Genomic DNA, 72,089 nt, shown 5'->3' with positions numbered 1-72,089 from the left:
GGAAGGAGAATTGTGACCCTTTGTGGAAAGAGATAGAATTATTGAAGAGATGTTGACCTGGTTTGAACCTGGGAACCCTAAATCAGAACAGCTGCAGTGACTTATTTCATAAAAGATCTAGAAATAGGACTTATGAGTCTCCTGTCTTCCAGACTTCAAAAATGCTGCCACTATCCAGAAATCCTTGAAACCCTAGACTGGGGTCTGGCTCCCCACTGGACTTTACTAGGGCCTTCTCTCTCTGGTTAACAAACAAAACAAAACAACAACCAGATTTTTCTTCCATTATTACATCACTACTTTGTAAACATTTCCAGGTTGAATTCATGGAGCCTGATTCTTAGAAAAAGGAAACTGTACCACCCACTAGAACTGGATTAATAAATTGTATCTATATCTTGATGTTACTTATACAATCACTCATTTCTGAACCTTGTGGGAAGTAATAATACCTTACATTTATGTAGCACTATTGGTTGGTTATAATATATTTGATCTTTACAACAACCTCATAAAGTTGGTAAGCAAAATAGGTATTATTATCCATGCTTTATATAAGGAAACTGAGACCCAAAGTTTAGTGACTTTCCTCAGGTCACACAGCTAAGAAACAGGATTTAAACCTAGGTCTTTTGATCCCAAGTGAAGACTAGTCACCTCAAGAGCCAAAATTTCACATAAGTTCATGGTCTGGGCAAGGGCAACGATGCTCCTCTCTTCCATTGTCCAGGAAGGACCACTCATTTGGATTTCTCTTTGACACTCAGGAGAAGTCACAGCCAAGGAAACAGACATTATATCAAGGATGAACTCTGGAAATTAAACAAGTCTACAAGTCTTAACCTCTGATGATGTGTTGCTTAAGGTCATACCTGTCTTCTGGTCAGCAAGGACTCCAAACCCTTAAAGGATCTACATAGCTCCCTACTGCTCCTGTTATCTAAACAACCATCACAACCAGGCCATTCTAGTCTCCATCTCTCACAAGTGGTTAACTCATTCCTGTTTCCCTTCTGTCTTTTAAAAAAACAATGTTAATTTTTAAATTATTCTGAACTTGACAAACAATGACAAATACAAACATTACCAAATAGAAAATGAGGGGTGGGGGAGGGGCACAGGGGGAAGATTGTGTATGAAACTATAAATAGTGTATTTGAAAGCTTGGTCTATGGGGTGGCTAGGTGGTGTAGTGGATAAAGCACCAGCCCTGGAGTCAGGAGTACCTGGGTTCAAATCTGGTCTCAGACACTTAATAATTACCTAGCTGTGTGGGCTTGGGCAAGCCACTTAACCCCATTTGCCTTGCAAAAATCTAAAAAAAAAGTTTGGTCTTTCTAAAGTATATAATATAATATAATTCAGCAAATTGTCCCACTTATCTATACTCTGAATTCCTTCTGTCCTATATACTTAAAAAAATCTTTTATTGATGCTTCTATTTCTTTTTTTCTGTCTCACTACCATTACTTGCCCACCTATTTCTCTGACCCTTAAAAAACTCACTTGTAATCAATAAGCATAGTCAAGCCAAAAAATTTAACACATTGTCCATGTCAACTAGAATGAAGTGAATTCTAATTCAACACTTCTCTCTGTCAAGAGGTCTGCCTCTGCATTGTTTTGAAGATTTCTCATCTTCTCCATCAAGTCATTTTTAAAGTGCTCATTTACCACTCACTCCTACTAGGAAGGCTTCATTTATCTGCTCCTCTTCATCTTTCCTGTCTTTCTTTATGCCCTAGCTAACATTAAGCCTTCTGCCTTCTGAATTTATGTTTGTGTGTAGATAGATAGATGATGGATGATAGTGAGAGAGAAAGATAGATGGATAGATAGATGGATGAATGGATAGATAGATAGACAGACAGACAGACAGATAGATAGACAGAACATAATTGTCTGCCTGTTGTCTCTCCCATTAGACTGTGAGATCCTTAAGATCAAGGATTATTTCTTGTCTTTCTTTATACTGCCATCATTTAGCAAAGTAATTCAAACATAAGTAGATGCTTAATAAATATTAGTCAATTTGATTTAACTTGTCATCTTTTCATTAACTTCAACGGGCAGAGACACAAAGAACCACAGAATGTCAGAGCTAGAAGAGACCATAAGAGGTCATCAAATGCGGGTCTCTGAAGTCAGGAGAAATATGTATTGTGTAGTGTTTTTAAAAGATATATTTTTTCCAATTACATGTACAAACAAATTTTAACATTTGTTTTTTGAGTTCCAAATTCTGTCCCTTCCTCCTTCCTTCTCTTCCTCCTCATTAAGAAGTCAAGTTATGGGGGTGGCTTGGTGGCACAGTGGATAGAGCACTGGCCCTGGAGTCAGGAGTACCTGAGTTCAAATCCAGACTCAGACACTTAATAATTACCTAGTTGTGTGGCCTTGGACAAGCCACTTAACCCCATTTGCCTTGCAAAAATCTAAAAAAATAAAAAAATAAGAAGGCAAGTTACATATTTACAGTCATGCAAAACATATTTCCATAATAGTCATGTTGTGAAAGAAAACACAGAAAATTTGTATTTTGTTAATTACTAACATCTATACAGGACTTACTATGTCATATGAAAAATTGTGATAAGACTTTACAATAATTATCTAATTTGATCTTCACAACAACCAATAGCTCTAGGTGCTATTATTTATCTCCATTTTTTAGACAGGGAAACTGCGACAAACAGGGTTAAGTGACTTGATGAGGATCACACAACTAGGAAGTTTCTGAGGTCACATTTGAACTCAGGTCTTCCTGAGTCTAGACTTGGTACACTATCCCCTAGGGCAGTCATCTAGCTACTCCAATTACCATAGAAGTCTCATTGTTTCATGTGTGCATGCTTTGCTTTATTTTCTTTTTGTTTTCTTTTCTTTTTTTTGGCAAGGCAATGGAATTAAGTGACTTGCCCAAGGTCACAGGGCTAGGTAAGTGTCTGAGGCCAAATCTGAACTCAGCTCCTCCTGACTCCAGGATGGGTGCTCTATCCACCGTGCCACCTAGCTGCCCTACATGCTTTGTTTTTTTAGTTAGAATGTAAACTCCAGGACGGCTAGGTGGCACGGTGAATAGAGCACTGGCCTTGGAGTCAGGAGTACCTGAGTTTAAATCTGACCTCAGATACTTAATTACCTAGCCATGTGGCCTTGGGCAAGCCACTTAACCCCATTGCCTTGAAAAAATAAAAAAAAAAAAAGAATGTCATCTCCATAGAGACTGAGACTATTTCCTTTCTCTCTTTTTTATTAGTGTATCCCATTATAGATACACATATATATGTAATACATAATGGTATTATTTCTTAATAACCTAGTAATCATATGGGGAGGGGAAATATATGCACACACATATGTAATATATTTAACATATATTTATTTTATAAATGTGTTTATCATCTAGATAGTGTAGTGAATAGAGTGTTGGGCCTGGAGTCAGAAAGACTCATCTTCCTGAGTTCAAATCTGGCCTCAGATGCTTACTGTGTGACCCTGGACAAATCACTTAACCCTGGATGCCTCAGTTCTTCATATCTCAAATGAGCTGGAGAGGGAAATGAGAAATAATTCCAGTATGTCTGCCAAGAAAACCCAAATGGGGTCATGAAGAGTCAGGCACACCTGAAAGAACAGAATAACAACAACATATAAATAAGTTATGATGTCTATACTTACATATATACATAGATATAAACACATCTCTTTCTCCCTCTCTCTTTTTATCTTCCTCTCTTTCCTACACTCTGAAAATGGATAATGAACTGGATCCAGAAGAGAATAGTCTAATGATAATCTCTCATATCTATGAGTAATGAATCTCTACAATAATCAGTGGATCAAAACTGCAGGGAACCCCATTGTTTAATAAACCCAAAGACATCAGTTTCTTGGATAAGAACTCACTATTTGACAAGAATTGTTGGAAAAACTAGAAAATTGTATGGAAAAACTAGGCATAGACCCACATCTCACATCCTAAACCAAAATAAGGACAAAATTAGTACAGGATTTAGACATAAAGAGCAACACCATAGATAAATTAATAGACCAAGAAATACTTTTTCTATCAGATCTATGGAAAGGGGATAAATTTATGACCAAACAAGAAATAGAGTATATTATAAACTGCAAAATGAATGATTTTGGCTATATTAAATTAAAAAACTTTTACATTAATAAAATCAATGCTTCCAAAATTAGAAGGAAAGCAGAAAGCTTGGAAACAATCTTCAGAACTTGGAGTTCTGATAAAGGTCTCATATCTAAAATATATATATAGAACTGCAGCAAATTTATAAGGTTACAAGTCATTTCCAAATTGATAAATGGTCAAAGGATATGAATAGACAGTTTTCAAATGAAGAAATTAAAGCTATATATAATCATATGAAAAAAATGATCCAAATCATTGTTGATTAGAGAAATCAAATTAAAACAATTCTGAGGTATCAGCTCACACCATCAGATTGGCCAAGATGAGAAAAAGGGGAAATGATCAATGTGGGAGAGGTTGTTGGAATATTGGGACATTGATGCATTGCTGATGGAGCTGTGAATGGATACAACCAACCTTTTGGGAGAGCAATATGGAACTATGCCCAAAGAGCAATAAAAATGTTCATTCCTTTTGACCCAGCAGTTCCAACTCTAGTTCTATATCTAGAAGAAATTGTAAAAATGGGAAAAGTCCTACATGTTCCAAAGTATTCATAGCAGCAACCCCTGTAGTGGCAAAGAATTGGAAATTGAGGGGATGTCCATCAAGTGGGGAATGGCTAGACAAGTTATGGTACATGAATACTTTGGAGTTCTATTGTTCTATAAGAACCCATAAATGATCAGACTCTAAAGAAGCATGGAATGACTTATAGGATCTGATGCTGAGCCAAGGGAGTAGAACCAAGAGATCATTGTACATATTAACAACAATGTGAGCTGATCAACCTTGATGGAAGCAGCTTCTCTCAGCAGTTCAGAGAGCTAGGACAACTGTATTAGACCAGCTATGGACAATGTTATCCCCCATCCAGAGGAAGAAAAACAAAACAAAATGAAAAATATTCCTTCAGAATCTGATGAACACTTTATAAAAATTTTCTCTTATGTATCTCTTTCCCTTAATCCTAATTCCTCATACTAAAAATGACTGATCTGTAAACATATTTATCAAAAATATGTATGTACAATGTTAACCTGACTGCCATGGTGGGAAAGGGAGTGGGAAGAAAATTTTGTAACTTAAAAATATACATATGCACATGGATGAAAAAATAAATAAATAAACTACAGGGAACCTGAAGGGCAATGGAGAGACAAGTGGTAAAATGTCTGGACAATTTATGGTAAAACATGAACAAAAGCTATAAGGGTTGAGGAGACGTGGAAAGGTTGAGTCAATCTGTACTGTTAGAGAAAATACTGGCTCTGATGTATCTACTACTGAGCTGTTGAAACACTGAGGAACACTACCTGTAGCAAGTCCTTGAACCCTGGGTGTGAAAGATCATTACTGAATCTTGTGATACAGTGGATAGAACACTGGCCCTGGAGTCAGTAGGATTGGCCTCAGACATTAACTAACTGTGTGACCCTGGGCAAGTCTCTTACCCCTGATTGCTTCAAAAAAAAAGATCATTTGATTATACAACAGTCTGAAGAAGAGTTGTTCCAGCCTCCCCAACTTTCTTTTTTGTTTCAAGTCCTAGAAGAGTTCCTTGCGCAATGAAGAACTGGAAAGTTTTTGAGGTGTCTTTAGTATAAGGGTTCTGAAGATTTAAAAATATTTTATATTGCTGTCTCTTAATATAATTGGTTTCCTTTGTAATTATATGTATTTTATGCATTATTTTATTTATTTTTTTGTTTTTAAGGATTTTGCAAGGCAAACAGGGTTAAGTGGCTTGCCCAAGGCCACACAGCTAGGCAATTATTAAGTGTATGAGACCGGATTTGAACGCAGGTACTCCTGACTCCAGGGCCGGTACTTTATCCACTACGCCACCTAGCTGCCCCCATTTTATGCATTTTTAATACGTTATTCTAAGAAGGACTAGGTCCATAGACTTCACTGGACTGTCAAAGGGATCTCAGACACAAAAGTGGTTTAGAACTAGAGGCAACAGGGATCCATTGGAACTTAAGTATAAAGTATTATTCTGAAGGGAGGAGAGAAGTCCATGATCTCTGTGGTGGCTCCAACATATTCTACATCATTAGTATAGTCAGCAGCAAGATTGGAGTTAAGGAAGGATTCAATTCTTCTGAGGAAGGAAAGGGAGAGATGGACTCTGATGATGGGAGAGAAAAACAAGCCTACCTACAGAAAGTCCCAGTCTGATGAGGGTGATATGAAATAGAACTACACACAGAGGAAAATTTTAAAATTCTTATTATTTATTTATAATGTTCTTTTTTTTTTTTGCAAGGCAAATGGGGTTAAGTGGCTTGCCCAAGGCCACACAGCTAGGTAATTATTAAGTGTCTGAGACTGGATTTGAACCCAGGTACTCCTGAGTCCAGGGACCGTGCTTTATCCACTATGCCACCTAGCCACCCCCTATTTTTTTTTAATTTAGAGTTCCAAATTCTCTTCCTCCAGTCTCTCTTCCACCTATTAAGAAGGCAGGCAATATGGTATCAATTATACCTTTAAAATAATTGCCTTGCCAAAAAAAAACCCTAAAAAATCATGCAAAACATATGGACAAAGAAAGGGAAAAAATTATACTTCAGTATACACTAGTCCATTGGTTCTCTCAGGACATGGATAGCATCTTTCACTATGAGGCCTTTCATATTATGTTGGATCATTCACACACGAAAACTTAAAGGATGAATTATTTATATGTTGTGACCTCCCAATAGAAGGCCAACTCCTTGACTACAAAGACTTTGTCAATATTTATCATTATATTGCCAGGGCTTAGTCTAGTTTCTTGAAGAACATTATTTTTTTTTACTATTTTTTTTGTTTTATTGATGCCTTTGATTCTTCACATCACATTCACCTCCTGATATAGCTCTGTCCCTTCCTTGTTATATAACAAAAAAAACCACTTAAGCAAAATAACCAAATACAGTGAACACTTCTGCCAAGCAGCATTTCATATCTGTATAATATTAGGTGAAACAATATTTCTTGAATTCACTTTATTGAATTGATGCTCAATTATTGGAAAGTGTTTCCTTTGAAGAAAAAACAGTCTAATGGGGTCGATAGACACCCACCCTTAAGGAACCCACACTCGGATGGGAGTAATATGATACATAAATGAATTTTTTAAAAAACATTAATTATGTATTTATTAAGAACTAGGCACTATACTAAGTGGTGGGGATACACACATATCAATCAAAATATCCCTTGTACTCAAGGAGCTTCCATTCTAATGGGGAAAGATGATACATGTGGAGGAACAAGAGGAGGAGGACACATGAGGATGAAGGTAGATAAATGGCAGTGTGGTTTAAAGATGACTGTATAGCAGGTTAGTAAGGGACTAGGCAAGCTTATCTTAAAGGTCACTACTAAGAATCCATGGTTCTAAGGGTGAGAATTCAAGGGCTGGTTGCAGGAGTAGAAAGCAGATTCCCATACACATTAAAATTTGCTTAGGAAACTATCAATTAAAGAAAATGACTGCAGCACAAACTAACTACTTGTGCATAGTAAGGTGCATTTTTTAATGCATATTGGGCAGCTAGGTGGCTCAATGGATAGAGCATCGGCCCTAGAGTCAGGAGGACCTGAATTCAAATCTGCCTCAAATACTTAATGATTACCTAGTTGTGTGCCTTGGACAAGTCGCTTAACCCCATTGCCTTGCAAAAACCAAGAAAAACAACCATATGTTGGTTCCAATTGGAATTATACAGAGCCAACTGTTGAATAGAATAGGATTAATGGGAGAATCTTTTAATTATAACGAAGCTTCTTTTTTAGTTCTTGAATTTCCTTCATCCCAGAGACTAGAATTCTGGATTCTCACATAACTACCAGATATCGTATAGCATACTAGAAATTACACATGGCTCAATAATTTACATTTTTAAAAAATACAATAAAAACTAAAAGAAAAGAGAATTATTTTTATTTCCATAACTGAAAAAAACCAAATGGAACACAATATGATAAACATATCTGATATAAATCTCATCCAGAATCTATAAGGAACTGGCATCATCTTTTAAAAAAAGGCCATTTCCAAAGGATAAGGAATAAATAAGGAAAAAATAGTTCTCACAGAAAGAAACAAAATTTGTTTGAGCTGTGCATGATCCAATTTGGATGGAACTGAGAACAATTTTGAACTATGCTAAAGGGCTATAAAACTGTGTTTACTCTTTGACTCAGCAATAACTGGTATCCCAAAGAAATAAAAGATAAAGGAAAAGGAAAAGGAAAAGGACAAAGACATAGTTACAGAGACTTTTTTTGTAGTGACAAAGAATTGAAAATTGAGAGGACACTCATCATCAGGGAATGGCTAAATAAGTTATGAAGAAAAAAAGAAATAATAAGTAGGATGGTTTAAAAAATAATATCTGGGAACACTTGTTGGAACTGATGCACAATGATGTGAGCAAAACCAGGAAACACTGGATATAGTATAAGTAAAATTGTATGGTAATCCCTTGTGGATGACTTATTTTGACAATTCAGAAGGACATGATGAAAAATGCTATCTAGAGAAAGAAATGATGGAATCTGAATGAAAAATTGAAATATAGTTTTTTCACCTTCTTTATTTTTCTTGCTTTTTAATTGCAATATGAAAATGTTTTACATGATTTCACATGTAGAACTGATATTATATTTCTTGCCTTCCCTACAGGTGGGGGAGATGTAGGAGGGAGGAAGAGAATTCAAAATTCAAAAAAAGTTTTAATTTGAAAAAATAACCAGCTATTCAAACTCTAATAATCAAATAAATGCAAACTAAAGTAACTCTGAAGAACCATCTAAAAACTACAAAATTGACAAAGATGGTTAAAAATCACTAAATCTAAAATTATTACAGCTTTGGGAAATCAAGTATACCATCACACTGCTGAAATGATCTTTTTGAAAAGTAATCTAGCACTATACAGTAAGAGTTACAAAACTGATTGTATCCTTTCACCCAACAAATTCACTATTAGGACTATATACCAGGATTAGGATTGCCTATACTTTTGCCAGGAGACCTGGATGTGCTTCAGTAACTAGCTAAGGACATTATTAACGAGAGAAGAAGGAAAGAGAAAATAACTCTACAAAAATATTCATTACTTTATAATAGCAAAAACCTGGATAAACTCATAGGATCTGATGTTCAAAGGAGCCTGAGAGAGCTAGTCTAAACCCTTCATTTTACAGGCAAGGAAATAGCCCCAGAGAGCTTAAGGAAATATCCAAGGTCACATAGAGAGTGAGTAAGAGTTAGAATTTGTACCTGTTTCCAACCATAAAGCTATTTCCCTTGTACCTGGATGACTCCTCTCTGTTGACTGGGGAAGAGATAAAATAATTTTTGTTATGTAAGTGTAACAGATCATCATTATGCTGGAATCATGAAGAAAATGAAGAAATATGGAAAGATTTACATGAAGAGATTCAGTAAGACAAGCAAGATTAGGATAGCAACAAAACATTGACTCATAAAAATGACATAAAAATGATATCTATCATTTTTTAAAAATTTAAATTTTTCATTTTAAAATGTTAATGAGATCTGATAATAATCACAGAAGAAAAAAAGGATTTACTAAAGGAAGCAAAGTAAAATGTAATGATTATTCTTTAACTGACATTTATCTTGGACAGCTGGTCAGGAGTCAGGAAGATGCATCTTCTTGAGTTCAAATATGGCCTTGGACTCCTTATAACTGTGTGACTATGGGCAAGTCCCAGAGTTAGAATGATCTGGATAAGGAAATGGCAAGTTACTCTAGTGTTGATGCCAAGAAGAAAAATGACTAAACAGCAACTATATAACAAAACACTGCTAGGTGGAACAATGGATAGAGCACTGGGTCTGAAGTCTGGAGACCTGGATTCAAATCAAGCCTCAGACACTTAATAGCTCTGTGATCCTAATAATTCACTATGTCTGCCTCCATTTTCTCAGCTGAAAACTGGGATCATAATTGTACCTATCTCTAAAAGCTGTGAGGTTCAGAGGGAATATTATTTGTAACACTCTTTAACACAGTACCTTGTTGTGCAGTCCCATCCAACTCTTCATGACCCCATTTGGAGTCCTTGGAAAAGACACTGAAGCATTTTGCCTTTTCCTTCTCCAACTCATTTTTTTAAATTCCAGGCCTCTTATCCCTTTTGTCATCTCAATGCCCCAGATCTGCCTTATATTAGATGTAATATTTGTCTATCCTCCCCCACTCCAATCTTTAGCAACAAATAACTAGCTTGCAGTATCTGGTATTATATATGATGCTGTTTGACTGTATGATTGAGTTGTATTGTTTTAGGTTTGGACTTGTGATTTCACAGGTGGAAATTCTCATAACTTCTTTTTTATTTTAATTTTTATTTATTTAAGGCAATGGGGTTAAGTGACTTGCCCAAGAACACATAGGTAATGATTAAGTGTCTGAGGTCAGATTTGAACTCAGGTCCTCCTGACTCCAGGGCCAGTGCTGTATCCACTGAGCCACCAAACTGCCTCATTCCCATAACTTCTAATCAAAGAGAAATGTTTGGAGCTCTGGGAAATTCAGTAGTCTGATGTGTCCACATAACTTAAATCCAGGTCTTCCTGACTCCAAGGGTCTCCCTTTTACCTTGATAGTTCTCAGGTGATGATAAATAAACCCAGAGACACTGATGAAATTCCTGAATGAAGCAGAATCTTTTCCTCCTTGCCCACTCCCCACAATGTTGAGGATCCTTTAAGGATTTCAAAGAAGGAAAGGTCACATAAGTGTTGAAATTATGTGACTAAAAACCCTGTTGGAGATCTAATGGAATGTGACTACTCCTAACCAAATTGAGAAGATCCTCCAATACCATTCCCATAGAGAGAAAAGAAGACAAGCACGTTTCTTTGCCAAAGAATCTTGATCCTTGACCCTCATCCCCTGCCATCTTCTCTAGCAGATCATCCCCTCATTCATTCCCTCTCTCTCTTTAATCTCCAATTTCTTCTTAAAACCTTTCCTTCATTACTGTTTTCAAATATACCTGTCTCTCCATCCTTAAAGAAAAATAAAATAAAATAAAAAACTTTTACTGAATCCTACATCCTCTCAAGCAATTGTTCTATATCTGTCCTTCCTTTTTCAACCAATCCCCTAGAAAAAAATTGCTAATGCTCTTTGCTTACTTGCCCTTCTGTCAGTTACTCTCCAAACTTTTGGGATCTGGTTTTCAACCTCATCCCTCAACTAAAACTGCTCTTCTCAAAGGTTCTAGTGATCTTCTTATTCCCTGGGTCTGATGGTCTTTTCTCAGTCCTAATCCTTCTTAACTTTTCTGCTTCATTTGACCCTTTTTCTTCTCTGGATCTTCATGACACTTCTCCCCCCCGGTTCTACTACTACTATTACTTTTTTGACTGCTCCTTCTCAGTCTCCTAGGCTGGATCACCAATATATCTTCTTACTTTCTTCACCCTCTCTCCAATTTCTCTTAGTAACCTCATCACCTCCCACAGGTTTAATTGTCCCCTTTAGACAGAAGACTCACAGGTCCATATATCTAGCCCTAACCTCTCTCCTGAGCTCCTTTCCAGCTGAAACTGGACATCCCTTTTTATGTCTCAGACTCAACACATTAAAAATGAACTCAATAACTTTTCTCTAAAATCTGCTTCTCTTCCAAACCACCCAATTTTTGTCATGGATACAAGTCTCCTCCCAGTCATCCAATCTCTCCACTCTGGTACTATCCTTGTCACCACTTTTACACTCACACATTATTTCCTTTCCCACACTCCAGGATCCTACTGTACAGGTCTTCTCTCTGTTTGCTCTCTGTCCCCCATCCCTAGTATGTATTCCTTTTTCATCTTCATCTCAGGGAAGTCCATTCTTCTTTCAAGAAACAGCCCAAACTTTTCTGAAAGTAAGCCTTTCCTGATTTCCCCCAATTGCTGGTTCTTTCTCTCTACAACCACCTTTTATCTATTTAACTTAATTTGTATTTATTCTATATATCTGTGTGTATATATATATATATATACTTGTATATATAAGTATATTAATACATATATATGCATATGTGCACTTGTAAATGTAAGCTTCTAAAGAACAGAAATTCCTTCATTCTTTGATTTTTTTTTTTATCCCTGAGCAGCTAGCAGAGACAGATTGCTGATCTCAGAGTCAAGAGAGATCTCAGTTCATATCCAGCCTCTGGCACTTACTATCTATGTGATCTTGAGGAGATCATTTAACTTCTGACTGCTTCAGTTTACTCAACTGTAAAATGTGGATAATCATAATTTTTTCTCCAGGGTTTTTGTGTGGATCATATGAGATAATAGTTGTAAAATGATTAGCAGAGTGCTTAGTATATAGTAGGCACTTAATAAATGCCTGCTGTTTGCCAAAAGGTAAATTCCAGAATGAAGACTTCATTATTTCATTTACTAGCCCTGATTGAATCTCTCTGGTCTTCAATTTTCTGATTTGTCAAATGAAGAGCATTTGCACTAGCCATCTCTGATGTCTGCCAGCCCTAAAGTGAAACCATGAGAAGTAATGTTGGCCCGTGTCCACTGGGTGGCAGCAGGAAACCTTTAGACAGCATTGGGATGACGTGCCAAGGCCTCGATGTTGAAATAATAAAAAGCACGATGTTCCTTTATGGGGTGTAAGTTGAAGTCTGCAGCAGGGCTAAGTAAAAAGGTCAGGTTGACCCTCTCTGCAGAAGACATCCTGTTTAACATACCAACTGTCTTGCCCATAAGCATACAGCCAAACCGGGGAGAGCATTGTAAGGACACATAATTTAAAACTCTTAATCAATGCAGTGATCAACCATAATTCCAAAGAATTCATAATGAAGCACACTATTCTCCTCCTAATAGAGAGGTAATGGAATCAGGGTGCAAAAAGTGATGTACATTTTTGAACATGGCCAACGTGGGAATCTGTTTTATTTGGTTGTGCTTACTTATAAGGATTTTGTTTTGTTTTGTTTTTTCAATAGGGTAATAGGGAGGTAGGAGGAAAGGGGGTCAGGTAGGGATAGAGTAGATTAAAAAGTAATAAAGAAAAGAGTGTCAATGGAGCAATGTTTTTTAAATGAACAGAAGTAATCACAATCAGAAAACTTTTGAAGTTCTATTTTATATATAACTAAATTTATTAAATACTTAAAAATAAGTCACATATAAGAAAGATTCAAAGTTTCATGTATAATCCTCTTTTTCTGTTCTCCTATGCATATGAAAATGAAATCTTTTACTTGGTGTTTAAGTTCAGAATAAAATAATCAAATTCAATAAACCACTTTTTAGTATGATAAAAACTGGTGTTTCCTATAACCCTTGCCAAGAGGCCTGAATGGTACCATCCTATCCAAAACCAGCTAAGGCAGGTTTCTCTCAGAATAGAGAAGAAGGTATGGGTGCTCTTTGGAACCTTAGAGCAATGAAATCAGAATAAGGAAATTTTGGGTTTGAGGTTTGGCTTGACTCTGGGTCTCAGTTTCCTCATATGTAAAATAAGAGAGCTAAATTAGATGAGCTCCAAGATCCTGTCCAAAACTAAATCAATGCTCTTATCATTGTTATTACTATTTTAACCTTAGGTTGGGTACTAGGGGGAAAAATGTTTGTCCTTCATTTTCATAGAAGACAACATCAGGGAGGTGATGCCATGACAAGCAATAAATTGATTTAAGTGAGGGAGTTGCTGTGCTAAGTCATTTCTCTCCAGAGCCATCTGGGTCCAGTGGGCAGATATGAATCAGGACATCTGGAGATGGACCTGGATAAGAAGCAAACAGGGTTAAGTGACTTGCCCAAGGTCACACAGCTAGTAAGCGTCAAGTATCCGAGGCTGGAATGGAACTCCAGTCCTCCTGACTCGAAGGCCAATGCTCTATCCACTACACTACTTGCTATTTTCTCTATAGAGGAACTGTACCTTGATGAAGTCACAGATTATTGCATAGTAATTATCAACATTATACCTACAAAACTTTTTTACCTTCAGAGGTTACCAAAAATCATTGAGGAATCAGATTTGAGGTAAATTTCCTCTTCCATCCCTTGGGATATAAGGGTTTTAGCAACTGAAGATGTTAAAGCACAGCACAGAGGAAAATTTCCCCAAATCACCCCTGGAACTGCTCACCAAACCTATGGGAGCACAATGGATAGAGATAGGAAGATTTATCTTAACTGACTTCAAATGTGACCTCAGACACTAACTATGTGACCCTGGGCAAGTCACTTAACCCATTTTGCCCCAGTTTCCTCATCCGTAAAAAGAGCAGGAGAAGATGGCAAACCACTCCATTATCTTTTCCAAGAAGAGTTGGATGGGGCGGCTAGGTGGCGTAGCGGATAAAGCCCCAGCCTCGGAGTCAGGAGTACCTGGATTCAAATCTGGTCTCAGACACTTAATAATTACCTAGCTGTGTGGCCTTGGGCAAGCCACTTAACCCCATTTGCCTTGCAAAAACCTAAAAAAAAAAAGAGTTGGACATGACTGAAAAATGACTATACAACAAGTGGCCATGATAGAGAGAAAATGGGTTTGGAAACCCAATGCAATGAACTCCCACCCTAAAAAAAAAAGAAAATGGTGCAAGGGAGCCAGATTAAAATAGTATCATAGCAGGGCGGAGCCAAGATGGCCACAAGAGTGGATCATGTCTTAGGCGCTGTCTCATAAATCTTCAAAACTAAGGACTTCAACTAAATTTTCAAGAGACAGAACCCACAGAGGTACCCAATGAGGCAGTTCTCCTACTCAAGGTAACCTGGAAAAGAGCAGAAAGGCTCTCGGAGGGGCGGCCCACCAGAGGGTTGGCCCGCCAGAGTGAAAGAACTTCAGTTTGCTGGAGGCATCCACAGGGCGCTGGGAGCCTCAGCTGACAGCAGTAGGGCAGTTTCCTGAGCTACACCCCAGGCACAAATTGGGGGAAGAGTGGGGAGACCTCTGCCCGCACAAACACGTGAAGCCCAGCCCTCAGGGCAAACAGAGAGCAGCACAGCCAAGGCAGCCCAGATCCAGGAAACAGAAGCAGGTGGAGCCAGTAAGCAGGAGCCCCCAGGGCATGAACCCATTGAACCTAGGGAGGGGAGTGGAGAGAGAGAGACTGCAGGGCTCTCTCCTCTGCCCCTGGAACAGGACTCTGGGGTTCTGACCACATTCAGATCCTGATCTCAGTCTAGGCCCCCCCCAGAACAGCAGGCCCCCCCCACCTCAGCCCCATGGCAGAGGGGGGAGCATATGGTCATTCACAGACCAGGAGGAAGGACAGAGCCTCACACTGAGATCCTTGTGGGAGTGTCCCAAAAGCTCAGGAAGCACCCCCAAAACAGGCTTAGGCTGAGAAAATGAGCAAGCAGAGGAACAAAAGGAACATCATTGAGAAATATTTTGCATATGAGCCCAAGAAGGATCAATATACTCAGTCTGAAGATGAGGAAGCACAAGCTCCTGCATCTAAAGACTCCAAGAAAATATAGAAATTGGGCTCAGGCTATGACAGAGCTCAAAAAAAGACTGAAAATCAGATGAGGGAGTTAGAAGAAAAACTGGGAAAAGCAATGAGAGAGATGTAGGAAAAACATAAAAATGAAGTCAGCAGCCTAGTCAAGGAAATCCAAAAAAATGCTGAAGAAAATAGAATGCTAAAAACCAGTTTAGGTCAAATAGATAAAACAGTTCAAAAAGTTATTGAGGAGAAGAATGCTTTAAAAAGCAAAACTGGCCAGATGGAAAAAGAGATAAGAAAACTCTGAGGAAAACAAATCCTTTAGACAAAGAATAGAACTCAGGGAGACTGATGAATCTATGAGAAATCAGGACTCACTACTTCAAAACCAAAGAAATGAAAAATAATTAGAAAATATGAAACATCTCAGTGAAAAAACAACTGATATGGAAAACAGATTTAGGAAAGATAATTTAAAAATTGTTGGAATACCTGAAAATCATGATCAGGAAAATTGCCTTGATATCCTAGAAGCAGAGGGCAAAATAGAAATGGAGAGAATGCACCAATCCCCCTGAGAAACAGATCCCAAAAAACCAACCCCTAGGAATATTATAGCCAATTTCCTGAACTCCCAAATCAAAGAGAAAATATTAACAAGCAGCCAGAAGGACACAATTCAAATATCATGGAGCTGCATTCAGGATCACACAGGACTCAGCAGCAACTACGTTAAAAGCTCCTAGGGCTTGGAATATCATATACTGGAAGGCAAAGAGGTTAGAATGCAACCGAGAATCAACTACCCAGCAAAAATGAATGTCCTCTTCCAGGGAAAAAGATGGACTTTCAGTGAACCAGTGGAATTTCAAATATTCCTGTTGGAATGGCCAGAGCTGAACAGAAGGTTTGATCTTCAAATACAGGACTCAGGTGAAGCACAGAGATTGGAGGAGAAGGGGAAAATATGAGGGACTTAATGATGATGAACTACATGTATTCCTATATAGAAAAATGACACTGATAATACTCATATGAACCTTCTCAGTTAATAGAGCAGGTAGAAGGAGCTTTTATAGTTGAAGCACAGGAGAAAGCTGAATTTGAAGATAAAATATGGTGTAAAAATGGAGTCAATAGAAAAAAAAGGAAATGTAAAGGGAGAAAGAAAAAGGAGAGGGGGAAAAGGCCAAGATATCTCATATAATAAGATTTTTCTTTATTACAATGAGTTATTACAATGATATGGAAGGGAGAAGGCAAGGGGGAATGAGGGAATCGTCGCTCTCATCAGAGGTGGCTAGGAGAGGAAACAGCATATATATTCAATGGGGTATAGACATCTGGAGTAAGAACAAAAGGGGGGGACAAGGGGAAGGGAGGGATGTGAGTGATGGAGGAGAGGATGGACCATGGGGGGAGATTGGTCAGATATAACACATTTTCTTTTTTACTTCTTGCAAGGGGCTGGGATTGGATGGCCTGTCTGAGACCATAGGGCTAGGTGGATGCTGGGCCTAAGGGGTGGTAGGGGGGCTTGGGGCCTCTTGGCCCCAGGACCAGGGATCTGTCTGCTGCGCTACTCAGATACCCTACAGCAGAGTCAGAGTGAAAGGAGAGAGAAAATATAGTACATGGTAGTGGAGAAATAGGAAAGGAGGGAGTTGTGATCAGCAATGGCAACAGTGGAAAAATATGGAAATAACTTTTGCCATGGACTTATCATAAAGAATGTGATCCACCCGTGACAGAGTTGTTGGTGTTGGAACAAAGACTGAAGCACATTTTTAATATTATTATTTGGGGCGGGGTGCAGGACAAATGGGGCTGGGTGGCCTGCCTGAGACTGCATAGCTGGATGATCATTGGGTGTCTGAGGCTGGATTTGGACCCAAGTGCTCCTGGCTCAAGGGCCAATGCTCTGTCCACCACCCAGCTGCCCCTACTATTATTACTATTTTATTTTATTTTGGGTCTTTTTTTTTCTTCTTTTTGGTTTTTGCAGGGCAGTGGGGTTGGGGTGGCTTGCATGTCACACGGCTGGGTGATTGTCGGGTGTATGGGGCCGGATATGGGCTTCAGTGCTCCTGGCTCCAGGACTGGTGCTCTGTCCATTGTGTCACCTGGCCATACCTACAATTATTACTATTATTTTCTTTAATTTTAATTTTTTTCTCTCCCCTTTATCACTCAAGCGAGTCTATATTTTTTGGGGGGGAGGGGGTATTCTGTTTACTCTTAAACAAGAATATTCTATTAATGTATAAAAACCCATTATTTGTACAAAATGAGAATAAATATTAAAAAATAAAAAAATAAGGAAGAAATATAAAGTATAAGAGATAACAAGATCAGACAATATCAGTTTTTTTCCCCCTAAATTGAAGGGAATAGCCCTTGAACATTGTTCAAACTACACGATTCTTTATCTGAATGCAGATGGCACTCTCCTTGGCAGACAGCCCAGGGTTGTTCCTGATTGTTGCACTGGTGGAATGAGCGAGTCCTTCATGGTTGATCATCACTCCCGTGTTGCTGTTAGTGTGTACAGTGTTTTTCTGGTTCTGCTCATCTCACTCAGCATCAGTTCGTGCAGATCCCTCCAGGCTTCCCTGAAGTCCCGTCCCTCCTGGTTTCTAATAGAACCGTGGTGTTCCATGACATGCATATACCCCAGTTTGCTGGGCCATTTCCCAATTGAAGGACATTTCATTTACTTGATTTCCAGTTCTTTGCCACCACAAACAGGGCTGCTATGAATATTTTTGTACAAGTGATGTTTTTACCCTTTTCCATCATCTCTTCAGGGTATAGACCCCGTGGTGGTATTGCTGGATCAAAGGGTATGCAAATTTTTGTTGCCCTTTGGGTGTAGTTCAAAATTTCTCTCCAGAGGGGTTGGATGGGTTCGCAGCTCCACCAACAGTGTAGTGGTGTCCAGGATTTCCCACAGCCCTTCCAACAATGATCATTATCCTAGAAAGGAGAATTCTTGAAGAGAGTAGTCAACAAAACTACTGGAAACAATTAGCAACTTTAGCAAAATTGCAGGATATAAAATAAACCCACATAAATCCTCAGAATTTCTATATATTACTAACAAGATACAGCAGCAAGAGATAGAAAGAGAAATCCCAATTAAAGTAATTTCAGACAATATAAAATACTTGGGAGTCTACTTGTCAAGGCAGACTCAGAAACTTTATGAAAACAACAATAAAATACTTTTCACACAAATAAAATAAGATCTAAAAAACTGGGCAAATATCAATTTCTCATGGTGGGGCCTGAGCTAATATAATAAAAATGATAATTCCACTTAAATTAAACTACTTATTTGGGGCCATACCAATCAAACTTCCAAAAAATTACTTTTGTGAGCTAGAAAAAATAATAATTAAATTCATATGGGAAAAATAGGTCGGGGTGGAGCCAAGATGGCGACAAGAAGGGATCGAGTCTTAGACGCTCTCTGATAAAACTTGAAACTAAGGATTCTAACTAAACTTTCGAGAGACAGAACCCACAAAGGGACCCAGTGAGGCAGTTCTCCTACTCAAGGTAACATGGAAAAGAGCAGAAAGGCTCTGCTCCCCGGGGTTGGAGGGGCAGCCTGCCAGAGGGGTGGCCCACCAGAGAGAAAGAACATCAGCCTCCTGGAGGCAGCCCCAGGGTGCTGGGAGCCACGGCTCACAGCAGCAGGGGAGTCTCCTGAGCTGCACCCTGGGGAGTACCAGGCACAAAGTGGGAGAACAGTGGGGTACCTCTGCCAGAGCAAGCACGTGGATCCCAGCCCTCAGGGCACACAGCAAGCAGCTTGGTTTTTCGGCAGCCCAGATCCAGGAACAGAAGCAGGCTGAGCTGGTAAACAGGAGCCTCCAGGGCATGAGCCCATTGAGCTGAGGGAGGGGAGTGAAGAGCTACTGCTGAGCTCTGTCCTCTGCCTCTGGAACAGGACTCTGGGGCTCTGACCACATTCAGATCCTGATCACAGTCTAGGCCCCCCCCATAAAACAGCAGCCCCCCCCACCTCAGCTCTGTGGCAGAGGGGGGGGCGCTTATGGTCATTCACAGACCAGGAGGGAGAACAAAGCCTCACACACTGAGACCCTTGTGGGAGTGTCCCAAAAGCTCAGTAAGCACCCCAAAACCAGGCCCAGGCTGGGAAAATGAGCAAGCAGAGAAACAAAAGGAAGACCATTGAGAAATATTTTGCATATGAGCCCAAGAAGGATCAAAATACTCAGTCTGAAGATGAGGAAGCACAAGCTCAGGCACCTAAAGACTCCAAGACAAACAGAAATTGGGCTCAGGCTATGACAGAGCTCAAAAAAGATTTTGAAAGTAATTCATAGCCATATGAAAAAATGTTCTAAATCATTAATTATTAGAGAAATGCAAATTAAAGCTTCTCTTAGGTACCACCTCACACCTCTCAGATTGGTCAGTATGACCAGGAAGAATAATGATCATTGTTGGAAGGGATGTGGGAAATCTGGGACACTATTACACTGTTGGTGGAGCTGTGAACTCATCCAATCCTTCTGGAGAGCTATTTGGAACTATGCCCAAAGGGCAACAAAAATGTGCATACCCTTTGACTCAGCAATACCACTATTGGATCTATACCCTGAAGAGATAAGGAAAAAGGGTAAAAACATTACTTGTACAAAAATATTTATAGCAGCCCTGTTTGTGGTGGCAAAGAATTGGAAATCAAGTAAATGTCCTTCAATTGGGGAATGGCTTAGCAAACTGTGGTATATGTATGTCATGGAAAACTATTAGAAACCAGGAGGGACAGGATTTCAGGGAAACCTGGAGGGATTTGCATGAACTGATGCTGAGTGAGATGAGCAGAACCAGAAAAACACTGTACACCCTAACAGCAACATAGGAGTGATGTTCAACTTTGAAGGACTTGCTCATTCCATCAGTGCAACAATCGGGAACAATTTCGGGCTGTCTGCAAAGGAGAGTACCATCTGTATCCAGATAAGGAGCTGTGGAGTTTGAACAAAGTGCAAGGACTATTCCCTTTAATTTAGAAAAAAACAGATAGCTTATTGTATGATCTTGTTACCTCTTAGACTTCTCTTTAAGGATATGATTTCTCTCTCATCACACCCAATTTGGAACAGGGTACAACATGGAAACAAAGTAAAGACTGACAGAGTGCTTTCTGTGGTGGGGAGGGAGGAGGGAAGCAAGATTGGGGGAAAAATGTAAAACTCAAATAATATCTTTAATAAAAATAAATTAACAAAAGACTTTGAAAATCAAATGAGGGAGTTAGAAGAAAAACTGGGAAAAGAAATGAGAGAGATGCAGGAAAAACATGAAAATGAAGTTAGCAGCTTAGTCAAGGAAATCCAAAAAAATGCTGAAGAAAATAGCATGTTAAAAACCAGCTTCGGTCAAATGGATAAAACAGTTCAAAAAGTTATTGAGGAGAAGAATGCCTTAAAAAGCAAAATTGGCCAGATGGAAAAAGAGATAAGAAAACTCTCTGAGGAGAACAAATCCTTCAGACAAAGAACAGAATTCAGGGAGATTGATGAATTTACCAGAAATCAGAAATCAATACTTCAAAACCAAAAAAATGAAAAATTAGAAGAAAATGTGAAATATCTCATTGAAAAAACAACTGATATGGAAAACAGACTTAGGAAAGATAATTTAAAAATTATTGGAATACCTGAAAGTCATGATCAGGAAAAGAGCCTTGACATCATTTTCAAAGAATTACTACAGGAAAATTGCCCTGATATTCTAGAAGCAGAGGGCAAAATAGAAATGGAGAGAATTCACCGATTCCCCCAGAGAAAGAGATCCCAAAAAACCAACCCCTAGGAATATTATAGCCAAATTCCAGAACTTCCAAGTCAAGGAGAAAATATTACAAGCAGCCAGGACACAGTTCAAATATCGTGCAGGTGTAGTCAGGATCACACAGGACTTAGCAGAAACTACACTGGAAGCTCATAGGGCTTGGAATATAATATACCAGAAGGCAAAAGAGCTTAGAATGCAGCCAAGAATGAACTACCCAGTAAGGCTGAATGTCCTCTTCCAGGGAAAAAGATGGACTTTCAATGAACCAGGGGAATTTCAAATGTTTCTTTTGGAATGGCCAGAGCTGAACAGAAGGTTTGATCTTCAGATACAGGACTCAGGTGAAGCACGGAGATTGGAGGAGAGGGGAAAATATGAGGGACTCAGTGATGATGAACTGCATGTATTCCTATATAGAAAAATGACACTGATAATACTCATATGAACCTTCTCAGCTAATAGAGCAGGTCGAAGGAGCTTTTATAGATGAAGCACAGGAGAAAGCTGAATTCGAAGATAAAATATGGTGTAAAAAATGGAGTCAATAGAAAAAAAGGGGAATGTAATGGGAGAAAGAAAAAGGAGAGGGGGAATAGGCCAAGATATTTCATATAATAAGATTTTTTTATTACAATGAGCTATTGCAATGATATGGAAGGGGGGGAGGCAAGGGGGAATGAGGGAACCTTTGCTCTCATCAGAGGTGACTAGCAGAGGAAATAGCATATATACTCAATGGGGTCTAGGCATCTGGAATAAGAAGGAGGGGGGAGCAGGGGGAAGGGGTGGGGATGTGAATAAAGGAGGAGAGGATGGACCATGGGGGAAGAGTGGTCAGATATAACACATTTTCTTTTTTACTTCTTGCAAGGGGCTGGTATTGGAAGGCCTGTCCGGGACCATAGGGCCAGGTGGATTCTGGGCCTAAGGGGTGGTATGGGGGCTCAGGGCTTCTTGGCCCCGGGACCAGGGATCTGTCTGCTGCACCACTCAGCGACCCTATAGCAGAGTCAGAGTGAAAGGAGAGAGAAAATAGAGTACATGGTAGTGGAGAAATAAGAAAGGAGGGAGTTGCGATCAGCAATGGCAATGTTGGAAAAATATGGAAGTAACTTTTGCGATGGACTTATCATAAAGAATGCGATCCATCCATGACAGAGTTGTTGGTGTTGGAGCAAAGACTGAAGCACATTTTTTATTGTTATTGTTTGGGGGAGGGTGCAGGGCAAATGGGGCTGGGTGGCCTGCCTGGGGCCACATAGCAGGGTGATCTTTGGGTGTCTGAGGCCGGATTTGGACCTGGGTGCTCCTGGCTCAAGGGCCAATGCTCTGTCTGCCACCCAGCTACCCCTACTATGATTACTATTTTATTTTATTTTGGGTCTTTTTTTTTCTTCTTTTTGGTTTTTGCAGGGCAGTGGGGATCGCTTGGCTTGCATGTCACAGGGCTGGGTGATTGTTGGGTCTATGGGGCTGGATGTGGGCTCGGGTGCTCGTGGCTCCAGGGCTGATGCTTCATCCATTGTGCCACCTGGCCATACCTATAATTATTACTATTATTTTTTTTAATTTTAATTTTTTTCTCTCCTCTTTACTTTATCGCCCAAGCAAGTCTATATTCATGGGGGGAGGGGTATTTTGTTTACTCTTAAACAAGAATATTTCATTAATGTAAAAAAAAAAATTTGTACAAAATGAGAATTAAAAATATAAAAAAATTCATATGGAAGAATAAAAAGTCAAGAATATCAAAAAAGAAAAAAATAAATAAAATAAAATAGTATCATAAATCATGTACATTGAACTTCAGGAATACTTTTCTAGCATACCTACACCTAATTTGAGATTAATGAAATAACATTACAAAGGCCTCTTGTGTTCCTACAGAAATGAACAAAGTTATAATGTAATATACATTCCTGGATTATTAAAATTTATATTATATGGACTTTAGCCAGGTTATTATGGATGCCACTACTTGGCTATCTCTGTATGATGCTATTTACACTCCAGTCATCACCTTCATCTCTCTTTTACCACCCCTGGGATGCAGGGCTCTAATAGAGCTTATATCTGAATTTAGCTTCACACCTTTCACTTTCTCCCTTCCCTCTCTTTCTAGATCCTCATTAGAATGTAAGCTTCTTGAGGGCAGGGGCCTTCTAGCTTGCTTGTATTTGTTTCTTCAGTGTTTAGCATATCATTAATAATTAATAAATGCTCTAGCTATATGTCAATCTAGCCACCTTCCTACCTACTTAGAATTATTCTCTGATCTGACTATGGGGAGTCAGGCTATCTACTTTTCTTCCTCTGGATTCTAGGAGGTGTCCCTGTAAACTTTACGTTTCTCTTTCTCTAATTCTATCATCTCCTCACCCCACTGTTAGTAACCAACTAATTCCATTTAACCAATTAATACCAATTCATTTTTACAAAGGAATAGTAACATCAAAACTACAGCAAGAATAAAAGTTTAAACATTCCTCTCCAATATTTTGGGGCACATTCTCCTGTATCACCTTTGTATTGGAGAAGAGTGAGTTTTGACTTTATACAGTTTTTACATGGCTGTGATCTAACAAAGTTGACAGAAATGCGACATCTCTGCTCAAAGAGCCCTTGTCTCTGCTTGCCACCAGGCTTGGGTCCTTAAACTAAACTTTCTAGCCATAATCCTTGGCACTGATTCCACTCTTGGAATTCTTAGTGGCTCACTTGCCTGACACTTCAAAATGAACTTAAAACCTTCTCTTTTTTGGAGGGGGGAGGTTCTCATAAATCTTTTTTTAAAATTTAATTTGTTTCATTTTAAGTTCTAAACTGTCTCCCTCCCTTCCTACATGGCACTCCAGAGGGACTGCTATTTGTCACACATGTATACATATACATAAACCTATAGATGTAACATATATGTCTGTGTATGTAAAACCATATTATGTATACTTCTATTTATCAGTTCTTTCTCTGGAAATGGATAATATCTTCCTTCAGAGGTCCTTTGCAGTTGATTTGAGTTTTTATAAAATTCATAATAACTTAGTTTTCATTTCTTCGAATAATGCTGCTACTGTATACAGTGTTCTCTTGGTTCTGTTCATTTCAGTCTTCATTATTTCATGAATGTCTTTCTGTGTTTATCTAAAATTGAATAGCTCTTCGTTTCTTAAGGCCAGGTTGAAGTCTTATTCACCTAAAACAAAAGAACAAATGCTGAGGCAAAGATCCATGCTCATGGGGAAGGTCTGAAACCACTATACACTTATGGCATTGTCTATTATCAAAATGCCACCAAACTAGAAGTCAACCCAAGAGAAGAGATAAGCTTTACTAGTAACTTGTGAATGCATCTCCAGTCCTAGATACACAACTGTAGCCTGCAAAAGAGGTTCCTGTTCACCATGTAGTTAGCCAACCAAAACCAGTTACAGACTGTCTATAGATAGATGCTCCAATGTTTAAAAGCATTCTGTACATCTCTTTGGAACTGAACTCATTATCCAATCCCCTCTTTCATTTAACATGTGCCCTCAGCTTTATGCTAGTTTAGTTTGATGCACAGACAGCCCACTTTTACAAATGTAAGCCCTTCCAGAGGAAGGACTGTGTTACCCTATAGCTTATAGTTGGTAATTAATAAATGTTCTATCTATCTACATGTTCTATTTATCTATCTAACTGCTTAGTTAGTTCTCTAAGACAATAATCTTTATAGTAATAAAAATTCAATCACCATAATTTCATCTTTGCTCATCTTAAGGAACTGGGGCATCTCACCTGTTGGGTGGAAGAAGAGTCTGAGAGGATGCTCTGATACCAGGCCATTTCAATGGTTCCCTGAGGGCAATGTGTGCACTCTAGAGAGGCTACCACTGATACACATGACAGATAAGGCAAAGGGACTACCAGAAAAATTAATGTCAAGAGACTAGTGTGCTTTTCTAAGCGGAAACAGTTTGTTGCTAACTTAGAGAGAAAATTGACCCAACACACAGTCAGCAGCAGCAGAGCAGAAAAGGAGCGGGTAAACTTTCAGAGATCTGGTGTACAGCACTGCATTTGCTCATCTGGGCCAGAACACTCACAAACACCAAGACTAGTTTGATGAAAATAATGGGAAAATACAGAAGCTGCTAAATTAAAAAATGTCAACCCCACAGGGTTTACTAGCAGGATAGCTCATCCATTTCTAAGAAGGCAGCATTTAATTCCATCAAAAATATAGTATAAGTGAAACTTAGAGAGCTGCAGGACTCTTAGCTCAATAAGAAGGCAGATGAAATTCATTTTTATATAGATAGTAACACTCCAAAGTGCTTCTATGATGCCCTGAAGGCTATTTTTGGGCCAAAGACCTATGGTACATTTCAACTACTCATTGTGATAGAGCAACATTGATTAACAATAGGGACATGATCCTAGAGAATTGGGCTGAATACTTCCATGGTGTTCTTTTTAAAAAAAAATTATTTAAGGCAATGGGGTTAAGTGACTGGCCCAAGGTCACACAGCTAAGAAATTATTAACTGTCTGAGGTCACATTTGAACTCAGATCCTCCTGACTCCAAGGCTGGTGCTCTATCCACGGCATCACCTAGCTGCCCCTTCCATAGTGTTCTTAACAGACTATCATCAATCAAGTCAGAAGTCATTGACTGTATACCTCAAGTTGAAGTCAATCAGTCCCTAGCTGAAGTTTCAACTGAAGAAGTTTTGAGTGCCATTAGGCTCCTTTCAAATGGCAATGTCCCTGATACTGATTCTATTCCAAATGAGATTTACAAGGTGGGAATCCATTGCTCAGTCAAAAACTGACTGAAATTTTCCAGGTTATATGGCATGAAGCAGTTATCCCCTTGGAATTCAAGGATGCCTCCATCATCCATCTCTATAAAGGTAAAGGGAATAGATTATCCTGTGACAATCACAGAAGTATTTCTCTTTTAGTCATTGCTTGTAAGATTCTTGCCAGAGTCCTTCTCAATAGGCTGATCCTTCATCTGGAAGATCATCACCTCCCTGAGACCAGCATGGCTTCAGAAAGGATTGAGGAGTAGTCAATGTGATCTTTGCTGCCCAACATTCCAGGAAAAATGCCAGGAACAGAACAGAAGTCTGTATACAACATTTGTAGATCTGACCATGTTCTTTGATACCATCAGTCATGAAGGTTTATGGAAAATTATGCCAAAATGTGGTTTCCTAGGGAAGTTCATCAGTATTGTACATCAGTTTCATGACAGCCTGTTTGTCTGAGTTCTGGATAGTGGACGATACTCTTGAGATTTCCTGTTCACCAATGGAGTGAAACAAAGAACAAGGATGTGTCCTTGCTCCCATGCTTTTTAGCATGATGTTTTCAGCCATTTTATCAAAGCCTTCACTGAGGATGAACATGGCCTCAAGGTCAGCTACTGTACTGATAGTAAATTCTTCAACCTGAAAAGGCTATAAGTCAAGATCAAAGTAGAGGGAGTGTTGGTGCATGATCCTCTGTTTGCAGATGCTTAAGCACTCAGTGCAGCCTCTGAATCTGAGATGCAACAAAGTATGAATCAATTCTCTGCTACTTGCTAATTTTGCCCTAATAATTAACACCAAGAAAACCCAGGTGCCACATCAATCAACATCACATCATTCATATATGGAACCATCAATTACAGCAAATGGAGAAGTTTTGAGTGCTGTGGAGAAGTTCATTTACCTTGGTAGTATCCTTTTCAAGGAGATACACGTTGACAATGAGGTTGTCGCACACATTGCCAGAGCTAGCTCAGTATTTAGGAGGCTCTGAAAGAAAGTATGGGAGAGAAGAGATATTAGACTGACAACAAACTGATGATCTACAGAGCCATTACGCTGACCTCATTGCTATATGCCTGTGAAACCTGGACAGTCTACCAGCATCATGTCAGGAAACTGAATCACTTCCATTTAAATTGTCTTAGGAAGATTCTGAAGATCACCTGGCAGGAGAAGACACTGGGGTCTTATCTAGAGCTAAATGCCAAATACTTAAATATTACTACAGAGAGTACAACTATGATGTACTGGATATATTGTAGGCATGCCAAAACATATTTTATGGAGAACTCACACAGGGCAAGTGCTCACAAGGGGGTTAGAAGGTGATACCAGGACACCCTGAAAGTTTATCTTAAGGGGCAGCTAGGTGGCGCAGTGGACAGAGCACCGGCCCTGGAGTCAGGAGTACCTGAGTTCAAATCCAACCTCAGACACCTATAATGACCTAGCTGTGTGGCCTTGGGCAAGCCACTTAACCCCATTGCCTTGCAAAAAAAAAAGTTTATCTGAAGAACTTTGGAATTAATTGTACGGCATGGGAGACACTGGCACAGGACCACCCAGCATGATATGCCCTCATCAGTGGGGGTGCTGCACTCTATGAGGAAGGCAGAATTGAAGCAGCTCAAAGGGAGCATGAGATACGTAAGTATAGAATTAAACACCCTAAATGTCCACATGGGTCACATTTGTCCAACCAGTGGTAGAGCATTCCAAGCTCATATTGGTCTGATCAGACACAGTCGGACAGACGTAATTCTTTTCTAATATAGTGATGTCATTTTGGTCTTCAACAATGAAGGATAAGAACCAATCAGCCAGTTCTTAAACCAGACTCATCTTCTGCCTCAATGTCATCTATCCTACTTATTCACCCCCACCACTATGAAGCTCAGTGTTCAGTCCTGAAATCTTATTGCTAATCTAGTACCCCTAAAATATGTCACTATTTGGATCAAATGACATGTTATTTGTAATAGGTGTTTAGTATAGGAAAATAAATGTTTATTTCCTTCACCTTCTCTTCTCTACCTCTCACACATCATACTCCTTTGGGAAACTGATACTTAAAAATTGAAAAAACTGATACTTAAAAAAAATCAGTGAACTACTGAACAGATATTTTGCCTTTACATATTATCAAAAGAGAAAGGAGGGACAAAGATTGAACATTTTCTTTTCCTCAAGTTCACCCACTGAGAAACTCTCTGGTTATTGGCCAGTTCTCTTTGACAACCTCCCCTCTACTCTCCAATAGGAACCCACCAAAAGCCAATAGTTGTATGTACCCTTTATTAAGAGTCTAAAGCCCCCCAAAATTAGGGCATAGGCTCATTACTCCCTACTAAGTGCCCAGCTAGAAAACATGTGTCACCTGAAGTGGCCAGACCACATGTCTATCCCCAAACATACTTCATGCATTGGGCTCTCATCCAATACCACCGCCCTCCCCACTTCACTGTCCTTTATGACCTTCCATGATTTGGTTTCAAACTACATTTCCAGTCCTTCTTTGTATTACTCCCCTTCATGAAATTTACTTTCTTTTTTAACTTACTTTTATTGGTTTCCAATTACATATATAGTTTTCAACATTAATTTTTTTGTAATATTTTGATATTTCCCACATTTTTTCTGCCTAACTCCCTTCCCTCTCCATCCCTATAACAGTGAATAATTTGATATGTTATACATGTGCAATCATGTTTATCATATTTGCATATTAATCTTCTGAAAGAAGAATCAAAACAAAGAAAAAACATGAGAAAAAATAACAAAATTTAAAAAGTGAAAATAGTATGCATTGGTCTGCATTTAAACTCCATAGTTCTTTCTCTAGCATTTTCTATCAAAAGTCTTTTGGAATTATCTTTTGATCACTGTATTGCTGAGAAGAGTTGAGTCTGTCTTAGCTGATTATCCCACAACATTCTTCTGGTTCTCATGCAATTTGCTTTTCAACCAAACTGATCTAGAAGTGACTGCCCAAATTCAACATGTCATCTTATTATGTCTTTGTACATGTATATACCCTTCATTCCTGGAAGGTACTTCCTTTCCTTCTCTACCTGCTGAGAGATCTTCCTTTAAGTCTTCTGTGATCTACCCTTACATCCCCATCTTATAAAGGGAAAACATTGTTTCCTTTGCTTCCATAATACCCTACCTTGTCTTAAACTTGTGTGGTAAGGGTTGGGGTAGAAATAGGCCTGCAGGGAACATCCCAGGAACCATGGACCAGGGATCCCATGGAAACTTCCAAGAACTACAGGATCACATGTGAAATCTTTGATTGAAGAATTTATGCTTTGGGATAATGGAACAATCTTAGACACTGTAGCAGTTTATAAAAAGGTGGGACATCCTATCCTCAGTCACTCTCTTAGTTTCTGGCTTCATATGGCTTCACTATTGTCCCATAGGGTTGGTGCCTTTTTGCTCTTATCCTGACAGGATGGTGGTTCCTTTCCAGAAGGCAGCTAGAGCTGCTGCTCAGATTAAACTTGGCCTGCACCTGTGACTGCCTCTTCTGCTTTGTCTTTCTTTGTCTACTCCCTAGTTACAAAATATTAATCTGAAACTGGTTATGCCCAACCTCAGAGGCCGCCTAGTGAATCTGAGCATCAGGAGATTCTGTCTTGTGATCAGAGCTGACTTGAAGCAGGAAGAGTTTCTACAGAGGAGAAGATAACACCTAACAAGAGGCAGCTAGGTGGTAAAGTGACTAGAGAACTGGGCTGCGAGTTAGGAAGACCCAAATTCAAATTTGGCCTTAGATACCTACTAGTTGTGTGACCCTGGATAAGTCATTTAACCTCAGCTTCCTCAGTTTTCTCAGTTTTAAAAATGAGACTAATACCAGCATCTTCTTCCTAGGGTTCTTGTGGCAACCAAACGGGAGAATATTTGTAAGGTGCCTATTCCCTCTTTCCCCCCCAATAAGAAAATATGTCTAAGCCCTGGTCTGACTTGCCGGAAAATATTTACCTTGAGGGAATTATTTAGACAGTACAGAACCAAGGTGAAATGTAGTGATACTTATTCAGTATAAATATAAACTGATTCATATTCATTTGTTTAAGTCAACTTCCCAATATAATAAAATATTATTGTCACTTGTTTAGTTTTCTTAAAGTTTCTTTCAGTATTCTACAAACAGGAGTTATGTTACAGGATTATGTTTTAAATTCTATCAGTGGATTGCTGGTGAAGTTCTCTTAGGTTTCTTTTGTATATAAAAAATAAAATATGTGATTTACATTGTGCAAGTGAATAGAAAGGTAAGCTGAGTGCTTTTCTCTTCCCCACTTGGAAGGAAATCTAGGCACAAGCTCAGATCTAAACTTTAAGTATTGTTTCTTGTTATTGTTTTTCATCCTTCATTCTTAAAGAGGACCAATGAAATCAGGAGGGTGATGTCTTGACTTGCGAGTGAATTGGATTTGATTGAGGCACGGCTGTCATCAACCTCACTCTCTCTCCTGTAGAGTGATCAGTCAAGTGACAAAATATAGGTCAGGACAACTAGTGATATTCCTACATGTTCCCTTGGAGCACCAGGGACGGTATAAAAAGAGCTGGAGATTAAGAGCAAAAGAACCTAACTCCTGTCATTAGAAACCAGATTCCCCTCAAACTGAGCCACATGCATGAGTCTAGAGCAGATGCCTCCATAGTAGAAAGGGAGAGGGGGATGTGCCCTAGTCTTTCTGCCTCCCCCAAACCTCCCAACAACAAAAGTAATTATTAGAATGGGTGTGTACATATCATATCTACACTTCCCCTCTCTGGAGGGGAAGTGTCTGTTAATCCAGGGACTAGTATAAATCCTTTGGGGACTAATAAATGTTTGATGAATTCTTCTAAAAGAGTAAACTCAATAATACCAAATTGAGCCAAAGGGAATAAAGATGTTAAAGAAATTACCTGCCTAAGTTAAAAGATTTCCTAAATATTTCCTATTCTAATCAGCTTTACCATGCTGCTGGCCAGTTACCAGGGCAGTTTGCTGACTTAACCAGGATGTGGAGCCCACCCCACTCACACCTGTTCCCCTTGGGGTCTGACTTAGAACTCTGTTTTCCTTCCCAGAACCTCATACTTTGCTTGGGTTTAGCCCAATGGTGGTTTTCTTCTACACCCCTAGTCAGTTGGTGTGCCACACCCAAACCTGAATGAGTCCTGAGTCTCTGCCCATGCTTTTGCATATGAACAGATATTCATAATTAAAGTAAGGCTCTATCATCAATTTCACACTCAAAATTATAAAAATACCTCAGTTCCTCACAGCGGGTAATGGGTAACTGCCCCCCCATATCCTCTTCTATGTCTCTTGTATGGCAAGACAACTGTCAGATTGGATGGTGAAGAAAGGAGGAGGCTTGCTGCCTTCCTCAATGTTGTTTTGGTCTTTTCTAGGGAAATAAGTTGTGCCTCTCTCCCCATTTAATGGAATCCCAGTGTGAATGCTGGAAGGGTCCTTGTGATTCACTGATCCTGCCTCAGTCCTCATTCTTGATTGGCCAAAGCCTGTGTAGAATGACCTCTGGCTCACAGCATCTAGAAGGTGGATAGTTTTTGCATTTCTGAGGGAAGTAAGGTTTTATTATATTGTACTGGGACTTGATTTCAATGTATTAATGATGTCAAGATTGTGATGGACTTTATGTGAGGTCTATTTGTATCCTGACTTTCCTTTCCAAATTTCTCTTCCTAAATGTTTATCTCAGGCAGATGAACATGACTTCAGTGTGCATTCCAGAGGCCTATATAGTGCCATGGAAAGTCTTCCTGACTCCAGACCAGTACATTGAAACATCTACATAGCAAGCTGGCATAGTGGTTGGGACCCTGGCCTTGGAGTCAGGAGGACAGGAGTTCAAATTCAGTCTCAGACACTTGACACTTACTTGTGTGACCCTGGAAAGTCACTTAACCCTGATTGCTTTGCATTCAGAGTCATCTCCAGTCATCCTCATTCATACCTGGCCACTGGACCTTTTCAGCTCTGGAGGAGAAAGTGAGGCTGGTGACTTGGCATAGCCCCCCCCCAATCCAATTCATGTGTTTGTCATGACATCTCCTCCCTGATGTCCATGATTCTCTTTGAGACTGAAGGACAAACATCACTAGGACACACTTACTACTCAGGTACTATGATAAACATTAGGAAAGCAAAGAAAAAGGAAAAACAATCCCTGTCCCTCAAGGAGTTTACATGCTAATGGGGAAACATCGGACATAAATAGGTATAAACTTGTGCACATAAAAATAGTTTTAAAGATACATATAATTAAGATAAAAGGTAACTTTAGAAGAGTTTGACCAGTATTGAAACCAGGGATCCTAAAAAGCAGACATGTCCAAGGAAGGAGAACATTCCAGGAATGAGGAAGGAGCATCAAGAATGAGGAGCAGCAAGTGTTCTAGGAAAGTTGGACCATAGAGGGTGGGGAGGGGTGAATAAGCCTAGAAAAGTAGAAAGGGGTCAAATAATAAATAGAACATTTATAGCGCACTCTCAAGATTCATAAAGCTTTACATATGTTCTCTCATTTTATCTGCATAACAATCCCATAAGATAGGAGCACTTAGCCACCTTGTACAGATAAATAAACTGAGGCTGAGAAAGTTTAAAGGGACCCACCCAGGGTCATGTAGCTAGGAAGTGTCTGAAGTAAGATTTAAATTTGTTTGCCTGACTCCAAGTCTACTACTGCTCTATCTATGTCTCCACTTACTTGTCCCTAACTACCAGATTGTGAAGTTTTAAATTTTAAACAGGAACTTGTTTGATCCTAAAAGAACAAGAAGACCACTGGAATTCATTGAGTAGGGTGGTAAGAGGAAGAGCTTGGAGCAGAAAGACTGAGAAATCATAGATCTCCCAAAACTGTGGCCAAAGACCCATGCTGAGATTCATGACTAGATCCCAACCAAGTGGACCAAGGATGGCCCCAGGGGTGATGGAGGGTCTCAGTTTGTAGACTCTGAGCTCCAAGTGTTGAGGGAACTTCAGGGAACCTCCCCAGAGTCCTCCAGTTGACTTTCAAAGCTCCAGTCAGTTTCAGAGTGGTAACCCCAGGAAGCAGAGAGCAGTGAACCTGGCAGAGGAGGGAAGGGTGTGGAGAGTAGGGCAGATGTGACCCAAACTGTCAGATCTGAGAGCCGGCAAAACCACTCCCAGCCTACCCCATCAGGGACAGTAAGAGGTAAATAGAAACCTCAGGTTAAAAATACTCAGCTTGTTGTAAAGAGAAATAAGAACAGGAAGGAAGTGTGGGGTTGAATTGAAAAAGAGTTGACAGAAAGCCCCGGAGGAAGATAATGAGACATTATTGACAGAAACAGCTCAGGTAAATGAATTCTATGTGTCCTCTGCAGAATGCTGGGGAGAGGTTTGTGCAGGATGTGAGAGGGGATGATGACCAATCTCTCAAGGCCTGTTCTAGACCAGGTTATCTCAATGGGCTCATGATGACCTACTGAGATAAAGGCAGTGAAAGCCTTGATGCCTTCTTAGTCTAGGGTTTTCATCAGGGTGGAAACATTCTCAGAAAAATGGAGTATGTGTCCCATAAAGCTGTGGAGGGGGGGGTTGATATTATTTGTCTTTTCCTTTTCCCCTTTGGGACAGCAGGAAATTATTTTTTAAAAAAAGAGAACAGGTTTAAGAAGTTGAACAACCCAACATAAAATGTTCATACTAAAGCCCATAAACAGTCAGGAAAACTCCCCTCCCTTTCTGATGGGGCTTTTCCTTCTCAGGAACCCAGCTAGTTCTCCATATTTATCATCCTTACAGGACTCCCTGTGGAGACATAAAACTTGAGACACCAGGGAATCAAAAAAACAATTTAGCCCCACCTCTCCAACCTTCTCCCCAAAGGAGAAGAAATTAGAATTTCTAAAGAGGTGGTTACCTTGCTCTAGACATGTAATAGTGACATTTCTCACAGGATCATTGAAGGCCATAGACTAGCACCTACATATCTTACTCAATTTGTGGGGCGGCAAAGGTGAGATTTCCAACTTTGGGAGGACATTTAGTTCTTGCTTGAATGAAGAGAAAAACTGAGAAACTGGAAGCAGGTAATGAAGAACAAGGAATCTACTGTGAGGGAACTTCTTCAGTCATCAGGCAAAGGGGTTGGAAATGAGGAAGAGAAGTGAAAGGGGGGGAAATCTTCATTCATCAGGAGAGAAAGCAATTCTTCCATAAACTCTAGTTCTTAGGGTTCTTTTAGGTTTTTTTGTTTTTGTTTTTTGTTTTTGCAAGGCAAATGGGGTTAAGTGGCTTGCCCAAGGCCACACAGCTAGGTAATTATTAAGTGTCTGAGACAGGATTTGAACCCAGGTACTCCTGACACCAGGGCCCGTGCTTTATCCACTATGCCACCTAGCCACCCCTAACTCTAGTTCTTAATTAATTCATAAACTCTTAATTGACAAAAATAGAAGATTTTTTAAAATATATAGACTGTTGGGTCTATCGTTGAATTGTCCTTTTGCCTAGAAATATTTGACATCCTGGAAGCAAACAGATAGCTCAAAGGATAGAGTGCTGAACCTAGAATCAGAAAGACCTCAGTTTAAATCTAGTCTCAAAAACTTACTAGCTTTGTGAGTCTGGGCAAGTACTTAACCTCAGTTTACTTTAATTCACTGAAGAGGGAATTGGCAAATCGCTCCTGTATCTTTGCCAAGAAAACCCCATGTATAGTATGGTACATATATATAGTACAGGGTCATGAAGAGTCACATACAACTGAATGACTAAACAACAACAACATCAAAATGTCTATTAGAGATATTTAGCAATATTATACTTTACAATCACGTGTTACCATACAGTACATGATGATAATGTAATCTGGGAAGGAAATTTCTTAAATTTGAGGTTCATTTACAAGTGAGTTGATTCCCTACTTTTTTGATTCTGGAAGTCTGAATTTTTTTGTTTGGAGTTTACAAATAACAAAGAATACCTGTATTCAGGACCTTCCCCTTCCTTTTGTTTTAGCAAGTATTGCAGTGCCTTGTGGTATATGCAATATTTTCTGATGATTTTAAGTCTCAACCTCCCTGGAATACATAATAATGGTTCTGTTATTACAGGAACACCTCATTTTTAATGTGCTTTATTTCATTGCACTTTGCAGATTTTGTACTTTTTTTTTTTTTTTACAAATTGAAAGTTTGTGGCAACCCTGTGTAGAGCAAGGCTATTTGTGCCATTTTTCCAACAGTATTTTCCCACATCATGTCTCTGTGTCATATTTTGTAATTCTTGCAATATTTCAAACTTTTTTCATTCTCCTTCTATATCTTTATTATATATATATATATATATAATATTATATCTTTATTGTTGCTATTGTAATTGTTTTGGGGTACCTTTAATCATGCCCATATAAGATGGCAAACCTAATCAATCTGTGTGTATGTGTGTGTGTTCTGACTGTTCCACCAAGAAGTTGTTCTTGTCTCTCCCTATCCTCTGACCTCCCTATTCTCTGACACAGAACAATACTGAAATTAGGACAATTAATAACCCTACAATTGCCTTTTAAGTGTTCCAATGAAAGGAAGAATTAATTTATATGAAATTTTATTGTCTTACTTTAAGAAATTGTCAAAGCCACCCCAAGCCAAAGGAAGGTGAAGCAACCACCACCCTAATCAGTCAACGGCCATCAACATCAAGGCAAGACTTCACCAGCAAAAAGATGATGTTGAAAACTTAGGTGATGGTTAGCTTTTTTTTTTTAGCAATAAAGTATTTTTAATTAAGTTATATATATATATATATGTATATATGTTGTTTTCTAAGATACAATACTATTATTATAATATACTTAATAGACTACAGTATGATGTAAACATATTTTATATGTAAACCAAAGGATTGATGTTGAATCTTTAGGGAAGTTGGAGAAGCCAGGGAGTATTGGTGAGGAAGAACAAGTCAAGCAAGAGGGACAGTCATTAAAAAAGGACAGAAGTGCATGTGAGACAAACAAGAGTCTCTGAATCCTGGATTACTCAGAAATAAAGACTGGAATAGGAGAAAGAGGTCAGGTTGTGAAGGTCTTGAAAAACCTATATTGCCTTTTCTAGGGCTCAGTTTCCTCATCTGTCAAATGAGATGATTTCTAAGGTCACTTCCAAGTTAAATCTATCATCCTTTAAAATCAGAGGTCCTCTATACTTGGAAGTGCCATCCTTGAGATGGCAGCTAGTGAGAAAGCCCAAAACTTAAGTCCAAAAATCACCATAATAGCTAGAATTAAAATTTCAGAGACCTTTACATATGTTAATGTCTTTGAGCCTCACTACTATCCTGGGAAGTAGATGTTCTTATTTTCCTCATTTTACAAAGGAGGAAACTGAGACTGAGTCAGGTGAAGTGACTTGCCTGGGTGGGGGGTCACTCAGCTAGTGTCAGAATCCATATTTGGACTTAGGTCTTCCTGATTCCAAATCCTGAGTGCTGTCCGCTGTCCTACCTAGCTGCCATTATCCTTTGTTAAGAAAAAGACATTTCCCCTGGATGAAAAATGAAAATGAGGATGGAAATACTTAATAGCACTGATCAATTGATGATGATTGATCCTGACCTCAGAAGACTAACAGTGAAATATTTCTCCTGTCTCTATGGGCATAGCTTATACTTTCAGACATGACCCAATGTTGATTTTTAAAGTTGTATTTGTTGGAAGACTTTGCGACAAAGGGAAACTCTTCAAAAAATCATCAATAAAATATTTTTAAATATTAGATATCGGGGCAGGAATTCCTGAGTAAAAACATCCCCACAGTACCAACTCACATCCAGTATATACCAAAAGCACACACCTGCACTAGGAAGGAACTCAGAGCCTGAGTCCTCCTACCTAGAAATTAGTATTCTTTTAATTTATTGTAATTCAAATTCATGAAGATGAGACTTCCTGACTTCTGACCTGGAACTCTATCCCACTGTACCACATAGATGTCCATTTTACAGCTAAAGAAACTGAGGTCCAGAGAAATTAAGTGGCTATGATTGACTTCAACATCTAGCAAAATGAAGGTTTGAACCTCATATTTGAAAGTGTGAGCATAAATTGGAATAGTCAATGTCTCCTAACTATAGTCCAGAAGTTTATAGGTCTGAAGAAAAACGCCCTAGGCTAGAGGCTGGCAATCTGTATCCTGGGAAGCTGTGATGCCTGTATTTCCAAGCTGCTGGGTATCCTCCCTTGCTGCCTTCATGAAGCTTTTTATGCTGAGGATTCCCACGTAATCCTAGGGTTTCAAGTGAGAAGGGTGGCTGTACTGGAGCTCTAGGGAAGCAGAAAGGGAGGGATGAGAATTTCAGGCTGTGGGATCTGGACAATAAAAGTAAGGGAGAGGAACTTTGGTAGAGTCCCAGGTGTGAAGCAGATAGGGTGTGGGGCCTCACATTCCTGGATGGTTAGGACGCCACTGCTGATGATTATCATTATTATTCCTACTCTGGTTTTCCCTGAGTCTTTTATCCCACAAGACCCTGCCTCTCTACCAGCGTCACAAACCAGTACATCCTCCTAGGGTGGGGTAGGACTGCTGGCTCCACAGGAACATTGTGTGATTGTGGGTTTCTCCCCCAGTGAGCTCAGAGTAGTTTATGTCATTGATTTCCATCCTATCCCCAGAAACCTGGAGATGCTCACCCCTTTTTTTCATTCAATTGGGAAACTGAGGTAGAGAGTCAGCAAGCAACTTATCCAAGGATGGGCAGTAGAATCTTCTGACTTTCCTGCCCTTATTCCTTACCAGACTGTTCTTGCTCCCAGCAAGCATAGTGAACTAGAACTTTTCCTAGCTTGGAAAGGAGCCAAGGGAGGTGTGGAGTACAGGAAAAAAACTGGGATGGAGCCAGGATAGTAGAGTGGGTATCCTCCTTGCCAGGTGCTTCGGGCATCATGAGGTCAGGTTCTCAGTTTCACATTTACCAGGAAAAGGGCTGCCAGAAGGGTGGGTCCTCCTCAACCCTCTGTGATGGGGGGGGGGGGACTGGGGGAGGAAAGAGAGGTGGGAATGGGTAACACTGCTGACATGTGAAAGCATCCCGTGTTCTGGCGTCTGGGGCCAGGCTCCAGAACAGAGGATCAGAGAAGCTCAGATCTCATAAAGATGGGCAGGGAGAAGGGGCAGGAGGCCAGAGGGTGGCTCCAAGGAAGGGAAGGAAAGGTGTGTATGACTGTTCACTGGGCTTCCAGTGGATGCGTGTCCCTGCCTGCAGAGACCAGATCAAAGCAAGAGAGACAGACAGGAGGAACACCAGGAACTGTCTCGTGGCAGTATTAGGTGTGTTTGGAGAACGACGAGGACTAGGGAATGGAACACATTCCTGTGCCAGGCCTGGATTGTTGGCTGATAGCAGCAACCAAAACCCTTCCCTACCACAGTAGAGCAGCAGAGGATGGAGTGATCCAAGAGCACCTTGGCTCTGGGGCTTGGGCTTCACTTCCCCTCGGGGTTTCCCTTATTTAGGGAAAAGGAGAACTGAGGATAGTTGGTAAAGGGCAGGACACAAAACTGGGTTACAGAAGTCCTATCTTAGGATTCTAGACCCTAGAACAACTTGTCCTAGAACCCTACTTCCATGTTTGCCTATGGTCAAGGGATCCTCTGAGTAGTATCTCAATCTATCTTTGTACACATAGTTTTGAATACTTTGAACACTCAGTTCAAATCCTTTGGACAATTAAAGGGTCATTGAAGTAAATTTTTTTTAATGCACAAAAAATAGCAGAAGGAAACAGAGAAATGGGCCTTGGATATTACATATTGAACTAATAATAATAATAATAGTTAATGTACAGTACTTTAAGATTTTTAAGTCAACCAAATTTGTGAGGAAGGTGTTAATATTATCTCCATTTTACAAAGAAGGAAATCTATACTTAAGGAACTTAAATGATTTGTGTGGAGTACGCACAGCAATGTCTAAGGTAGAATTTGAACTCAGGTCTTCCTGACTCCAAGTTCAGAATTCTATCTAGCTGTCTTTCTCATTTACCTATACAAGAAAAGTGAGTTGTACATAAAAGATATTTGCAGTTTCATGTACAATTCTCTCTTTTTAAAAAGATTTTATTTAGAGTTTTACAATTTCCCCCCTAATCTTACTTCCCTCCCCTCACCCCCCACAGAAGGCAATTTGTCAGTCTTTACATTGTTTCCATGTTGTACATTGATCTAAATTGAGTGTGATGAGAGAGAAATCATATCCTTAAGGAAGAAACATAAAGTATAAGAGATAGCAAGATCAGACAATAAGATACCAGTTTTTTTTTTTTAATTTAAGGTCTTTGTTCAAACTCCACAGTTGTTTCTCTGGATACAGATGGTATTCTCCATTGCAGACAGCCACAAATTGTTCCTGATTGTTGCACTGATGGAATGAGCAAGTCCATCAAGGTTGATCATCACCCCCATGTTGCTGTTAGGGTGTATTTTTTCTGACAATTCTCTTTTTATGTTCTACTTTGTATCTGGACATGCTTATTTTATTTGTTTGTCAAGTTAGGATTAAAAACAAAAATTACCAAATAAAAACAAACTGGAGTCTTTTCTCATCACCAAGTCTTCAGGCATCCAATCCTTTTCCAATATCCTTATGAGTAGAACTGATAATAAAATTGGAAGGAAACTAAAAGGCCTCCAGAGTTATAGATGAGGAAGATGTGGGTCAGATAGGTGAAATAACTGGCCTGGGGTCAGTATTGGAATCTAGATATTCCTGATTCAAAATCCAAAACCCAACCATAGTACCACATTGTCTCTTCTATGGTCCTTACTGGTTGCATTCTTTCTTCTCTGTGTTCATCAATCAATCAATCCATATTTATTAAGCTCTTCCCCTTTTCTTCTCCCCTTCTTTTCTCTCACCTTTTTCTCTTTCTCTTCTTTTCTCTCTCTCTCTCTCTCCCTCTCCCTTCATCTTATACACTTTATCTATTGTCTCACACCTTTTATACCTTAGACCCCACATTTCAAATATATTTATTAAACAGAACTGGTGGAAACTGAAGATAAGATATTTTGCAGCCAGATATTTTTAACTGCTGTGAAGGGTGATGGGGACACTAAAGGGCTCTGGGAGGGAATGACTTGAAAGGAGTGACAAGAAAACTGACTATCTCATCCCTGGAGAAGGTTGGAAGACCCATGGAGAGATTCCTCTTGTAATAGTCACCCAAGCGTGGTTCATCAAGTAGCATTTAAGTACCTAGGGCCTGGGGTGGCTAGGTGACACAGTGGATAGAGCACCGGCCCTGGAGTCAGGAATACCTGAGTTCAAATCCAACCTCAGACACTTAATAATTACTTAGCTGTGTGGCCTTAGGCAAGCCACTTAACCCTGTTTGCCTTGCAAAAAACCTAAAAAAAAATGCGCTAAGTGCCTAGGGCCAAGCACTAGTCTATTTATTATTTTTATTTAAGATATTATTTGAGTTTTACAATTTTACCCCATCTTACTTCCCTCTCCCCACCCATGGAAAGCAATCTGTCAGTCTTTACTTTGTTTCCATGTTGTACATTGATCCAAATTGAGTGTGATGAGAGAGAAATCATATCCTTAAGGAAGAGACAAAAAAGTCTAAGAGACAATAAGATAAATTTTTTCCCCCTAAATTAAAGGGAATAGTCCTTGAACTTTGTTCAAACTCCACAGCTCCTTATCTGGATACAGATGGTACTCTCCTTTGCAGACAGCCCGAAATTGTTCCTGATTGTTGCACTGATGGAATGAGCAAGTCCTTCAAGGTTGATCATCGCCCCCATGTTGCTGTTAAGGGTGTACAGTGTTTTTCTGGTTCTGCTCATCTCTCTCAGTGTCAGTTCATGCAAATCCCTCCAGGCCAAGCACTAGTCTGTGTTGATACAAAGAAAAGCAAAAACAGTCACTGGTGTCATGGAGCTCAGTCTAATGATGGAGACAAATATACAACTATATACGAAGACATACAAAGGATTAACTGGAAAGAATCTCAGAAGGAAGGTACCAGTATTAGAGTGACTGGGAATTCTTACAGAAGGTGGTGTTTTATCAGACATTTGAAGGAATCCAGGAAAACCAGGAGGCTAAGGTGAGGAGAGAGAGAATTCCAGACTTGGGAAGCAGCTGGTGAAAATGCTACAAGTCAGGAAAAGGAGTGTTTTGGGTGAAAAACAACAAGAAGGTCAGTATAACTCCTCACCGAGGACATGGAGGAGAGTCAAGTAGAAGAAGGAGCCCAGTATGGAAGACTTTACAAACCAGAGGATAATTGATCCTGGAAGTTAAGAGGGTGCCAATGGATTTTACTGAAAGGGGGCCTGGCATGATCAGACTTAAACTTCAGGAAGATAAATTTGACAAGCAAATAGAGGATACATTGGACTAAGGAAGAGATGTGAGTCAGGGAGACCGATTAGAAGCCTATTCCGGTAGTCCAGATGTGAGGTAAAGAGGCCCTGCACCAGGGTGGTGGCAATGTGGGAGCAGAGAAAGAAGCACCAATACCAAATGTATGAAGGCAAAACTGACAGAGATACAACATACAAAAATATGAAAGCTGATTTCATATTTGGATGAGGATAAATGAAGGGTCGGGGTTGGGGGGGGGAAGGGGAGGAGAAAGGGAGAAAGAAATGTGGAGAGAGAGAGAGAGAGAGAGAGAGAGAGAGAGAGAGAGAGAGAGAGAGAGAGAAAGAAATATGTAAAAGAAAAGAAGTAAGTAGGGGAGGGGTGGGAAGAGAGGGGGAGGGAAATTTTGTAACTTGGAAATACATATGTACAAATGGATGAAAATAAATAAATAAAAGACATGAGAAAGACAAAAATGAAAGAAAGAGAAAAGGAAGATTGAAAGAAAGTTGAAAGAAGGGAAAGTATAATGTATTTGAAAATTTGAGACCTCTCCAACTTTATAAGATTAATCAATAATTAAACTTAATTAAACACCTACTAAGGATTAAGCCCCGTGCTAAGTAAGGGGGATACAAAAGTCTTTACCCACAAGGAGTTTACAATCTAATGTGAGAGACAATATGTAAACAAACAAACAAACAAATAAATAAATAAGCAGCATATATTTAAGTGTGCACATATATTTATAAATATATGTGTGTATATATTTATAAAGCAAGCTATAGATGGAATAAATAGGAAATAATTAAAAGGGGGAAGTTCTAGAATAAAGAGGACTGGGAAAGATTTCCTACAGAAGGTGGAATTTTGTCTTCAGAGGAAGCCAGAGAGGTCAGGAATCTGGACCGAGGAGGGGGAGAGCAAGGAGGACAGCCAGAAAAGGTATCAGATCCTAGAGTGGGGTGTCATGAGAGGTGGAAAGAAGGGAGCACTGGAGTTTATCAAGGGTTGTAGAGTGACATGATTAGTCCTGCACTTTAGAAAAATCTTCAGTGACTGAATGGAGGATAGATTGGGGGAAGGGGGAACCCACCAGCAGACTCCTGGAGTACTTCAGAGCTGAGGTGACGAGGGCTTAGCACTAGAGTGATGGCAGTGTCAGAGGAGAGAGAGGGGTAGTGGAGAGATGTTGCAAAGGTGAACTGACATGCCTTGGTAAGGCTTGGGCATGGAGAGTGGGGGGTGAGAGACAGCTGATGAACCTAGAATGACTCCTAGGTTGTGCCTGGGAAGATAGTGTTAGCTTATACAGTAATAGGAAAGGGAGGAGGTGGGGAGTTTTTAGGAGGAAAGAGAATGAATTCTATTTTGCACATAGTTTAAGATGTCTACTGCAAAGTCAGTTTGAGGTGTCTGAAAGGCAGCTGGAGATGTGAGATTAAAGGTCAGAAGAGACTGGGGTAGGAAAGGTCATTTAGCATCAAGATTGTAATTAAATCCATTGGAGCTGATCAAGTAATAATATTGAGAGAGAAAAGGGCACAGGACAGAACTCTGAGGGACAGCTATGGTTAAGAGGAATGATCTGGAGGAGGATCCAGCAAGGAGACTGACAAGGGCTGGTCAGATAGATAAGAAAAGAACCAGGAGAGCGGTGTTCCATAAACCTAGAGAGGGGAGAATGATCAAGTGTCCAAAGCTGCAGAGACATCAGGGAGAATAAGGATTGAGAACATAGATTAGAGAAAAAAGGGACATTAGAGGGAAACCAGGAGTCTTATCTTCCCACTATTCTTCTTCATTCCCTGATATTCTTGCCCAGTTGGACTATTCCTCAATCCCAACCATGGGCCTCCATTTCCCTCCTTAGTACTTTTGTTCATTCTCTTCTGAATGCTCTTTCCCCTAGTCCTGCTCATCAAATCCTTTAAAATACCATAACAATGCTATTTCCTCCTGGAACCCAGGTGTGATCTGTTCTTCCTAGAGCTTCTGAAAATCTCTTACTGCATTTGCTCTGTTCCTTATATTATAGTCTTCTCCCCTGCTTATGGATCTAAAGCAGAAAGGGACCTTGAAAGTGTCCATCCCTCTTTATTCTCCCTAACTTTCAGATGAGAAAAGTGAAGCAGACAGAAGGTAAGAGATTTGCCCAGGGTCACATGACTAGTTTCTGAGGCTGGATTTGAGCTCAGGTCTTCTAGGATTTGAATTAGAAGTACACAGAGGGACCTTTATACAACTTCAGACACCTGTCCATTCCAGTGGAGGGGAAGTCCCAAGTGGAGAATCTTTTTCTCTGCCATATAAATGCAATTGTTCACATTCTGTCTTCACCATGGAACAAGTGAATGAATCCATCTTCATAGATCTGAAAACAGCTTCCAGTCACCCTTCAATCTTCCCTTGGGAGGGGGAGGCAACTGATCCTCTAATAGCTTTCATTGAATCTGTTTTCTCTGTGTGTGAGTGGATTATTTTTTGAAGAAAAATGAAGATGAGAAGCCTGATTCCTAGGTCTGTTTCATAATTCACTTCTAACAAATCTCTGGAATGATGGAAAGAGGCAAAACATCTGAAGGGTGGAAATGGAGTTACTTTTTCGGGTGTGTCCACATAAAGGCTATTGTTCAAAGTGACAGTGAGGTTCAAGGAAGTAAAGCAGGAGGTAAAGGCATGAAGGTTAGAACTTTTTTTTTTCCTATGTCCAGAATCCAACAACAATGGCCTTGTGTCACTGCCCCTGAAACCCAGCCCTTTGCTTGGACTGGCCCTTCTACCTGTAATACCACTTCTGCTTCCTCTTAGCTCATTTGAATTTTATTTATCTTTAAAAGTCCTGCCTAAGTTTCTTCTCCAAGATACTTTCCCCAACCTCCCATTTCATATCACTTCTTTTATTCTGAATCAGAAAATACTTTATTATTGGAATTATAAAGGAGTAACATTTTAAAGTAGGTCCTTAAGAGATCATCTGATGAAGCGGTTCTCAAAGTATGGTCTGGGGGAATATCTCAGGTCAATGAGAATTTCAAGGTTCTTTAAGGTCAAAACTATTTTCATGATAATATTATTTTAATTTCTAATGAACCCTCTGCATCCTTTAACAATGTTAAACATCCTCCTATCTGTCTACTCTTGCCTCATTTTTCTCATCTATAAAATGGGGATGAGAACAGCACTTACCTCCCAGGTTCATTGTGTGGATCAAATAAGATTCTATTTGTAAAAATACTTAGCAAAGCGTCTTGTACATAGAAGGAACTCTATCAATGTGAACTACTGTCATAATTCTTTAAAGGCTGTTTCATCTCATGACTTGCAGCAACTTAATATCATCTGTAGATCATTGTATTAAGAATAAAAATAAAAATAAAGAAGATAAGTCTTTGTTTAAGGTCATTAACAGCACTACACAATTTGCCAAAAGTAATCTAGACTACTTTCCTCCTTCGGTTTAATTTCTAGGTCCAGGTCATTTTCTATCTTTAATGTTTGTACAAAATTTCTTCACACATTACACGCAGGCTAGCACAAAATGTTGCCCATTCAACTATTTATCACTGGTCAAACTTAATCCATACACATAGATCCCTAACAGGCTACATATTGACTTAGAAAACTATTAGCATTATCTATGTTCAGTTGCATTTTTTACATATTTTTGTTAAATATTTCTCAATTATATTCTAATTCAGTTCATGGAGTATTTCTGTTTCAGAATGAAGCTAAGAACCCTGTATTTGACACTTCTTTTCTAAACAACAGGCATTCTTCATCTGTTTGTTTTTTCTGTGTGAATAGTTAGGTCTAATTCTTTTGAGTGAATATAAATTTCATTCACATGACTATATGAGTGTATAGTGGAAAGATTACTGGACTTGGAGTGAGGAAGAGCTAAGTTTAAATCTTGCTCCTTTGTTTATTAGTACTGTGACTGTGAACAAGTCAGTTAATCACTATCTAAGCTTCAGTTTCTTTATTTGCAAAATGGAGAAAATAAAAGCTGTTGTATCTACTTCATTGGTTTGTTGTAAGGTTCTAATGAGACAATTAATATGAAAGGTATTGACAACTTGTAAAGTACTATGTAAATGTTAGTTATTATTGATTCTATCAATACAATGTCATTTGAAAATAGAAACATGCAGAGAACTTCATCATCCAGAGGATATCTCTCTTCTATTGGAATTCTTTACTAGGTCTGCTTCAAGACAGTGGCAAACACTTTTCTCAAGCATCTATCTTCCCACTTAATATTAAGAATCACAGGGCTAAACAAAATTATTCATTATTATATCTTTCAAGGATTCTTGTTGTAGTTTGGTATATTCATGGGAAATGCTTTGATAGAGAAAAACTTTTATTTTATTTTTATTTTAAATATTTTGTTTTCCAGTTACATACAGTGATAGTTTCTTCTAATCTTTTCTTTTGTGCAAGGTTTTGAGCTTTACAATTTTTCTCCCTCCCTCCCTCTTTTTCCTCCCTCCTCCCCACAACAGAAGGCAATCTGATATAGGTTTTACATTTGCATCCATAAGCATAGATCGAAATTGAATATGAACTGTGAGAGAAGAATCAGATACAAAAGGAAGAAAGAAAACATTAGAGATAACAAATGACAACTTTTAAAAATTAAAGATAATAAGCTTTGGTCTTCATTTAAACTCCTTCTCTGATTGCCTTCTGTGGGGGGTGAGGGGAGGGAAGCAAGATTGGGAAAAAAATTGTAAAACTCAAAATAAAAAAAAATTAAAAAAAGAAAAAATGAAACTTCTCTGGATGTAGATGGTGATCTCCATCACAAATCCACTAAAATTATCCCTGATTATTGCACTGATGGAGTGAGCAAGTCCATCAAGGTTGATCATCAGCCCCATGTTAGTTAGTGTATAATGTCCTCTAGGTTCTGCTCATCTCACCCAGCATCAATTCATGAAGTTAGATGTCTTTTATTCTACTGAAACAAATCTTACAATTGACACAGAACAAGTCCAATGGGTTCTTTCTATTTCCTGAAGTTAACTATATAACTGCAAAGAATTGGTCTGCCTTTTTCCTTCTTGCCATTACTTTGTCTTTCATTAACAATGCCGTGGATCACCTTTTCCTCTTCTGCTCTTCCCCATGGAAGGTTCATTTTTGGCAAGGACCAGTTTGTGTTTGCCTTTGTCTTCTGTGTCTAGCTTAGCACCTCCATAAACAGTAGGTGCTTGATAAATGTTGAGTTATTTTTTGAGTTGATAATAATAATAATTATTATTATTAAGGTACTTAATAAATGTTATTTGAAGAGATTATTTTTACAAAGATTTGATTAAATATAGAAAAGTAGGCATTCAGGGAGTTAGTTGATGATGTTTCCTTTTTACCATTTTTGGAATATGACTTTTTTTTTTTAGGTTTTTGCAAGGCAAATGGGGTTAAGTGGCTTGCCCAAGGCCATACAGCTAGGTAATTATTAAGTGTCTAAGGTCAGATTTGAACTCAGGTACTCCTGACTCCAGGGCCAGTGCTCTATTCACTGTGCTACCTAGCTGCCCCAGGAATATGACTTTTCAAAAAATGTTTAGTATCATCCCCTCTTTTTACTCTCTCGAGAACCCTCAATGCCCTCAAAATTTTGTTGCCTCCCACATTGCCCTCTTCTCTTTGTGTTCAGTTCAACATAAAAGTTCTTCCCACCAATTGCCTTAAGTTTATTTCTAGTTCCTGGGATGGCACATCAAGGACAAAGGTCTTACTTTTTTGTTTAAAGCAGGGACTGGCAATCTATAATCTATGGGCCGAATCTGTCTCTCCATTTGATTTTGTATAGAGCTATGAGCTAAAAATGATTTTAGACATTTTTTTATATTTAAAAAATGAAAAACATTTTCAAATAAAATATAAAATAAATAAAAATAGAAATACAATTTGGGTGGTGGGCTGCAGTTGACTTATGACTGAAGTTTGGAGATCCCTGGTTTAAAGAGTCAACTTCATAAGGGCAAAAGTGGATCAAGCTTTTAGGGGATCATAAACTTTGAGCTAGAAGGGACCTCAAAGATCATGTTGTCCACTCTCCTCATTACAGGAGAGGAAATTGAGGTGGCAAGAGAAGTGACTTGTCCGAGGTCATACAAGAAGTAAACGGCAGAGCTGGGATTTGAACGGAAGTTTTTACCTCCAAATTGCTTCCCTGAGCTGGACCTTGAAGTCTTCATGCTTTGGTAGGACCTGCCAGAGCTTGTGTTTGGCTGGTAAGGTCTTCAAGACTTTCCGGAGTGTGCTGGAGCCAACCCAAAGAAGCCTGAGACTGTTAAAATTTCTGTTATAGTTACATCTCCAAAATTGGCCATGATAAAAATCAAAGCTTGACTTATTTTTATATTGACTGTCTAAACTTAAGAAAATGATAAAGCAAATGTTAATAATTAAACCTAAAAGCATATCATTTTTACTTGGGCCCACTCTCCTCTCCCCCAAGGTGGTTGGTAAACATTTATCAGCATATTCATCCCTGTTCATTTCCCTTCTATAATAAAACATTGGAGCTAGACTTCGGCAAAAGATATCTGCATATAGTATATGTCTGTGTATGTACATATAAGCATGTTTTTATGAAGATAAATAATTTCATTAGTGTTAGAAATTCATTATAGGAAATCTCACCTCAAATGCAGATCACATATATATGCATGTATATACACATTTATTCACAACATTCTAATCCTATCCTCAATCAAATGCCATATAGGATCATATAATCACAGCATTTAGACTTTAAAAATCATCCAGTCTTGGGGCAGCTAAGTGGCATAGTAGAAAGGGCATGGCCAGGAGTTGGGAGGACTGAGTTCAAATCCAACCTCAGATACTTGACACTCCTAGACATGTGTCTCTCAGCAAAGTCACTTAACTCCAATTGCTTTGCAAAAAGGAAAAATATCATCTAGTCTAGATCCTTCCTTATTTAACTACTCCTAGACCCCATTTTATAGATGGGGAAAATGATGTTCATAAAGGTGAAGTGACTCACTATTTCCCACTTGAAATTATCTTGTATTTACTTCTCTGTTTACAGATTGTATTCACCCTCCCTTCAGACAAAAAGTAGCCTAATGTTTTTTAATCCATCAGTCAACAAATAAGGGATGGGGATAGAAAGAAAGGAAAAAAACAAAGGCTCTGCCCTCATGAAGCATCTGTTCTAATGAAGAGACAATAATGAGGCAGCTCAGCAATGAAGTGGGTCAGGAAGGCAGATCTGAGTTCCAAGATTCTTCCCAGAAAGTCACTGAGCCTATGTCTCAGCAGCAGCATCTTCTCCTCTGGGCTGTTTAATGAGATAATCACATAACATGCCTCTGCACACACTGATAAATAAAGGCTTGTTCGCTTGCCTTCCTTCCAGGTGATTGACTCATTTCACATAAAAAAGACAGAGAGTGGAGGAAGGTGATATAAAAGGGGGAGGCATTAAAGTAGGGTGGCAAGGGAGAGTGAGAAAAGCCCTCTTCAGATTGTGGGATGTGAACTGAATCCTGAAGGAAACTGGGGAAACCAAGAGACTAATGCAGGTAGGGCGGAGCCTTCCTTTGAGGTACTGAGGTCAACTGGTGCAAAGGGGGAGGTCTGCATGGTTGTGAGTAGGTCAGTATGGCCAAACTTTAGAGCACACAGAAGGGAGGAAGGCTTATGAAGCCTGGAAAGGCTGCAAAGACCCAGGTGATGAAGAACCTTAAATCTCAAAGTGAGGGCTTTCTGTTTAATCCTGGACATAATAGGCCACCACTGAAACTCCCTGAGTGGTGGGGAGAGGATTTCATGGTCAGAACTAGGACACGCTGTTGGAATAGAGAAAGCTCTCAGCTGAGTTCTCCCAAGACTGACCTCCAAAATAAAATAATACCCCAAATTGAATTCTGGAGTAGCAGAGCCAACAAAAGTCAGAGTAAGACTTTCTTCCAGTCTAAGACAGTACAGGAAGTTGAAAAGAGAGAGCTGTGACACAGGGGAGGGGGCTGGACCCAAGCCTATGGACTTGAAACAGCAGTGAGGAGATAAGGTGGTGGTGACCAAAGCAGTAACTGCTTCAGGAGTTCTCTAGCCAGGGAAGACCTGGCAACTGGTCGAAAGGAGATTATAGGGCACTCCCAGGAGAGAATTGTTTCTGGTTCCCAAGAGTATAGGGGCTCTTCCTATCAAAAGACCAGAGTACAATCCAGCAGAACATTGACTATATTTTTCCCCAGATCACAATACCTTGATAGCATCAAAAATTTCCAAATCTTCAAAACTAGTTCTAAAAATAGTAGTATGATAAGAGCATGAAACTTGAGTGGCCCTCTCCCTGACCACTCCCCATACCAGAATCAGAGTCCAACATTAAATTCCAAATCAAGATATAGGGTGGAAAAAATGGAACAAATAACAACAAAAAGAACCTGGTCATGAAAATCTACTACAATGACAGAGAAGGTCAAGGCACAAACTCAGAAGACAATGAAGCCAAAACAGCTACAAGCAAAGCCTCCAAGGGGAAAAAAAATGTACTGGATACAAATCCAACAAGAATTCCTAAAAGAGTTAAAAAATGATTTTAAAAATCAAGTAAGATTGGTAGAGGAAAAATAAAAGCAAAAAAAAAAAATATGAACAGACCTATAACAGTTTAGTAAAAGAGGCACCAAAAATACTAAAGATAATATCACCTTAAAAAACAGAATTGGTGAAGCAGAAAAAGAGGCATTTTCACTGATGAAAAGAATTCCTTAAAAAGTAGAATTGGGGGCGGCTAGGTGGCACAGCAGATAGAGCACCAGCCCTGGAGTCAGGAGTACCTGAGTTCAAATCCGGCCTCAGACACTTAATAATTACCTATCTGTGTGGCCTTGGGCAAGCCACTTAACCCTATTTGCCTTGCAAAAACCTAAAAAAAAAAAAGTAGAATTGGTCAAAATGGAGAAGGAGGTCCAAAAAAGCTTACTGAAGAGAATAATTCCTTAAAAATTAGAAAAGGGCAAGGGGAAGCTAATGACTACATGAGACATTAAGAAAAATAAAAAAGTAAAAAAAAAATGAAACAAATTGAACAAAGCATGAAATATCTCATTGGAAAAATAAGTGACCTGGAAAATAGAACAAGGAGAAATCATTTAAGAATTTATTGGATTACTTGAAAACCAAGATCATAGAGCATGATCAAAGACATAGATATAATATTTCAAGAAACTGTCAGGGAAAATTGCCCCCATATTCTCAAACCAGAGAGTAAAATAGAAATTGAAAGAACCCACCAAATACCATCTGAAAGAAACCTCAATGGAAAGTGAAATTGAAAATGAAATATTCCCAAGAATATTAGAGTCAAATTCTAGAACTCCCAGGTCAAGTGAAAATACTTTAAAAGGCCAGAAAGAAACCATTCAAATATAGTGGTAGCACAGTCAAATCACACAAGATTTTATCTTAGAAAATGACATTTCAGAAAGTAAAAGAGCTGGTATTACAAACAAGAATACCTACCCAGCAAAACTAAGAATGATCAATCCTAAGAGGAAAACAATGGATATTTAATGAAATAGAGGACTTTTAGTATTTCTGGTGAAAAGTTCATACCTAAACAGAAAATTTGAAGTTGAAACACAAGACTTAAGAGAAATATAAAAAAAGATAAACATGAAAGAGAAATCAAAAGGATTCAAAAAGTTCAAATTGCTTGTTAATCTATATAGGAAGATGAGACATTGTATCTTTGAAAAACTTTACCATTGGGGGCAGCTAGGTGGCGCAGTGGATAAAGCACTGGTCCTGGAGTCAGGAGTACCTGGGTTCAAATGTGATCTCAGACCCATAACAATAATTACCTAGCTGTGTGACCTTGGGCAAGTCACTTAATCCTACTGCCTTAAATAAATAAAAAAATTTTTAAAAAAGGGAAATGAAAAACTTTATCATTATTATGGCAGTTGGAAGGATTTTACATAAAAAGAGTTGCTTTTATTGGGATGAAGTTAAAAAAACCTAGAAAGGCTAAAAAAGAGGGATATCTTGGGAGAATGGGGAAGGCAGAGAAAGAATGGAGAAAATTATCTCATAAAAGAGTCCCACAGTAAAAAGCTCATATAGTAGAGAGGAAAATGGGAGGGGGGGTGTCGGAAGAGGGCTAACTTTTGAACTTCACTCATGGATTAAATTTGAACTTCACTCACATCAAAGAGTGAAATAGAATACTTAAGTAACCCTAACTTAGAAAAAGAAATTGAATAAGCCATCAATGAGATGCCTAAGGAAAAAATACCAGGACCAGATTGATTTAACAAGTGAATTTTATTAAACATTTAAGGAACAATTAATCCCAATATTATATAAACTGAAAAAATAGATAAAGGAGGAGTCCTACCAAATTCCTTATATGGCACAAATATGGCTTTGATACCAATACCAGGAGGAGTAAAGCCAAAGAAAGAATTGCCTTTCTGAATATCAATGCAAAGATTTTAAATAAAATATTATCAAGGAGATTATAATAACAGATCACAAAGATCATATATTATAACTGGGTGGGATTTATACCAGGAATATATAGGGATGGGTCAATATTTGGAAAACTATCAGTATAACTGACTATATCAATAATAAAAACAAGAAAAAATTAAATTTTACAATTTTCCCCCCAATCTTGCTTCCCTCCCCCCACAGAAGATAGTCCATTAGTCTTTACATTGTTGCCATAGTATGCATTGATCTAAGTTGAATGTGATGAGAAAGAAATCATATCCTTAAAGAAGAAACATAAAGTATGATATAGCAGAATTACAAGATAAGATAACATTTTTTTAAATTAAAGGTTGGGGAGGTTAAGTGAGGCAGTGGATAGAGCACTGGCCCTGGAGTCAAGAGTACCTGAGTTCAAATCTGGCCTCAAACACTTAATAATTACCTAGCTGTGTGGCCTTGGGCAAGTTACTTAACCCCATTTGCCTGGCAAAAAACTAAAAAAAAAAAATTAAAGGTAATAGTCTTTGGTCTTTATTCAAACTCCACAATTCTTTCTCAGGATACAGATAGCATTCTCCATTGCAATTACCCCCAAATTGTGCCTGATTGTTGCCCTACTGGTATGATCAAGTCCATTAAGTTTGATCATTACTCCCATGTTGCTGTTAGGATGTACAATGTTCTCCTGGTTCTGCTCATCTCACTCAGCATCAGTTCATACAAATCCTTCCAGGCTTCCCTGAATTCCTTTCCCTCCTGGTTTCTAATTGAACAACAGTGTTCTATCACATACATATACCACAGTTTATTAAGTCATTCCCCAACTGATAGACATTTACTCAATTTCCAGTTCTTTGCCACCACAAACAGAGCTGCTATGAATGTTTTTGTACAAGTGATGTTTTTATCTTTTTCATAATATCTTTAGGGTATAGATAGTCCCAGTAGTGCATTACTACAAAAATATCCATAGCAGCTCTGTTTGTGGTGGCAAAGAACTGGAAATTGAGTGAATGTCCATCAATTAGGAAATGATAGAACAAATTGTGTATAAGTATGTGATGGAACATTATTGTTCAGTAAAGCATGAGGGATAGGATTTCAGAAAAGCCTGGAAAGACTTGCCTGAACTGATGCTGAGTGAGATGAGCAGAACCAGGAGAACATTATACACACTAACAGCAACATGGGGGTGATGATCAACCAGGATGTTGTTGTTCATTTCAGCAGCACAATAATCAAAAACAATTTTAAAAGTTCTGTGATGGAAAATGTCATCCAGGGATGGCTAGGTGGCCCAGTGGACAGAGCACCAGCCCTGGAGTCAGGAGTACCTGAGCTCAAATCTGGTCTCAGACACTTAATAATTACCTAGCTGTGTGGCCTTGGGCAAACCACTTACCCTCATTGCCTTACAAAACCCCCCGAAAAAAAAAAAAACCTAAAAAAAAAAAAAGAAAATGTCATCCATATCCAGAGAAGGAACTGTGGAGTTTAAATGAAGATCAAAGCTTATTATCTTCAATTTTTAAAAGCTATTTTTTGTATTATATCATATTTTTCCTAATGTTTTCTTTTTTCCATTTGGATCAGATTCTTCTCTTACAATATGATCAATATGAATCTGTGTTTAGCATGGTTATAAATGTAGAGCCTATATCAGATTGCTTTCTGTCAGGGGGGAGGAGAGAGGGAGGGAAGGAAGGGAGGGAGAAAAATGTAAAACTCAAAACCTTACCAAAAAAAAAGATAGGTTAAAAACTACCATTGCATGTAGTTGGAAAAACAAATAAATAAAATATTTTTTAAAAATAAAATAATGAGAGATAATATAAAATACTTGGAGTTGACCTGCCAAGATAAACCTAGGAACTATATGAACATAATTCTGAAAAACTCTTCACAGAAATACAGATCTAAACAACTGGAGAAATATTAATTGCTCATAATTAGGCCAAGCAATACAATAAAAACAATAATCCTACCTATGTTAATTTAATGCCATACCAAACTATCAAAAAATTATTTTATAGATCTTAAAAAATAGCAAAATTCATCAAACTGGCTAACATGACAAAAATGGAAAACAACAAATACTAGAGGAGATATGGAAAAATTAAGACTCTAATGTATAGTTTCTGGAGTTGCAAACTGATTTCAACTATTCTGGAAAACAATTTGAAACTATGTCCAAAGGGCTATAAATCTGTGTATACCCTTTCACCCAGCTATACCACTTTAGGTTTGTATACTAAAGAGATCAAAGAAAAGGGAAAAGGGCTTGTATATAACTTCTCTAAAATATTCATAGTAGTTCTTTTTGTGGTGACAAAGACTTGAAAATTGAGGAATGCTCATGAATTGGGGAATGACTGAACAAGTTGTGGTATATGATTGTGAAGAAAGACTATTGTGCTATTGGAACTAATGAGCAGGATGGTTTCAGAAAACCTTGGGAATACTTATATGAATTCATACAAAAGTGAAGTAAGCAGAACCAAAAAAATATAGAATAGGTCTGTAATTGTGAAAGACTTAGCTATACTGACATGGCTAAGGCATTGAATTTAGTATCATAAAGATTCATCTTTATCAGTTCAAGTCTGGCCTCAGACCCTTACTAGCTATGTAACCCTGGGAAAGTCATTTAAAACTGTTTGCCTCAGTTTCTTTATCTATACAATGCATTGTTGGTGGAGTTGTGAACTGATTCTACCTTTCTGGAGAGCAAATTGGAATTATGTAAAGAAGTAAATGGCAAATCAGTCCAGTATCTTTGCCAAGAAAATCCTACAGCGTTGGACATGACTTAAACAATGTAAAGCAGCTAGGTGGTGCAGTGGATAGAGCACTGGCCCTGGAGTCAGGAGTACCTGAGTTCAAATCTGGCCTCAGACACTTAATAATTACCTACCTACATACATGGGCAAGCCACTTAACCCTGTATGCCTTGCAAAAACCTAAAACTATATACTTATACATATATATGTGTGTGTGTATATATATATATATGTATATACATATATATATATATATATATATATAATAACTCAACTCTGAGCAAGTCAATGACCCAAGGCAATTCCAAAGAACCTGATGAAAAATGCTATCTACCATTAGAGGGGGGGGACTAATGAACTCTAAATGCAGATTTTAGTATACTTTTAAACTTATCTTAATTATTTTTGTTTTATTTCATTTTTTGCTACCTTCTACAACATTGCTAATATGGAAATATATCTTGCTTGTCTTCACATGTATAATAGACATCAAATTGCTTGCCTTCCAAAGAAAAGGAGCAGGGAGGGAAAGAATTTGAAACTCAAAGATCTTTTAAATGATTGCTTAAAAATGTGTTTATATATAATTGTTAGATATTTAATTAAATATATAAAACTAATTTTAAAAATAGAAAAAGAAAAACCACTTTGACAGGTAAATGAAGAATGAATTGCTTTGGGGAGGGAATTTGAGTGAAGGAGGTCAATTAGAAAATTAAGGCAACAGTTTGGGCAAAAAGTCATCTAATATAGTCTGAGAATAAAGAGAAGGGGATATAGAGAGAGGTATTGGAGAGAAATTGCTAGACATGGCAATAGATTAGATATGAGGGTGAGATGAAGAAAAGTTGAGGATGCTACTGAGATTGTAAACTTGGACAGTAACTTAACTGCCATGACAATTCAGAAAAAATTAGAATTTGGGGGGAAATGTTAGGAGTTCTGTTTTGGATAAGTTATTTTTGAGATGCCTCTGAGATACCTAGTTTGAAATGTCCAATAGGCAGTTGGTGACACAAGACAGGAGCTAGGGGAGGCACTTATGAGAACTGATGATGTCACCAATTGAAAGAGTATAAAGAGGGGTGGCTAAGTGGCAATGGATAAAGCACCAGCCCTGGAGTCAGGAGTACCTGAGTTCAAATCCAAGCTCAGACACTTAACAATTACCTAGCTGTGTGGCCCTGGGCAAGCCACTTAACCCCATTTGCCTTGCAAAATCCTAAAAAAAAAAAAGGTATAAAGAGAAAAGAGGATCCAGGAGAAAACTTCAAAGGGACACCATAATTAGTGGATGGGATATAAATGAAGATTAAGCAAAAAAGACCCAGAGAGAGAAAGCAGAGTCACAAAAATTTGTAATACCATCAATTGCTATTGAAAGGTGAGGATTAAAAAAAAGAGCCCATTTACTTTGGCAATTAGGGGAGCATTGGTATTTTTGGAGGAGGAGTTTCAGTTTAATGATAAACTTGAGAGTTGGATTCATGATGATTTAGAAGAGAATGAGAGGAAAGGAAGTGAAGTTAACAAATATCAAAGGTTTTTTCAAGGAGATTAAGAAATTGAGGAGAGATATAAAATGATAGCTGATGGACATGGTAGGACAGTGTGAGAGATTTTTAAGGATGGGAGAAACTTAGCTATGTTTATGGATAGGGAAGGAGCCAGTAGATAGGGAGAAAATGAAGATTAGAGAGTGGGGATAATGGTAGGAGCAATCTGCTAGTGAGCATAATAGTGGGTGGGTTAATAGATATATGTAGAGCAGTTGACCTTGACCACAGCTTGAGATGAAAGATGATAATGGAGAAAGATAGCAGAGGTATGTGAGATGAAGAGAAGTAGATGAGATTTTTTATTAGAAAGTTGGGGGAGGAAGTATCAGTGGAAGGTTAAGAAGAGTTTGAAAAGGTTTGAAATAGCTGTTATGGTGAGTAGGCTATAGAATCAATTAGGGAGTAGTAAAACTACCTTGAGATATATAGTGAAGGCCCATCTGAGATTTGCTAACATAAATTTATAGGTTACTGAGTCAGCATGGTTCCATGATTTCTTCCAGTTTTATTCAACATTATATGAATATGAACAAAAAGAGTTGGATGGGGGAACAAAGAAAGTGGATAATGGCATACTCTAGGTTTGGGGCCTGACCAGGTGAATAGGGCAAGGGTATAAACGATTTAGTATTAGAGGATGGTGTGTGGTTGAACCTTGGTGGTCCACCAAGGGGTCAAGATCCATAAGGATAAAGTATTTAGCTACAGCAGGACTGAAGAGTTGGGATACTAACAGTTGTAGAAATTGGAGAGCAGATAATATTTCATTTTTGTCTCTGTTCCCATACCAGAATGGTTTGCTCATACATAGAAGAAGAATCTTATCAATGTCTATTGAATTGAATCATTGCTCCAGGTCTCTTCTCAGGTCTAAAACTGGAATGGAACTTAGATAATATCTGGTAAAATACCCTCAGGTTACAAAAAGAGAGACTGAAGGTCTGAAAGGTGTAGTTTCCTTGCCCAAAGTCACCTGGGCAATAAGTGGTAGAAGCAAATTTCAAACTCAGACCTTCAGTCATCAAATCTCATGCTCCTTCCATTTTTGTAAAGGGTTAATTGGAGATGCTACAAAGGTCTAAATCCATTCCTTCCTTTCTTGGGTTTTCTTGCAGTAAGGACTACAGAAAAAGCCAGGAAAGCTAGAGTATAAAGTAGATGCAGAATGATCTAGGAGTCAGAGATAAATGATCATTCACCAGTCTTGGGGCACAGATTTAGGAAAGACAAGGTGTTCCCACTCTGAAACTTAAGTCTCCCCTTTGCCTCTTTTGGGCATTGGAAAGGCTGAACAAGGCTCATACTACTGAATAATGCTGAGTTCCCTGAAAGGTATGAACTAAGTAATGTGTAAATTGCTGTCTTTTGGCTTCAGATATGATGGTGTAGTGGACAGAAGGCCAGCTTTGGAACTAGGAAGACTTAGGCTCGAGTCCAGCTCCCAACACTTATTCACCATATTACCCAGGATGTTATTGAATCTCTCTGTGCCTCAGGCAACTCTCTAAAATTAAATTAGAGTTGCAGGTCTGTGTTACTGGAAAGAATTGCCATGCCAGGAGTTCCCCAGAGAGATAAAATCACAGAACTGACCCTCTTCCCACCTCTCACCCCAAAAAGACTGATGGAAACATCTATGGATATGTGCCAGGGTTACTGAAAGTCTGCCTCAAATCCCTCCCTTCTGTTCTAGGATGTGGGGTTCTGAGCCATAGTTGCTAATTGTAGGGTTTGTCCCTCTTCATACTTCTGCCTTTCAGACCCAAGGTTACCCACTGGTGTGTCAGTGACTCTTTCCAAAACCTAGAACACCTTCCTCTTTCCTCTCTACTAACTCCTGGCCACCAGATCCTTTAAGACTTGGCTCAAGATTTGTGTTTTGCTGACAGCCTTTTCTGAATATGGTTTGGAGCATTTAAAGTGGGATTTTAAAGATCACTAGTCTAATACTTTCAGTTTACAGATGGGGACACTGAGGCTGAGACAGTGAAATGATTCTGATGGCCTGTTATTGTAAAGTGAGGGCAAAGAGGCTGGACTTAAACCCAAATCTCCAGACTCAAAATCTAGAGCTTGTGATGAATCTCTACCTTCTTAAGTCTAACTGTTCCTTTACGTTCTAAGAGTGTGTATATATACAGTCTGAACTCCTGCATCCAGTCCTTGTTGACTCAGTGTTCTGTGTTCTGGAATTGTTCTCATCACTTTGAGTCTATGTTCCCTGTCTCTCCTATCAATTTTGGAAATGACTCTGAGGCAGATAGCATTCCTTCTCTGTCCCAGCCTTCATTTGGCCCTCCACAGTTATCTGAGATCATGGGATCTCAGAGGCCAAGGCATCCAACACTTTCCTCTTTAACATACTTACCCAAACTCAATTTGAATACTTCCAGTGATAGTAAACTCAACATTCTAAGAAAACATACCATTTCCATTTGTGGTCAATTCATCATAAATTCCAGTTTGAAGTTCAAGAAAATTCCTTCAAACCCCTGGGGCTTCAGGTCAAAGACAAAGTGGGTTCATGATCTTGCTGTCCATCCTCTGTAAACATCTGGCCCAGAAATCCAATACTACAAGTCTAGTATGAGATACACCACCCTATGTCAGGTGGTTGGGATCTAAAATTGTGCAATGTGAATAAAATAGTATATGTATAAAAATGAGTAAATAGAAAATAAAGTATTTTGTATAAGTGTATGTGTGTTGAGACACACTATCAATTTGATGTGAGGGGGATTAGAGAAAACCCTGTGACACCTGAGCTGGGCCTAGAAGGAAACGAGAAATTCCAAGCAGTGGGGCTTAGGAGGCTTTCCAGGAACGGGGGTGGTGGGGTGGGAGGGGGGATAAAGGCTGGGAGATGGAACACGGTTATAGGCAAGAAGGACAAGTTGTTTGCAGAGGAGTTGTTTCTCAATGAGTATCTATTTAAGTATGTTATAGACTCAGGGGAGCCCTAAATTTTGTAAACTAAGCCAGTCAGCCTAGACACTGGACAGGTGGGAGACAGGACACTCGTCTAATGGTCAATGTAGGATGCTTCCCATAGATGCTCCCCATCCCGAGTAAGGGAGAAAGCAGAACCCTGAGGGTGCGGAAGAATTAATAACTTAATGCCTACAAAGCTCCAGGAACAACTTGCTACAGATAAAGTCTCATTATCCTTAATTGTTATTATTATTGTTGTTATTGTTATTACCCCAATTCCTGTGAAAAGCTGCCACAGGACCGCTGATGACCTCAGGTCAGGGGTTTAATTAGCACCTCCATTAAAAGCTGAGGCCTCAGGCACCATGCTACCACCCCCTCACTCAGACTCCACCTTTTTCCTTTGGTTCGTTCCTCCCTACTGGCTCCCTTCCAGGCTTGGGTCTCCCTCTGCCCTTCTCAACAAATCTTTGTTGTTGTTGTTCTACTTCTTATTTTCTTCTGCCTACTAACTTTTAATGTTCTCGCCATCACCCCTGTGACCCTCCATTCTCCTTCTCCCCCATAATCCCAGAGATCTGTGGGACACCCCCTCCCTCCCATGGACAAGTTCATATTTCTTCTCATTCCCCTAGTAGTTCCTTCCTTGTTCTCAAAGAAGATTCCACACTTTTCTCTGGGGTCTTGACAATCAAGGAAATCAATGACAGCCTGCCCAGGTCCTCACTTCTCCCAGTCCTGCCCCTAGCTCTCACCCTACCTCAGCTGGAACTGACTGGGATTGTTCCTCCTGCTCGTGGGGCCGGTTGGGTGGGTTAGGTGGTTTTGAATTACACAGTTTGGCACTGCCTCACAGCCCCGTGCAGCTGCCTTCTTTAATTAATTTATTCCAATTTTTAAAAATCATCTCTTAAATTGGACCTCATCAAATGCCTCTGGGGCATGTGTCATGTCAATTACATGTAACAATTAAAAGCGCTGCCGTAAAAAAAAACCCTTGGCCTCGTTAATGAGGAGCAAGACAAACCAGGCTTAACTCCTCAGGTTCAGCTTGCTACAGGTGGCCTGAGGGCCTAAAGGGTGGGGGAGGAAGGGCCGAAACCGGATGGAGAGGCAGGATATTGATCTGAAACGGCAAACAGAGGAGAATAGGGTACTCTGGAAGGAAGACACAGCCTCTCCTTTTCATTTTTCTAAAAGTTCTGAGTCCCGAGTGATACTAAATTGGAAACTTTCTTTTTACCAGGAAAGAATTCCAAGTCCCTGAAAATTCCTTCTTCTCACTTTACAATAACAGGCCATCAGAAAGCAGGCAAGCAAAAAAGAAACAAGGGAAGACAGAAGGAAAGAAAGGAAGAAAATTACGCTGCCTTATATTAAAAAGGAAGTATGTTGCAGCAGAATAAATACTGCACAAGGAGACATAAGAGATCTGGATTGGAATTCCAGTCTGGCACTACTAACCATGTGGTGTCTCAGTTTTTCCATCTTTAAAATGGAAATGAAGCTCAAACAAGATAATGTGAAAGAGCATTTATATAACTGTTAACTGCAGAAGCAATGCCTTGTTCTGCAGGCCTTAGGACAGGAGATAGGAGTTAATTCTTTTGATAGTAAGAATGAAGTGCTATAGCTATCCACTGTCTCTCCCCCCCCACTCCAGTGACTAATGGCATGCATTTTAGAGACAGCTCAGTCACATGCAAGGTAATATTCTGCGGTTAGTGTCACAGAGAGCTTTTCCTCTGAGCTGAAAAGCAAACTGACCTGGAGATGAGTCTAAACCCACAAAACCTGGTCCCATTAGAGCTGTGTTCTAACCACCCAACCTGGAAAACAATGATGTAGACAATGTCAATATACTTTTCCTTATTTGCTTTATTTATTCATTGTTGTTTGTGAAATTGCCTGAGAATCACTCTGTTCCCTAATATTTGTCCAAATCTGTGCTGCCCATTTTAGAGCAAACTCCCAGAGGGCAGAGGCCAAATCTGTTTGTATGGTGTCCATCTCAGTGACATGCACAGGGGAATACTTAATAAATATTCTTGGATGAGAATGATTATAAGTTAACCAGTACTCAAATCTTTTCCCTTGGGGAAACTAGAGAAGACTAGCGTCTTAGAAATTGATAAATCACACTATAGCACCAGGGTATGCTAAATTGTCTGATGGCTAGGTAGTGGCTTAACTATGGGCAGAGGGGAGGTGGCATTGATGCAAAAAAAATCCATAGCAAACAATATTTATATATAATCAATTCCATAACTCACTATACATATAGTCAACCATAATCCACAATTCTCAAGACAACAAAGGCAGGGCATAGCCCACTTCTGCAAATCTTCCTCTTTTCTTGTCTAAGGCTGTCTTTGATGTTCATTTTAATCTGATGAATTCACCTATATATAATTTTTTTTGGGGGGGAGGGATGTACAATATAATTTGTTTAGGATCTGCCAACACGCGGGTCTGGGGAAGACAGTTCATTCAGTGAATCTCTGACCATTGAAGCCAAAAGTCCTGCATGGATTGATCTTACCCCAGAAAGGCTTCCCATAAAGTTCAATGCCAAAAAAGGTTTTGAAAGAAGCTTATGGGATGAAAGCTTAGAGAAGCTTGGAGATGACTTAGGGTCTACCTGAGAATAAGAGAAGAATCTATGCCCATCTCAATCTCATACTCACCTATTAATGTTACTGTAAGTTTGTGAAGGGATTCATTGAAGTGAAAGTGGGTTCAGCATTTGTTCAGCAAGATCTTTCCTTGAAGGCAGAAACTATTTTTTATTTTTTAGGTTTTTGCAAGGCAAATGGGGTTAAGTGACTTGTCCAGGGTCATACAGCTAGGTAATTATTAAGTGTCTGAGGATGGATTTGAACTCAGTACTCCTGACTCCAGGGCTGGGGCTCTATCCACTGTGCCACCTAGCTGCCCTCAGAAACTATTTTTGATGTTATATCTCTAGGGCTTCACCTGAGGCAGAAACTTGAGATGTCCAATTGAGTGAATGAAAAAGCATTTAGCATCTCCTATGTTGCAGGAAATAGTAAAACAGTCCTTGCTTTCCAAGAGTTTACATTCTAATTCCTCCAATCCCATATTCCTGCAGGTCCGTCAAACTAAATAAATAAGGATGTAAATAAATTTTATAGTGGATAATACTGGATTTGGAGGCAGAGAGGTCTGAGTTCCAATTCTTCAACTTGGTCAGAATCTAAGCAAGTCACTTAATCTTTACCAGCTTCAGATAACTCCCTAGGATTTAACTACTAAAGAGACTGTAGTAAAAGTTTTGGGAAAGGAATTTCCTATATGTAGGAAATCACATTTCTTCTGCTTTTCCATTCACTAAAGAAACATTTTAATCCCTAGGAGAATATGATACTTTCATAAAAGCCGGGAGCCCCAGTCAGTTATCGTGGGTCTGGGACCAACCCAATGAAGTTTCTCTTCCCCTCAGACCTCAATAAGGCCAGATGTGGATGCCACACAGCACCCCAACTTAGCCTCTTGGATACCCTAGCTTCCTACAAGTCTTAGCTAAAATCTCATCTTCTACAGGAAACCTTTTCCCAAACTCTAAATTCTAATGCCTTCTCTCTGTTGATTATTTATAATTCCTCCTGCATATAGTTTATTGTTGTTCCCACACTGTGTCCCCCATGTGATTTCCAGTTCTTTAAGAGAAAGGATTATCTTTTGGCTTTCTTTGTATTCCTAGTAACTGACCCATAGTAGGCATTTAAAAAATGTTGACTGACATCGAATGGTAAACGATAACCAGGTTACCCAGACCAGAGTGGTACTGAGCTGAGCTCAATGAGCCTTCAGGCTTTGTTTTTTCAAAATCAAGCTGGATTGGAATTATTTTCTCTGGGTTAGGAAATATGAAGGGTAAAAGTTCAAGATGAGGAAAATTCAGCCCCCCCAAATTGAAATCCTAGGGACCAGGGATCTAGGGAGAAGAGTTTCCACAGTGAAGGCCCCAGAGCATTAGCACCAGTAAAGAGTTACATTAGGCCTTAGGGCCAGACTCTGGGATTCCCCAGATCCAGGAGAGGGGTCAGAAAGGAGGCAAGGGGCATTAGGAGTGATGACGAAGGGGAGAGATCCACAAAGGGATGAGTTCTAGTTCCATTTAAGAGTCATTAATGGGGATTTGGAGTATTCCCTCAGAACAGGTCTGCTAGACTGACAGATGGACGGGCATGAGCACATGGATACACACGCAAACACACACACAGTATTTAATGAGAGATTCTTCCAGGAGTTTCTCATTCTCATTCCTCTTCCTGAAGGTTATCCAGCTTAAGTGGATAGGAGGGAAAGGAATGTTTTCTAGTGCCTTTGAAGAACCCCTAGGAAGAAAGTAGTCATTTAGAATCATATTGTCAAAGAAGGAAGGTATCATAAGATATTTACTAATCCACTTGACTTATTTTATAGGTGAGGAAAATAAGACCAAAAGAAGTTAAAATGATTTACTCAAGGTCTTGCATTCAGGCTTCTAGCCTTTCCAGGGTTTTTGTTTTTTGTTTTTTGTTTTTGCAAGGCTATGGGGTTAAGTGGCTTGTCTAAAGCCACACAGCTAAAGGTCGGATTTGAACTCAGGTATTCCTGACTCCAGGGCCGGTGCTCTATCCACTGTACCACCTAGCCACCCCCCAGGTTCTTTCTTAATCTAACTAAATGCCTCCCATTACTGCTTAAAGTATTTTTCCATTGAGGATTTTAGCCAAGGCACCAGAAAATTTTCTCCCCGAATGATTATATCTAATTTTTTTTCAAAGGTCATTCATTGAAAATATCGACAACTGAATAATTAGGTTCAAAGTTGACAGGAAAAAAGCAGTGGGGTTGAATGCTTATGTGAATTTGGAGTCAATATCAGGGACCTTCCTTTGTGTGCTTAGAAGGGGCAGCAGGTTTCAGAGTCAGGAAATCAGACCCTTATGTTTATAAAATTTCTGTTCTTTTTTCTTTTGTGGGTTTGAGTCAAGTTCAATTTCTCCCCACCCTCTAAGTTTTATTCCCCAGGGTTTCTCTGCTCCTGGGATGCAGCACCTGTACTGAAAAAGTTTATGTGAAACAGAGGGTGACTTCAGTGCAGGAAAATCTAAAATGTGCTTTTAATAAAGAGATTCTTGGATTAGAATTTCAAGTACAAAAGGGCCAACCAAACTGAGCAGGTAAACTTCAAGGAAGCTTTAGGTTTGGATAGAGGTGGGAAGGGAAGTAAAGATCTTGAAGATCTCAGTCTACCACTATTCTTTGTCCTTGGTAAACTATACCTTCATTCCTTACATGTATATGTATGCACAAATGTCTACACATATATAAACACATATCTCTACTTGAAAGACACTGGTTCCTTTGTTATGAAGGTAGATATTTTTGCTACCTCATTAAGTGATATTATTAATTTCTAACAATGAATTAGTAATGTGACCAGTAACAGCTGTGTAACCTACAAATCACTAATAACTCTGGGATTCTGTCTCAAGAATTAAGAGGGCAAGCAAACCTAACACTGGTTACTTACAGTTTTATGGGTCTAAGGTTCCATTCTATCATGGAACTTTCCCTCTCCTGGAGCTCCCAGGCACCCATCACTAATGTGTTCCTACTCCCAGGAAGTTTTTTCCCCCTTTTTAACTAGGGCCTTGGCAAGCCCTGAGGGAATCTTTCGCTCCCAGAGCTTCTTTCGCATATTCCTAACTACCGGTTACGAGGTGGTCCTTGTCTCTTCTTTAGCCGGAGTATTGAAATTATGTAGCCCTGATGGCTGGGCCCGGAGCCGGGAAGATCTGAGTTCAAATGTGAGCTCTGATACTTAATAGCTGTGTGACCCTGGGCCCGTCACTTGGAGAAAGTGATTAGCAAACGACTCCAGCATCTTGCCAAGAAAATCTAATACCCAGGATGGGCCGAATTATGGCCTGCTCCTGGCTGTAGGTTCTCTAAGGGGAGCTCTCACTTCGCACAAAGCCTTCATAGATGCCACTCTCCCTGTCAACCCTGGCCAAAGTTCCATTATGCCGTCCCCAACCCGTTCCCTCGCTTCTCTCTCATTCCAAACCTCAAGTCTCCCAGGGCCATTTTTGGAACCTTGCTTCTCCCCCACGCGCCCCCGCCGCCCCGGCCCCGGGATCCCTCCTCTCTCGCTCCAGTGACCACTCTCCTCCCCAAGGGAGGGCAGTGCGCGTGCGCAGTCGTCGCCCTTACCTGGCCGCCGGAGAGTGGGAGGAGGGGGTGGCGGGCGGGGGTGGAGTAGGGAGTTGGCGGTTATCTAGGCGGCGGAGCGTTCACTTTGTGGCAGGAGAGAGAGAAAAGGTGCGCCCGGGCCAGCCCCCGCAGGGGCCGCGCATGCGCGCCGGCGCCGCCCGGCGGCCGGGATGCAGGGGGGGAGGCGTTGGGATCACTCTTGGCGGGGGGGGGGGGGCAGTGGAGAGGGGAGGGGAGGGGAAGGGCGCTCCTGCTTGCCTCCGGAGCTCCCTCCCCTCTCCACACACACACTCACTCACACACACGCACACGCACACGCGGACACCCCCCCCCCCCGCCCCTTCCCTCCCCGCGCGCCCGCCCCGCCGGCCCCCGCTCGCCCTCGCGCGCTCGGAAGGGAGTCGCGAGACGTCGGAGCGGCGGCCACGTAGCGCTGCGGCGGCGGCGGCGGCCGGGCCGAGGAGCGGCCTCCCCAGAGCCTGCGGGGGAGAGAAGCGAAAGGAAGCGGAGGGGGGAGGGGCCGGGCGGGCGGTGGTGACTGGAGCGAGCGCCGCGGCGACGGGCCCCCCCGCCGCAGGGATGGACCGCGGAGGCGGCGGCGGCGGCGGCGCGGGCGGCCGGCCCGGGTGAGTACGGACGGGCCCCTTCCCGCCGCAGCCCGCGGCTCGGCCCTGCCCGGCAGCGCCCCTTCCTCCCCCGTCGCCCCTCCTCCCCCCTCCCCCCGGGATCGGGCCTGGCTCCGGGGGCCGGGTTAACCCTTTCCTGAGGCGGCGGCTGCGCGCACTAGGCCGGAGAGGTCCCCGCCCCGCGGGGAGGCCCCGGGCGCCCTCACGAAGGGGCTGTTGGGGCGGCGCGGGGGGCGCGGGCTCTGTGCTTCCGTCCTCCCCGCCTGGAAGCCGGGCTTGGCTCCCGCTAGTCGGGCCGGCCCGCTGCCCCCGAAGCGGGCGCGGGAGGCCGGGTTTGCCCGGGTGGGCGGGGGAGGGGTTGCGCCAGGTCCGCTTGCCAGCGTTCTCTCTGCCCTGCAGCTGGTGCTTGCACCTACCTTTGCCTCCCCCGCCTCGAGGTTGCGCCCAAACCTCCAACCTCTAGGAGTATTGTGCCCGTGCCACCGGGATAGAAAACGCAGCCATGCAACAACACTTCCTCCGACGCTCCACTCCCCCCCGTGGGTCTGGCATCCCTTCCCCTCCAATCTGGCTCGTCGTGGGCTGCTGGGATGGAGACTCCGAAGGTGGTGTCACCCTCGGCTCCTTCCCACACACACCATGTGCACTGTCAAAGGATGCCTGGGAGTGGATCAGGTGCCTCTGGATTCCTCTGCACAGACAACCTTCAATTTTCTCTGAATGCGTTATATAGCAGTTTAAGATCCCATACAGTCAGTCTTCGTGGCAAAGTGCCGACTCTTTTGATCATACAACTACCTTGAATTCCTAGTTCCTGAAAAGCTCAATCAAGAGAAGAGCCAGTTCGATGGGGTTGTGTCAGTGTGAGATGCATATGGTTTTAAGATCTTTTGGAGTATGCCTTGACGTGTGGAAGATGCCATCCCTCTTCAGCCAGTTTCTTAGGGTACTTCTTAAGAGTGGATTTGTATTTTCTTTAGACCTTCTCTAGAGTCAGTGATCATTGTCACAAGTCAGCCTTGTGCTGTCTCTGATGGATCTCTTGAATGTTTTAACCATACCCTTGTGATGAGATGAGAAAAGATTATTACAGCAACACATAGGATTTCCGTTTGATCTGGAGCCATATGATGTGTGTTTTGGGGAAAATTTACCTTTTATGTTTAAAATTTATAGGCCAAAGGTAGTGAATGTATGAGTGTTATTTTGAGGAGGAATACATATATATATATTATATATATATTATATATATATATATATATATATATACACAAATGAACAAGATAATCAGAGGTTTATTGTTCTGGAATTGGCAACTGGGACATGCTTTGTTGACAGTGGTAGATGCACTATGAATGAGGAGGAGCTGTTATTAAACTGTGTGTACCGAATAGGAGGGATGTTCGAAGGAAGATTGATTTGTGAATGATGAGTTACATCACGTCAGCTTTGGCAGTTAAGATGTTCTCGACTGTGAACGTACTTAAGATAGTCTTCTAAGTCTTATTTTGAATTCCAGTGATCAGAAAGTATCTCTTTTGAGGAATCATGTCAATTGCGTTATTTTTAAAGCATGTGTTTTACTTTGTAGCCTTCTGGATAAATAAGATGGATTAGATGCATTTGAAAGGTTACATGTTGATTATTTATTTCACTATGAAAATACAGAAAAATGTTGTGTAAGAAATTCCTCCAAGAAAAGTTAAAGTTGGAAGTCAAAATAACTTGTTTAACCAATAATAAACTTGATTAAATAGGTGAAATTACTTCACTTTAAAGACTGTAAGAGACTGTGACACATTAATGCCTAAGTAGAATGTATATCTTGTTGTCTTGAAGTTAGGATTAATCGGTCAAAAAGAGATTTTATCTTTCCTATAGTGGTGTATTTGATCAGCTAAGAGTTTTCCATAACTTTATTACTGTTTTGGATCACTTGGGGACTTTTTATTTCTGGATGTAGTCATGTGAATCATCTCTTGATTATCCTGGAATTTAAGAGTTAATTACCTATAAATGGTATCAAGTATCAACAATTTTGGTAGGTATGTACATGAATGGGAAAAAATGTTTTTTAGAGATGAATTTGGAGTAATAATAGTAAGGGAATGTAGATTCTTGTTTAGAATTCACCCACACTTGGGAATTAAACATTTTTTAAAATTTAGTTTAAAATCAGCAGGCAAAGAGTAAAATCAAATGCCTTTTGGTGAAATATCATGAAAGAAGAATTTATTAAATTCACAATTACATTGAACCCTCCTGGAAATTATAAAAGTCATGTTAAACATAGTTCCAATCCCTACTAGTTTATAATCCTAATAATATTGTTCAATTAAAAGTATAGGAATCCTTTGAAATTCTTAATCTGTTGGTATCTTTTGGGTTTCTTTAAAGTTTTGATCATGATTTTAATCAGCTTTTAAAGTTAGAGAACCTGTTTTGAGTTTTGATTTTAAAAATCACTTTCATTTACCTGTAGAATACTGTTTATCACAATAATCACTTAACAGTTATATAAGGTGATAAAATCATGCTGATGATGCAAAATATCACAGTTAAACAACAGTTATTTTATAAGCATTTGTTTAACTGACTAGGATGATCAGCTGTATTCTATTATTTATTTATGTCACACCTTCAGTTTTTACTGCCAAAGATAGTTTCAGGCAGTCAAACAATTTCAAAATTTCCAGTATGGTATTTTTTTATTTGTTGGCATAGTATAATGACAGCCTGTTGAGCATTAAAATCTCAGGGGAGAATGTGCTTCCTTGGTTTAATATTGCAGAACCTCTTCTAACCATTCACTTACCTAGTTAAACACCCACACACCACAGAGCAGCTGATCATATAACATGTATGGCTGTGAGAACAGCAGTTTCTTTGCCAGGTTTAGAGCTTAGAAACTGGAAAACAATTGCATAGCAGTGAAACTCTTGAGATAGTAGTGGTGCCAGCAGCTCACTCTCATTAATACAAACAGCTTGCCTTAGTTTCTTTGACACTTGCTTCTTCAGACACCTTTCCCTTAGGAGGTTTCAGATCAGCAGCTCCTACTCAAAGAAACAACACTTACTTTCTGCAAACTGTGGTCTCAGATTTGATTTAGTGCAGCACAGGATTGTTTCCATTTTGCTGAGTTTTGAAGGTAGTACGGTAAGAAAATACTTTTTCAACTCTCTAGAAAAAAAAGTGAAGCTTTTTGAAGCATGGTGTAGTAAGCTGCAATATGAGCAAGAAATTGATTATTCATTTTGAAGATTTTTTTTTTATAATTTAGTGCAAGAAATCTGGATAGACCTTTAGTTTCATTTCCTCCGTGCTAAAAAGTTGGTTGAGTTACTGCCAAAGAGAATACTACATTTTCTCATATTTGAGAATGATTCTGAGGAAGGGGGACTGCTTTGCATTTCCTCACAGAGATTGAATATCTTGTGTTAACCACTTAAGATGAATTTCTTGTCAGCTGGAAGATCGTATTAGATAATTCAACATTTGAATTTTATTCTGGTAGTTTGTAAAAAATCTTTCGAGGGCAGGAGAATGGAACTTTTTAGCTGAAGGAAGCAAGTGATCTAGTGGGATGGAACTATAGTTTATTTTGGCTCACTAACAGGCAGTAGATTTATAGGTTAAAAGCCTATGATCCGCATACCTTCCTTTATGCAGATTTGGGATACAAAAAGTTGCAAATATTTGACTTGGAGCATAACTGAATCTTGCAGGTGCTTTTTGGAACTTTGATTTGTTGCTCTATGGCTGGCTGATCTTGGTGGAGACAATAAAACTCTGCTCCAAATTCTACAGTGTTACCCACAGGCAGTGCTTGTTTAAGCCTATTCAGAGCTTATGTGGTGAAAGGGGTGTTTTAGGACATTAACATGTCTCAATGAGTTCTGTGTCCAGAGCTGAATCACGTGGAGAGCCTTGTGTAAATTTTCGTGGTTAATACAGGCAGTAGAGTGCTTTGTAGAATCAGTGGAGAGACAGCAGACACTTTACAGTTAATCTAATTTTTGATATAGGATTGCTTATGTCAGTCTTTTCATTTTTAAAAATACTTATGACATGCTGTTATTGAATTATCATTGCCAACAGAGATTTCTTAGTATAAATTCCTCTTTCCAAAATATAGAATGGAATGCCTCAAGCCTTTTTCTTTAAAATGAAGAAGATGGGGAAAAGAAACTTAGCTTGTCGCATTACAATTCTCCCTCAAGTTATTTATGTAGGGTGTATATTTGTCTAGTCAAGAGTTCAATTTTATGGTAAAATTTGGCATTAAATTTCTTTTTTTCTCCTATAATTTAAGAGTCACTATGCAGCAAATTCAAAATCTAATCACAAAAGAAGTTTTATTTCATGAAATAACGTTTAAAGATGGATTTTTGTAGGATTCAGTTGTTTATTGAACGATATTTTTATCATGATTAATGTCATTGAATTCACACAGGTTCCTCCAGACTTCTTTTTGTGATAGTATAGACTCATAGTTAATGCATTTGCAGTGGAACTACTTTTCCTTTGTTATTGTAAAACTGCCTACCATCTTTTAAACCAGTTACCTTTAGTGCATGACAAATAGTGCTCTTTAAGCACAATATTTTCCCATTCAATTTAGCTTAAATAGAATGCTTTCCAAAACTTTAAGCAAGATCAAAATATAGAACAGAAACTTAATACTGTGTGCTATGTGGGTCCAAGGTAATTCAACTCAATAAGCACTTATTAAGTGCCTGCAATTTGTAAGAACACTGCACTTATGCCTGGGGATGTGAATGTGAACAAGACACAGGTCTCTGAAAGACATTATATTTTCAAAGAAGGAAGGAACACACAGGAATCTACTATATCTCAGACACTGTGCTGAGAATTTTACAGATATTATTTCATTGGATATTCACAGCAATCTTATGAGGTAGATGCTCTTATAGTCCTGTTTTACAGTTTTGCCCAGAAGATTATGGGAAATTGGTAGCATCATGTTTAACTCACTTTGGTTTCCTGGAGGTTCTAGTGGGATTCCTTTGTTTTTTTTTGTTTTTGTTTCTGTTTTTGTTTTTTTAGGTTTTTGCAAGGCAAATGGGGTTAAGTGGCTTGCCCAAGGCCACACAGCTAGGTAAGTATTAAGTGTCTGAGACTGGATTTGAACTCAGGTACTCCTGACTCCAGGGCTGGAGCTTTATCCACTGCACCACCTAGCCACCCCTCCTTTGTCTTTTAATACATAAATAATTATAGGTGTTAGGTCTCTCTAGAAGTGTGAGTAGTGGTGTTGAAGAGGGAGAATAAGACTGCATTTGAATATATGATGGCAATCATCAGATTCCCCTTTTTTACCTTACTAGAACTGTTTTCAGTACCTTATCACATATTAAGTGCATTTTATTGTGTAGTTCAGTTTGACAAGCATTTATTAAGCATCTGCTGTGTGCCATACACTGTTCTTGGATACAAAGACAAAAAAGAAATGTCTGTGCCTTCAAGGACCTTGGAGTAGTGTACATGTTAACTGGAACAAAGGGCTTATTGCTTTTTATATCTAAATCTAGCTTTGATGTACCATGTACCTTTAGATTTTTTTTGGGGGGGGGAAGGGAGAGATTAAATCAGACAAATTTCCTAACCATTGAGGCACATTTATCTCTTGGATACAATTTTTAACCTTTCATGACATATGGCATATGCAAGGCTGCATGGCAGTATTTTATCTCCATCTGGGAATTTCTATAATGCCAGAAAAATTCTACTCTGTAAGAGTTCATTATTTTCTTGGAGACAAGATTTCCAAGCCCATTGGAAGTGGGGGGGGGACTCTTAAAACAT

At 39.5% G+C, this 72,089-nt stretch overlaps 1 long non-coding RNA gene across 1 annotated transcript; it reads right to left on the bottom strand.

Annotated features, from left to right (window-relative positions):
- Positions 1-39,452: 39,452 nt before the first annotated feature.
- Positions 39,453-65,809, bottom strand: LOC141513915 (uncharacterized). Its single transcript, XR_012475908.1, has 3 exons — positions 65,635-65,809; positions 47,818-47,949; positions 39,453-41,169 (listed from the first exon to the last, which is right to left on the bottom strand). It is a non-coding gene; the product is annotated as an uncharacterized LOC141513915 (long non-coding RNA).
- Positions 65,810-72,089: the final 6,280 nt, after the last annotated feature.

This window comes from Macrotis lagotis, chromosome 2 (genome assembly GCF_037893015.1).
Source record: "Macrotis lagotis isolate mMagLag1 chromosome 2, bilby.v1.9.chrom.fasta, whole genome shotgun sequence".
Lineage (NCBI taxonomy): Eukaryota > Metazoa > Chordata > Mammalia > Peramelemorphia > Peramelidae > Macrotis > Macrotis lagotis.
Note: the sequence above shows the minus strand (reverse complement) of the source record. Positions and strands in the feature narration are given on the sequence as shown.